The following is a 63,366-nucleotide window of genomic DNA, read 5'->3' as shown; positions in this document are numbered from 1 at the left end:
CCTCTGTCCAAGTGCTCTGAGATGTTTAAGAAACAAAAACAAATGTGTTTAGTTGACGAAAAATACTCTTGCAAACAGAAAAGTTATCTATGTGTTTTTCCTATTTCTTTTGTTTGGGAAACTTTTAATACCCCTTTTTACCGTTTGATACAATGCTTTATCCTCTTCAGTAATTTGATACCGGTAATTCTCTCACAAGGGATTTAGTCCAGTCATTCTATGGTTATACCTCAAACTAATTGCAACAGAAATGTTTTTTGAGGAATTCGTGAGAAATATAACTTGTAAAAAACATATCAAAAATCGAGAAAAATCGAAATAGGGGAAAGTCGTCAATTTTGGCCCCCCAAAAATCTAGATTTTACTTCAAATATTATGGAAAGATATGGCGCCCGTAGATTAAGAATGACGATATGGGAGACAACTCGTAATGGTCAACTGCAGACGACGCATCTAGGTTCCATCCTTTTCATTCTGGTAAGTTAATATAAAACTTATATATAAACGTTTTATACGTATTTAACATTCTTAAGAGTTAACGCTACCATGCAAGGTATTTTGGATGTTTTTAAAAGGCGTAGATACACGGGAAACGTCAAAATGTAGTACGCGGCAGAAATGAGCTCATTTCGGTTTGCCGAGGTTTCTAAACCAGAAATCACATACAAAACAGCTCTGTTTTTTTATATTTGGACTACAGTATATACATTACATCATTAAATAGTCTCGTAAAAAGGGAATTTTATTCTTATTGCCAGGAGTTTCTGACGAAAAAATAAAGTATGGAACGCCGATAGTGCCAAAAAGTTCTACCGATAATCAAATACAAAATCGATGCAGACAAATTGTTTTATATAGCTTCCATTTATTTTTTCATGTTAGTATGGGGGTTAGGATGAAATAAAAAAAAAATAGGGCGGACAGGATGAGACAATTTCAAAAAAAAAAATAAAATGATAAAAAATGAATATTTATTAATCAACTAACAGAGGGAAATTAATAAGGGCATGCGAGAAAAGGATGTATCGATAACCGAGCCAACTCGTGACTTACGATCTTCTACTCCTGAATTTGAGTTCCAGAAGAACTGTTTATTTTGTGGATATTTTGCAAAATTTTCAGAGAGCAAAAGGGGAATCGACGTGTTTCCTGTCAGGACAACAGATTTTTCTAACACCCTTAGAAACATCTGCAAAGAAAGAAATGATGAATGGTCCAAAATTGTTTTGATGAGGCTCAACATTGCACCATCAGATTTGCACGCGGCAGACGCAATATACCACCAAACATGTAGTGTTAATTTTAGAACTGGTAAGCAAATCCCCGTCTCGAAGCAAGCAAACAAGGAGGTCAAACGAACGACACCAGGACGACCAAAAGAAGATTCATCAGAGAAAGCTTTCCTTCAAATAGTTAGACAATTAGAAGAAACACAAGACGAACTTGCATCCGTAAGCGATCTTGTTCAGGCTATGGAAGACATTTGTGGGGTAAGGCGTATAGTGTGGTGCACATGAAAAAGAGACTGCAAACTTATTTTGGATCCGATATCATCATCACGGAAGTAAACGGAAAGCCGAGTATAATCACATTCAGGAGAACAGCATCATCTATACTGAACGAATTTTACAGAAGACCATCATCTAAGAGTTCAGAAGAGGAAAAGCTATCGATGATAGAAACAGCAGCTAAATTAATAAAAGCTGATATCATGAGTCTTAAAGATTCAAAAGCTGTGTATCCGTCTTCTGTTGATATAAACTCAGAGCAAAACATTATATTTGTCCCAGATTCGTTACAAACATTACTACGTGCATTATTTAGTCAAAACGACTCTTCTGTTAAAGTTGCATCTGTTGGTCAAGCTATTATTTAGGCTTCCCGACCAAGAACACTTATTGCCCCGCTACAAATTGCCCTCAGTGTACAAATGCACCATCACTTTGGATCAAGATTTTTATTGGACACTTTGAACACTCTTGGTTTCGCTTCTTCCTACACAGAGGTTCAACGATTTGAACTTAATGCTGCTGCTGCTGCTGCTGCTGCTGCTGCTCATGACAGAACCAACACACAGTTTGGGAATGGCACTTTCGTTCAGTACATAGCTGATAACGATAATCTGAGAACATTAGATGGTCATGGAACATTTCATGGAACATTTCATGGGCATGATTGCAGCTGTCACTCCGGGATTCAGACTTGACAAAGCTGTCCCTAGGCTGTCTCCCACACTAAAGGAAGTCTCTGACCTAGCAAAAATCAACATAGAATATTATAAAATACAATCTAAACAATCGTTACAGGCAGAGTTCGCAACCATGAATTATGAGCCAAATATGATCGATACAACCTGGAAGTTAGACCTTCTGTCAAAAGTATGCTGGCCTTTGACATGCAACCGACCCAGTTGGTCAGCAATTATGCACAAAGTGATGGACGGTGACTACCCAGGAAAATCATATGTTGTTTTTTAGCCAATGATAGACATGAATCCTAGTGATCTCACATGTATAAATTCAACACTTAACTTCATAGGCAAGCACGCAAAGGCTCAACATTGTGTACCTATTTTGACATTTGATCAACCCCTCTATTGGAAGGCAATGAACATAATTAAAGATGAACCATTGAACAGTCCTTTAAAGTCAGTTATCTTGAGACTTGGAGGCATTCATTTAGAAATGAGTTTTGTAGGCGGCATTGGTCACTTGATGGAAGGATCAGGAATTACTGAGCTACTTGAAACAGTGTATGCACCAAATGCAGTAACTCATATGACTAGCGGAAAGGCTATTGCACGAGCAGTAAGAGCACATTTTTTGATAGATACAGCTCTCACGTCAATAATCTTGTCACACAAATACGGCATACCACTTCCAGATGAAATCGAAAATGAGACTGGTACCAATGATATTAATCCAGCAAATTACATAAATACCGACAATACCGATATTAACGCTGAGGACCTTTTGGATGAGTTGCATGAAGCAGATGCGATGTTGGATGAACTACTGAAAGGGGACATATCCGTCGAAAAAGCTTGCGACAATGTTTTAATAGATCAAATTAAATCTAGGATAGATAACTTTCGGGAGTCACACAAAAGTTTTCGTACTTCACAATTATGGTTCCAATATATGGATATGATAGATATTCTCCGTAGATTCATCAAAGCTGAAAGGACTGGTAACTGGGAACTACATTTACAAACAGTCAAAGACATGCTTCCGTATTTTGCAGCTTCGGGACACAATCTGTATGTCAAATCATCACGGGTATACTTACAACAAATAGACAACTTGAAAACAACCCATCCCGAAGTATTAGCTTTTCTACAATCAGGCCATCATGTTATAAGGAGGAGTGATAAATTCTGGGCAGGTCTTTCTTCTGATTTGGTCATAGAACAGGTTTTAATGAGAAGCTTAAAGACGACAGGCGGTATGACTCGAGGAAGAGGTATGTCAGAGGGTCAGCGAGCCCAATGAATTTTATCTATGCCAGACTGCGCGGAAATGAACAATGCTTTGCAAGAGTTTACTGGAGTCAATTATGGAACAAGTGACCAACATAAAGAAGGTGGGGATTCAAGGAGATCTAGAGACTGTCAAGATTTGAAAACCTTTTTATCGTTTCTTATTAGCAGAAGTCCTTTTGTAGAGGAAACGAGTTTGCAAAACATAGAAACAGGGGTCTCAGCGGACAAATTTGTCAATGTTGATAATTCAAAGAAATTAGGCATTAAAATACTGAAGTCCATGGACGGAAAAAAATAGATGAATTTTCATTTAAAAGGAAAGAACAGGCCACTATCTTAAATGCAAAATCGGCTATCAAAGTTGATGATGATGTCATTATTGTTGATTCACAGCTTCTCTTCCAGCGCTTTCTTGCTGCATCAAATGGCATATATGAAGATCAATCCGAAATATTCACCTATGAACTCTGCAGTCATCCAAGCTCAATGTTTGATCCAAATGGTCTCATGCGGACAGCACAAAAGACTAGTCTTGCAGATGCTATTTGGGGAAAGGGCGATTATTGCGCATTTGAAATGAGCGAAAACGACGAAACTCAGTATGTAATTGATGGCGGCTCTCTTCTCCATCGTATACACTGGCAAAGCGGACTTTCTTTCGGTGAAATTTTGTCAAAGGTACATTGACAGCGTAAAACGGAAATACAGTAAAGCTATAGTTGTATTTGATGGATATGCTTCGGGTCCAGATACTAAAGATGCCACTCACCAGCGACGCACCAAAGGAATCATAGGCACAAAAGTATCATTCACAGATAGAACTCCTTTCAAATCTTAAAAAAGAAATGTTTCTAGCAAACATTAAGTATAAGCAAAACTTTATTAATCTCTTGAGTGCAAAGATGGTAGAAAAGGGAATCAAAACAAAACACGCAGATGCCGATGCTGATGTATTGATAGCCCTTACTGCCATCGAATCGGCGAAAACAAAACCAACTGTTTTGCTTGGAGAGGACACTGATCTTTTGGTACTACTCCTTCATCATCACGGTGTAGTACCTAAACGGTTGCTATCCGTAAAAAAACGACGTTCGCTGTTTCTATTCGAAAATTATACGGTTACTAGCTGAAAAAGATGTCCGACACAGTAAGTATTTTTCTTTTCAGATTGAACAAAATGCTCATTTTCTCAAAGATTTTAATTAACCTGCAAACTTGACAACCCTTACGGAACGTAACACACATTTCAACACTAAAATATCCAGCTACCTACATACAAGATGAAGAATTGACTTAAAACTTCGTGAATAACTGTCGTTGATTTGGGCACATGTGCAGTCGAATTAAGTTTTTGGACATGATTGCGCCAAAATCAAAGTTTTTTTTTAAAAATTGAAGCGACTGATTTCTTAATATTTGTACACAGAATAGTTTGATTGCAAGAATTATCCATTTTCTATGTTTGTATAAAAACTATGACGATTTTACTCGATAAGCCGTATGTTACGGCTACTATTAGACAACGACACCGGTTTCTATTGGAAATGTGCACTTTCTAACCTCAATGAAATAACATCCATGTATATGCATTGAATCATACAGTTGAAATATGTTATTCTATAGTAACCGTTTAAAAATACGACTTTCACAACTCTCCGACCTTTCCAACAGAGCTCGAAACCACCTCGAATGTATCACAGGTGCTTGGGGACGAGACCCCCCCCCCCCCCATATTCCCCCTCCAAATTCCCGAGTTATTTTTTCATCAATTATTTTTTTAATTATAAGTTGATGTATGCTGCACTAGAAAAAAAAATCACAATTAATGCGAAATAAGCTATGTATGAAAAAATATATACCGGTACCACTGGTATATTTTTTATATATAGCTTGTTTCGCGTTAATTTTGAATTTTTGGTGTAGCATACAATACATCAACACATAATTAAAACAAGAGGCCCAGTGGGCACATCGCTCACCTGAGCAACAATTGCCTTAATTCTGATCAAATTAGCATAACAGTATCAAAATATCTTGACAACTGAGTACAGTTGATCTTGCTAAAAAAAATTTGAAAATCTGCCAATTTTATCCACCTCTAATTTTTTGGTAAAAACCAAGCCCCTTTTGTTGTTGTACCTCTAAGATTTTTCTCTCTATTCCTATATACCCCCCCCCCCCCCCATTTCGTGGCCCCACTATTCTCTAGGGAATCATGGTTTCATCAAACTTAAATCTACCTTTAATCTTATAACCTGTGCTTTCACACTAAGTACTGAGTTTTGGACCAAAAACTTTCCAAGAATATTTTTAAAGATTTTCTCTATATATTCCTATGTAAAAATTCAAACCGCCATCACGGTCCCGCCCTACCACTAGTGATTTTGAAAACTTGAATTTACACTACCCGAGGATGCCTCTACACAAGTTTAAGCTTTTCTGGCCAAATAGTCTTTAAAAAGAAGATTTTGAAAGATTTTCTCTATATATTCCTAAGTAAAATTTCATCCCCCATGGTGGCCTCACCCTACCCCTGGACTATTATTTAAACAAACTTGAATCTATATGATCTGGGGATGCCTCCACTCAAATTTGGGCTTTCCTGGCCTAATACTTTTGAGAAGAAGATTTTTAAAAGATTTTCTCTCTATATAAAAATGTATCCCCCATTGTGGCCCCGCCCTACCCCCAGGGACCATGATTTGAACAAACTTGAATCTACATTATCTGAGAATGGTTACATGCGAATTTGAGATTTCTTGACCAAATAGTTATTAAAAGAAATTTTTCAAAAGATTTTCTCTATATACTCTTATGTAAAAATTGATCCCCCAATTGTGGCCCCACCCTACCCCTGGGAACCATGATTTGAACAAACGTGAATCTACACTACCTGAGGATGCCTCCACACAAGTTTAAGCTTTTCTGGCTGATTAGTTTTTGAGAAGAAGATTTTTGTTAAATACCAACAAATTTTTAATAATTCTCAATTATCTCCCCTTTAAAAAGGGCGTGGCACTTCATTTGAACATACTTGAATCCCCTTCACCTAGTGGTGCTTTGTGCCAAATTTGGTTGAAATCCGTCCAGTGGTTCTTGAGAAGAAGATGAAAATGTGAAAAGTTAACAACGACAACGACAGACAACGGACAAATTGTGATCAGAAAAGCTCACTTGAGCCTTTGGCTCAGGTGAGCTAAAAAAAATAAATGATGAAAAAATAACTGGGGAATGTGGGGTGAATGTTGTTGTGGGTGGGGGGGGGGGGGGGTCCCGTCATCATGCACCTGTGGAATGTATTACATAGTCGTTCATGACACCCCCCCCCCCCTTTTATTTATTTTTTATAGAATTTGATTTAAATACATTATGTTTTACTATCCGTCGTGATGTGAGCTAGCAGTGCCCGAGAAGTTGTATGACCTACCTATAAATGTACACATTTCATCCTTTATCAATTTTTTACATTTCATGAAAATAATATCGTTCCGCATGAGGTTAGTTAATGTTTGTGCAGTACTTGCCCGCTGACAAAAGAGGCGAAAGGGACGAAAATAAAACGGGCGAATATTTCCCTGTATACAGTAGTACATCATAAATTTTTGCGAGTAACAAAAATTTTAACTTTGCATTTGGAAATTCTAACTTGCATTTTTTGAGATGTATACCGGTATATATAGTGAATTTTGAACTCTGATACCCATATGATATCAATAGAAAATCATGTTAAGGTGTTCTGAGACTCTTCCGAATGGGAAAAAGATATCAGATTTTCCAATTACAAATCTCCATTAGAAATCTGTTTTTATTCCTGTGAAAATCTCCCGGTAAAAAAGGGATACCCTCCATAAACAAATATTCAATATTTTTCTTTTAATTGATTTTAAATTTTCTTATTCTCTTTATGTGTATTTTGTAAAAAAAAATATGGCTCAAAGGTGAAAGAAACAGTAACTTTGGACAGACTTAATATATCATAGGTTACTGTGGAATCATGGCTTTTAAGGGTGCATTTCGTAGATTAGAGCTGCATGGTTGAACGCGAATTGGTGGAGTTGAAATCGTTGAAGCACTTGATGCTTCACATTCTGTGTGATGTGTTTTAGATTTTTTAGGCTTGTGCAGCCATAAGTTTGATTTTCTTTTTCTAGCTGGAAAAGAAATTTAAGTTTCATATAGTAGCCCATGCGCGGATCCAGAAAATTTTTCCAGGGGGGGTCCGAAGGATAATTGTGTTTGCCAGGGGGGGTCCGAGGCATATTTTCGCGATAATTTTACTATGTAAATTTAATAAATTTTCATTTTCCAGGGGGGTCGGGACCCCCCCGACCCCCCCTCTAGATCCGCGCATGGTAGCCGGTGCATCGTATTCAGTTTATAGCCGGTGCGAACATATCAGTATTTCAAATAGCAACCGTTACTTTAAAAAATCATTTGATGTCAAATTATTTCGATCAAAATATACTTTCTTGTTTATTTTGTATTACTTAATGAATCAGAATAGATAAATGCTTTTTTTCATAATATAGAACAAACAAACTATGATTTGTAGATGAAAATATCAGCTTAAAACTTGGTTGTAACAGCCTTTTAGTTCGTCACCGACCTAGGAAATTTCTCTATTTCTGGTTATTCATAGGACTATTTTCCAAACTACATTTATAAAATATTATAATAATACCTTACATGTTCCGTGCACACGGATTATTCAAACACTTACATGGTTTGGGTACATTTTTCGTCAATTATGTGGCTTGATCTACGCGTTTCGTGCATGCTTTTTTCAACTAGCAACCGTTCAATTTTCGAATAGAAACACCGAACGCTGTTTTTTACTGATAGCAGCCGTTTAGGTACTACACCGTGATCATGCGGACGTTACATCAAATTCGCTGATATTCAAATCCGGCAATGTGTCAAAAGTAAACACACATATTAAAATATGGGATATTTTGAAGACCAAATTGCTGCTTGGTGAGGAGCTATGTACATTGTTACCTTTAATTCATGCTATCAGTGGTTGTGACACAACTTCAAGAATGTTCGGTGTCAGTAAGGCAGCGACCCTAAAGAAATTTGGAGAACATGACTTTCTGAAGACTCAGGCACAGTTACTATGCAATGCTAACGCAAAGGATGATGTTATTTCTGCTGGTGAAAACATTATTTCCTCTTTATATAATGGTGTTCCATATGAAGGACTGAATGTTCTTTGCTACAGGAAGTTTGCTGCAAGAGTATTGACAAACAAAACATGCGTTCAAATTCATACTTTGCCGCCAACATCAAATGCGGCTTCATTTCATAGCCAGAGGGCTTATCTTCAAATGAAAATGTGGATGAACAAGGACAATCTAAATCTGTGTGAATGGGGTTGGAAAGTCGCTAATGGAAACCTTGTTCCAGTTAAATGTACAATGGACGCAGCTCCCTCTAAATTGCTGAACATTATTCGATGCAATTGTAAGACAAACTGTGACACTAAAAGATGTACTTGTAGAAAAAACGGACTTGAATGTTCTGTAGCTTGTGGCGAATGTAAAGGAACTGGTTGTACAAATTCGAGCAAAACAGTTGACATGGACGATTAAGTGACAATCAACTTCTAAAGATTTATGTAGAATACGCAAAAACATAATAAGCATAATTAAGGGGTTTCGGTAAAACAATTCCATGGTTTTGTTATCATATAAAGTAAATATTTTGGTTTTAAAAAAAGTATCCTACCGGTCAATCATTTTTTTATTGTTGTTATAAGATCTGAATTTACGAATTGGTCATTATTTGATCCATCTAAACACTTAACATATACATAAAATTAATTTGAAGACTTATGATATAATTTAATTTTTATCAAGAAAACATAAATTCCCAGTTTTTATCAAAAATACTAACATTTTCACCCAAAATTATCACTTTCTATAGTTCAAAAATCATCATAGTTTAATTTTGTTATCATTGTTATAAGAACATGACTTGATTAAAAATGATGTACGTTGCTATTTTCCAGTTTTCGGCGATTTTTCATTAAAATCCAAAGTTTTCACCCAAAATTTTCAATTTCCTGAACTTTGCAGTTCATCAACGTTGAAATAAATCATAACTGTAATAAGATCTATTGACTTTCTTAAAAATTTAGTCTGTTGCTATTTTTGTTATTCAGTCACGGCAAATTTCCAGTTTTCGGCGATTTTTCATCAAAATCCAAGGTTTTCACCCAAAATTTTCAATTTCCTGATCTTTGCAGTTCATCAACGTTTAAATAAATCATTACTATAATAATATCTATTGACTTCATTAAAAATTATGCAAGTTGCTATTTTTTTTTTGAGTCACGGCAAATTACCAGTTTTCAGAGATTTTTCACAAAAAATCAAGGTTTTCACCCAAAATTAACAATTTCCCTTCATCCAAACATTCTCGATTTTTTTTATGTTCAACAGTTCACCTAAACCAGCTTGGAAAACTAGAAGAACATTCTGTTGCAATTAGTTTAAGGTTTGGTCATATTTTGGCTAGAATGACTGGATTAATTTTCGCTTACACTTTTATCAACGTCTAAAATATTTCTTTTACGCATGACTTTAGTTGTCACATGCTCAAAACAAGCATGCCGGGCACGTGCACGCAATATTGTTATTTCGTTTTCCCTGCACAGTCACCTAAAAGGAGAGTGAAGACTTGCTGGGAAGTGGAAACAATGATTATACCTGCACTTTCTAAAGAAAGTTCAGGTATATTGTTGTTACCCTGTTCCGTCCGTCCGTCCGTCTGTCTGTCACGTTTTATTTTCTTAAACTGCTCTAACATCTTATGATCAATTCTATGTAAGAATCAAAATTCGGTGGCCACGCATAGTCACGAATTTTCTTCATACTTGACAATTTGATAGACTTTGGTGAGTAAAAAAGCCAAACACCATTTGTTTGTTGCTATGTGGTCCCGTTGCCATGGTAACCGAGGGTAAAGATGTAGAAATGGCATTTTCATGCTTATTTGAGAACATATTGTGAGTAATGTGCAGAATTTGGGGTTTCAAGGGTAAAATATATTATTAAAAATAGTTATCATTTTTCAAAAGAAAGAAAAAAATTCATGGAGAAACGCATATTTTTAGAGCGTTTCCATGGTTACTAAACAGAAATTTTAAAATCTGTTTTCTTCATATAATTTTTATTAAAAGTGCAAATCTTGGATTTTTTGGTAAACACTATGATGATTGTGCAATTAAAAATTTAAATATGAAAATTGAGAATCGTTGCTATGGTAACAAGCTTAAAAATAAGGAAAATTATAATATTTTTAGGTATTTTTAAATGGATATTATTCACTTATAATGAGTAATATATAAAATCAAATGGTGAGAAAAAAAAAGTATGTCCTTAACTTTAATGACACTTGAAAAAAATCTGAAATTTTCTAAAAATAACTGCCGTTGCCATAAACTTTTCAAAAAGTAAGAATTTCTGTGTGATTTTTTACGCAACTTAATTTTCCATAGCAACAACACTTCTCTGTTGCATAACAAAGGTTTTTGTTATAAGAACATGACTTGATTAAAAATGATGTACGTTGCGCATATCAAAATAATCTTCAATTTCTCAGTTTTTCTTAATTTTTGGCCTTGTTGCCATAGCAACGAATGTCAATTTTCATGATAAAATATATATTGCATGGACATTGGTATGTATGAAAAAATTTAACAGTTTCCCATTTGGGCTTATTAAAAAACCCGCAGAAAACTGATTTCAAAAATTTGTAACGGTTTCCGTGGTAACATTTTAAAAGTATTGGTTTCTCCATCAATTTTCTTATATAATTAAATAATTGAAAATAGGACAAATGCTGTTTTATGTCTTTGATAGTTTACATTAGTGGGCAAAATCTTCTAATATGGCTTCAAAGTAGGTAAGTTTTGCTATTTTCCCATCTTTAGCCTCAATTACCATGGCAACGGTTACCCCCAGCAACCAACTTTTAGTGTTTTTTTGTGTTTTACACCTAGGTGTGTCCATGTATGAAATATTAGGAAAATTGGTGACTATGCGTGGCCATACCCTTTTAGAAATCATTGATTCTTACATAGAATTGATCTTATAAACCAGCAAACTGAACTCTTGGAGTTTGATTTGGGATATCATGTTGTTTTGTAAAAAGGTTTCAAAAATTCTCTGTTAATCTTGGGGGTCAAATTATTGGTAAAAAAATGACAAAACACCTTCTTCCTCGAACTCCTCCTACATTTTCAACAGTAGACAAATCATCTTTTGGAATATGTTTTAGGGTATCCTTTAGATGCGCAATAAGGTTTCGGAATGTTCAATTTTGTCCTTGGGGTCATTTAATGGCTGAAAAATGACGTGTTTTTTTTTTTACACAAAAAAAAAACCGGTTTCAAAAACGTCATTTTTTTGGCAGTAGCCAAATGATCTTCTAGATATGATTAGGGGTGTCATATTGAAGTGTGATCAGGTTCCAGAATTTTTTGTTTATTAAGGGGATCAGTGGGCAACAAAAATGACGTTTTTTTGCAAAAAAAAGTATGGTTCTCAGAACTCCTCTTACAACTTTTGGAGTAGCTACGTTATCTCTTGGGATATAATTGGTGCTGTCTTATAGATGTGCAATAAGGTTTTTAAAATTTAAAATTTCATCCAGGGAGTCAAATAGTACATGTAGCTGAAAATTGACACTTATCACTAAAAAAAACACCATAGATCCAAGAGTTCCTCTTATGATTTAATGGATAGACACATCATATCTTGGGATATGATAGGGACTGTTCTATAGATGTGCAGTAAGGTTTTAAACATTTAAATTTCATCCAGGGAGTCAAAAAGTAGCAGAAAATTGACGTTTATCACTCCAAAAAAAACCATAGATCCTAGAACTCCTCTTATGATTTAATGGATAGACACATCATATCTTGGGATATGATAGGAACTGTTCCATAGATGTGCATTACGGGTTTGAAAAGTTAAATTTAACCCTGAGGCCCATTACCTACATACCTATTGATGCCCTTTAAGGATCAAGAATATATACGGTTAGGGGGTGGGGATCTCAACCGTTTTCGAGATATTCGTGCACTTCCTGTTTGAGGGGGGTCACGACCACCCCCGGAGGCCATGACCTTCATACCGTTTGATACCCCTAGACACAAGAGGAACAAGAATATATATGGTTTAAGGGTGGGGATCTCAACTGTTTTGAAGATATTAAGGGACTTGCTGTTCAAGGGGGTCAGGACCACCCACAGGGCCCATGACCTACATAACATTTGATGCCCCTTGACATTAGAAACATGAATATATATGGTTTACGGGTCATGATTATAACAGTTTCTGAGATATATGGTAATTTCAAATTCCTAGGTGGTGGGGATGACCCCAGGGGTCAGATCTAATAAACTCTATATATTGCCAGTAACAGTCGCTATATGATAATGAAAACCCTATATTATTATCTTTGTCCGTTTTCAAGTTACCATTTACAATAGAGTCTACGATTATTCCTACAAGGTTCAATGTTAGACCCCACACCCTTTTGCCCCCCCCCCCCCCGCCCCCGCCCCCCCCCCCGAAATGTGGTTGTCTAACCCAAAATGAGAAAAAATCAAACCAGGGTGCTCAACTAGATATGCAGGCCTATCATATCTTAGAGTTTTGTATAATTCTGTTCAGTCATATCTGAGAAACAAGTTCAGAGCGGGAAAGAAGAAAAAGAAGAAGACGAAGAATAATAATACATGTATTAAGAACCGTACAAAAACAATAAGTCTTCAAATTTTATTCGGGAGACTTAATTATACAGATTAAATAGAGATAGGATCATAAAACATGAATAAGTTAAAGATAATTGACAATTTCTGATTCTAAGGGGGTCAGGATGACCCCTTAGGGTCATGACTTACATGCCATAATGATCTGATGCGCCATGACCTAAGGAGAAATAATATCTTTAGATTAAGGTGGGGATCTCAATGGTTTTCATGATATTTGATAATTTCCGGAAGAGCACTTGGGATCATGACCTACATACCATCTGAAATGCCTTGAACAAAGAAACAATAATATATGTACATGATATATGATTCAATTTAAGAACTCAGATATAGATCAATCATCTATGTTTTGTAAAACTTTGTGGTGGTCATTTCCATCGAGACACGACTGAATAGCCTTGGGGATCTATAACCCAAAAGTTTCGCTAGGTCTTCTCCAACTATGGGTCATACGAGTTTGATAAGTGCTATCGAAAGAAAAATAAATATGTAAAGAAAATAAAAATAATTTATATCATAATGAAGACAAGGCACTTATTGCTGATTGAACGGAAAGTAATAGAAATGATAATACCTTTTGCCATATTCATTTCCCAGTGTCCTAGGCCTGGTTGTAGCAAGATATCCTGCAAGTCAGCAGTCTCCTTGATGACTCTTGATGCTATGACTTAAGGAAGGCCATCACACCCTACTATTGACCATGATCTATGATTTGATATACCTACATCGTTTTTAATTTGTTGAAGAACATCCTTAACAGCGTCATAGGAACAAATGTTTTTTGTTTTTTTTAAAATCCGTTTTTTGTTAGTTTCTATTATGAAATGAGCTATTTTAACTCTAAATACAAAGTTATCTCTCTTTGTTTGACCAAACCATTTATATTCATTGAAAATATACATAAATGTTTACTTTATCAGAAATAAATTAAATTAGACAATTATCAAAAAAATGACACTTAGCTAGACAATACTATAGTTCGCAGTTCTTTAAAGAGTCTCCTTTTTACTACATGTAAGACCTGCATACGAGGCGTTTAATTTCGTACTGAAAAAGATGCATAATTTCTTATCACATAATTTAGCTTACAATCAGTAAAAGAAATCTTAATTTATAATGAACATTTTTATATGAATTAATCAAACAAATTTTAAATTATTTACTATAAAAACTATAATTGGATTGATGTTTACATACCATAGCTGGCATAATAAAAGCTCGGAATATGTATACACTGTACATGTTATCTTGATTTTTGTTGTTGTAAGACTATAATATTAGATCAATCGATTCTTTGGTAATGTCTGTAGTTCACTCAATGATTTAGGTTTTAGCAAAATGCAAGTACTGGTGGTCATGGGTGATGTACGGATAAGAATAATACTTTTCCATGGCAACTGATCCTGCCTCTAATTTTTGTAGAAGTCTATGTTTGCTCTGCTTTTCTCTTTTAACACTGTTGGGTGTCCTTAATTGTCGTATCAATGGTTTTTCTGGTAGTTTATTCAGGATGTAACTATACAAATTTCATGCTCGATGATTCGTTTTTGTTCCAAGGTCGATCCATTCTATCGATGAGAAAACCTGAACAAGCTGATACATGACTTTTTAAAACCATGTTAGCGCTCAATTATGATGTTTTTGTATCCTGTCAGTGGGTATTACGAGAACATTTGTATTAAAGTCTCTGACTCAATGTTTGTTGGTTGACATGGTAAAGGAAACAAAACATTGTATCATATAAATGTGTAAGTATACACATATTTATTTACTCACATCGAGACAGAACTGACCACTTTTGTCATAAAACTGTAAGTAGCATGAACTGAATATTAATATCTCAACTGAACATGTTAAACTTGGCAAATAGAATTATGTTAAATCTCTTATCCATGTATAAGACTTAATGTTTTACGTCAACAATTAAGCAATACGAATTCTAAAAAAAAGTTAAATGGTACTATGAATACATGAACGTACCATTGTTGCTGTTAGACAATTGATCGATTGTAAGAGATTAAAAAACTATTTCGTAATAAACTTAAATATGTTACTTCTTTTCATTTTTGATAATTCTCTTTACATCCCATTGCTACGACGTTTGCAACTACTATGAAAACAATCGAAAGTGATTATGTTACATAGAACGTTTTGTATGTATTGTTTTATGTTGACGCAAAAATTTTATATGCCGTTTATAAAAAGATATCCATCGTAGTTATAAATTTGTAGAATATAAAATAAAGAAATAGTTTAAACTATCCTTGTTTAAGCAAATCAAACAATGAATTTGCCTGTACACATATCGCGGTTTATTTGGCGTTTTGTTTGGTTTTAAAAGAATTTTTTTATTGTCATCGAGCTACAAATCGGCCCACAACTAGTAAAGATGATCTCCATTCATAATTTAACCAAGGAAATATAACACTCATCATTTATAGCAGTGGAATGTATTTAAATCAATTTATTTATAATCATGATAAAAGATGTTTACAGTAAAAATAATTAATGTGTGTGTTTGTGTTGGTGTGGATGTGTGTGTGTGTGGATGTGTGTGTGTTTTCCCAAAATAAGGCGGTTAGAAGAAGAATAGTGGCGACAAAAGAACATTCACGTGAGAAATGGCACAAGTGCCAGTAAATAAAAAAGTGACATTTGTGGGTAATTTGGTCTAAACCATCTTCCCAAGTCAAGGGTTCTTTTTCTGCAAGCGGTGCGAATCAGAAAGCCTTGACTTTGGAAGATGGGTCTGCACTGAAAATTAGGAAGCTAAAGTTAATGTCCTTTAGAACTACTGAGTTATGATAATGTTCACTTTCCTCTTGAAAACCTCCCAAAACAATATAAAGTCCCTTACTAAACTCTGTAAATAAGAAATGTTTAATTGAATATTTTTTGGCATCCTTAAATATGAATTTACAAGCAACATTAAATTATTGTATTTGGCGTGATGATTTTATGACACAGTTGGAAGGATTAATACATGTTCCTTTGTTGTTGTTAGGCCTAAAACAAAAGTTGTGTGTTTAGGGTAACCCGACCTAACCTACAAAAATGCACCAATGCTACCATTTTTAGACGTCTGTTTTTATTCGATTGTGAATTTTATTTTATTTCTATTTAAAAAATCCGTTTTTGATATGACACAAACAAACAATTTTAGGATTCATGCAGTAAAAAATACGATAAAATTTAAAAAAAATCCCTACCTACTTAACCTAATTTTTTCATAAGTGTTTTCCTAAACACACAAATTCTTTCATAGGCCTCATGTATATTAATTTTTCAGTTGTGAATAATCTTTAAAAAAATCTTTGCTAGAATTTTGATATATACTTTGTTAGATAATTTACATTTTCAACATGCTCTAAGGTGAAATAATATGCCAATACCTTAGTTTTGAGAAGGGTATATAGGAACTAATTATTTCTATAAAATATAGTAAGGAAATAAAAATTTTAAAACTGGAAATACAATGTATTAAGTAATTTATTTTTTTTCTTACTTCAGATGGCAAGAAATCCAATTTTCTCTGCCACCTTTCTTAGAGAGTACAGAGTTCCAGGTTTACGAAAAGTATACCATATATCATCCGACAGAACAGGCAAAGTATGGGCCAGTGATGATAAAGGTATTCTTGTCCGAACAGATCAACTTGGGCGTCAACTTTGGGTAAGATCAACCAATAAGGATTTTGAAGCGAACGGTATCCATACAGTCACAAAGGACGGAGATCTAATCTATATAGGTGGAGATAAAAAGATAAATATGGTTTCAGAAGATAATACAATTACCAAGCGCATTGACACAGGAAAGTGGACACCAGAAAGCATACACTCCTCCCACATTAACGGGGACATACTGGTGGGGATGACTTATCAAGAGTATGCTAAAGTTAACAGGTACACCATGACAGGGAGAAAGAAACAGATCTTGGTGTTGGATAACCATGATTATGACATGTTTGATCTACCACACTATATCACAGAAAACAAAAGAGGTGATATATGTATATCAGACTGGTGCTACAATTCCGTGGTTGTGGTGAAGAAATCAGGAGAATACAGGCTTTCCTACGAAATTCAAGACGAAAGTCGTGAATTACAGCCATATGGAATATGTACTTATGATGAAAATCATTTTTTGGTGTGTGATCGGCATAGTGAAACAGTTCATTTTGTGAAACATGATTATACCAGAACAATTAAATCGAAAACATATCCAATACTTACATCTGAACAAGAGGTAAATGAGCCCCGTGCTTTGTGTTTGGACTATGAAAACAATCTTCATGTGGGACAAAGTAACACAAACATCGTTAAAGTGTTTAAGATACAGGGACACAACTGATTACGGCGCTGATTATTCTTCTTGTTCTTCGTATAGATTTACACTTTTGTCATATTTGTTATAGAGCAATTCTAACTAATAACTCTGACTAATGTAAATGTTGGTATATAAATGTTATATCTTATCCCATGTCCATTTTATTGGTATAGGTTAATAAATTGAATTAATTGATTGACAAATAGTTTGCTATATGTTATCATATACAAATTAATTAACATATTATTAATAAGCAATTTCCTCTCCTACCAGCATCTATAAATATTTTACAAAAAAATAACAAAGAAGTGTATAATGTGTTTATTCAAGATATCCATTTTTGTGCTAAACATGAACATAAATGGGAAACTTTACTTGAATTAGATGATACATTAAGTTGGAAATCAAAGTATAATGCACTTTTTAATTGTACAAAAGACAGTAAACTATTATGGTTGGAATATATTATATTCCATAGAATTCTAGGAACAAACAAATACGTATTTAATTGCAAAATTACATGCAATAACAAATGCAATCTTTGTACAAAAGAACCTGAGTCAACTGAACATTTGTTTTTTTTTATTGTCATAAGAGTAAACAATTTTGGGTGCAATTAGAGCATTTTTTTTGTCATATTATTGTCATTTTGATATAAACTTCTCATTAAGTGAAGTAATATTTGGCTATACAAGAGAAAAAAATGATATTGTTAATATTTTGATATTATTAACAAAACAATATATTTTTTACAAATCAAGGAAAAGTTCTGATCTGCATATTAGCGAATTATTGAAATCAATATTGGCATATTATTTGGTAGAGAAAAAGTTGTTTGCAATTAAAATGAGATGTGATGAATTTATTACTAGGTGGAAAACTATTGAGAATCTTATTGCAAACATTCATGTTTTATTATTTTTAATCATCTCCATATGCTTACTTGCTATAATGGACATTACACATATATATCTTTATCAACATGTAATTTTGACATGCATCATATACTGTAGTAACCCCTTAGTAACTGTGGTAAATGTACATTTAGAATGAGTGTGAGAGTGAAAGTTTGTGTTCTGTCTTTTTGGTGTGTTTGTCTTTATATATAGAACTTTTGTATTGAATTCATGGTAATAATAGAAATAAAGCATGGAAAAAAAACCCCAAAAACCATATTAATAATACATTTTATTGTGTCAAATATATTACCACAATCACATTTAGCACAGACATTTGCCTGTGTTTACATGTAATTAAAGTCCACATAAAGCTAATAAAACACCTTTTAGTTAAGGCGTTTGAACACAATTGACTCTTGATTAAAATTCATCACAAGTAAAATCATTAGTACAAGTTGTACATCGAACATTGAATTCCCTCTGGTAACAATGGGGCACCTGGTGCAGAGCAAGTCCAAGCTTGTTCGTAAATAGACTTATAGATCACCGTAGTCAGTACCAGTGTTGGAACTGACAAATTGTTGTTGCAATTCCAGTTCAAGGAAAATAAACCACAATGAGATACCGATTTCAATGCGTAGAGGTTAAATAAAGGAATGTAAACTATTAAGCAATTCACTTCATTTACACTTAGATTTCTTTCGTGAATTATCACATAAACGATCAAAACTTTACAACAAGAGGCCCATGGGCCACACCGCTCAAGTGGGTAACAATATGTATGATAAAATCAGCTTCATGGAGTCTAGAGGGCTTTCGTTTCAACGGAAGACCTTATTGTTATTTCATTGTTTCTTTTTCTCTATTATTAATGTCTCCCGTTTCCAACAGAAGACCTGATAGTTACTGCTTTGTTTCCTTTCCTCTATTATTATTATTAATTTTTGTTTCTGTCACGTTTTCTCAAAAACGCTTCAGCCGATTTTCATGAAACTTTCAGATCTTATTCTCGACTAAATTTTTAAGAAAATTACACATGATTTTTTTGATCGTCACTATCGATCGAGATATCAAAGATTTTGTTTTTGCTTGTGCCTTATTTTTCTCCAAAAGTATTTGAGAGAAAACTTTTAGATTTTCAGAGATGAAAGAAAGTTAACGGCCGCAGTGCCCCTTGCATATCAGAACGTCCACCGTCACTTCCGGTCGTCACCGGAAGGAATTGAAAAATCTTGATTTTTCAAAATAAATTTACATGATTTTTTTTATGCTTTTATTCGATAGAGACGCCCCAAGACTTCCAAATATTAAATTTGTTTGATAATCGATCCATGCATTCTTGAGATATCCGGCTTCAAAGTCTTGGAGCGAGAGTCCGCGTTGCTCAGTCGTTAGAGACTGAGTGGTTGTCTTGTGTCCAGGCTACGTACCCGGGTTCAGTTCACGAGTGCCGAATATTTTTTTCTTCCTAAATTGTGTTTAAGATTTATGATTTTATATTTGAAATTATAGTTTTTACTTATTTCCATTTTATCAAAATTAGAAATAATTATATGTCTATTAAAACTCTTACAGAGGGTAAAGTGGAATGTGATGACGTGTTTGGAAATGATAGAAAAGAACAACTTTCCCTATTGTCTACTTTATGATGCACTCAAACGGAAGACCTTCCGTTGCTCGCAACGCGCGTCCATCTATTATTGGTTTTTTTTCCTGTCAGGTTTTCTCAAAAACGCTTCAGCCGGTTTTCAAGAAACTCTCAAAACTTAATCTAGACAAAATTTATAAAAAAAATTGTCGATTTTTTTTATCGTCACTTTCGGTCCCGAGATATTAAAATTTTTATGTTTTTGTTTGTGGCTTTTAAAAAAAAAGTCGTCGCATCGCCGGTGTAACGACGAAAGTGACCCCCGTAGAATATTGAGCTAGGGTCATTTTTCTACGTAGAAAAATGACCCACTCAGTTGTAGAAAACTTAGATTACATCGTAGAAATTATGGCCTTAGGGTTATATTTCTCCGTGGGGTTGTAGAAATATGACCCCGTAGAATATTGACTAAATTTTATTACATATTCTATGTTTACTTGTTTTGGTCTATTCTTTTTCCATATGGTGGATACAGGGATATGTATTTCTTTTACCAAAGTACATTGTTCAACCATGACTGAATAGAAACCATATCAATCTCAATAATAAAAAAATCTCGTAAAAATTGTAAGCAGGAACTGATACCAGGAAATTTACATGTACTATGGAAGAGAAAATTATTCATCATGGTCTCTATCACAATGAGAAATTAATTATTAACCATTGATCTGAAATAGGCACATGATCATCTCAGCACATGCGTGAATTCAGAAAATTTTATCCGGGGGAGGGGGAGGGTTGGGGTGGGGGATGGATATTTATGGGAAGGGGGGTCGAGGCCTATTTTAGGTATATTTAATAAGTGACTTAATAAGTATGAATTCCTCATCCCTTAGATCTGCGATCAATTGCATGCTCCATCCCATTTGGGTTTTTTTCACAATCAGTTCTTTATTGTTACAACAGGCTTAAAAAGAATGTTTTTTTTTTAAATATACAAAGTTTGATTTTAAAACCATATAAACATAACCAATCCCTAAACTTCGAATTTAGAATTGTACACAAAAAGCAGAATACTTTATAAATGATTATGCAAAATCGATATCTGTTGTAATCAAATTGACATTAAGAATGTACTTGCAAACTTCGGTATATAACAATTTGAGCAAATTGCAAAGAAACAATGACACTAAAGAACTTTAGCATTGACTCCATTTGAATATATTTACATCTACCAAGTATTATTCCTTCTATTTCTTACGTAAACTCTAAGTTAATTCATAGCTCTATAGAAACAGCCAGACTGAAATCTACACGCATTGTCTATCGATTGGTCGAAATCTATGCGGCTGAAACTGACAAGAAACTGACAGGGCTAAAATTTGACACGCCCTGTTTATCGATTGGTCGAAACCTACAGCGACAAAAGAAAAATCACGGACTACACGAAATAATCATGATTTCAGACTTAAAGTCTCACAGAAGACGATATGGCTGTTTCTTTTAGATTACGTACTTATACTTATACAGTAATTTAGTGAATTTTACTTACTTTTCATAATCAATTTATTATAAGTTAAGAAAGATGTTAATATAAACAATAAAATGCTTTCTTTGATGATTCATGCGAGTAATGAAGGTAGCGATCATTGCAGAAAAAATACATAACCCGCAAAGAAAGCATTCTATTGTTTAAATTTGTTACCTATCTCGAAAAAAGTGATCTCTTAACTGAGTGTCAATAAAGTATAACATCGATTAAGACATATTTGTTGATAAGTGAAAAACAAAGCATAATAACTGCTGTAAGGACCAGATTGCACAAAGATTTGTACATACCAAACTTACAAATCATAAGAGAATATGATGTTATTCTTATCATATCCTACTGTTTGCTAGTAATTGTAAAGGTTGCAAACTTATGTACAACTTAATATTAAATAAAAAGAGAGAAACATGTACATCTTAATCAAAATGGAGATAAAAGGCTCATAACTATGCACAAGAAACATGGAACAAAATTTTTGAACTCCATTTTAATCTACACAAGAATCAAAATTACATTGATTACAGTTCCAAGTTCTTCAAAGAATTTTTACGACAAATATATATCTTTTTAAAACAAAAAAGCAAAGTCTCCTGAGTGCACTTTCTGTAAAAGAGATGAAGAGAGTATTTAACATTTATTTTATGATTGTATTGTAGTAAAAGAATTATGGACTGGTGTTGAAGAATAGATTTTGAGACAGATTGTTTGTTAAAAACATTTGATAAATAATCAGTTCTTTTTAGAAAATATACAAATAGAGAAATTTATAGATGTTTTAAAATAACTTGGTTGTTCTTATTGTGAAGCAATACATTTTTTCTTGTAAATATAAAAGTAACGCAAATCCAAATATTCATGAATTAAAAACTGTCATAATAGAAAGGCTTTTGATCGTAAAATAAATGGTAATGAAAAATTGTAGATACCTGTATAAGGGGTATAAAAGCTATCGCAAAAATATGTGATAAGCTGAAGTACTGTAGTATATATGTTTCTTTGTTGTGGTTTTTTTTCTATTTTGTTTAGAACTACAATGAGGTTTTTATCCTCTTTCAAGTATATATGTAGAACAGGGTCCTATCACGTGAATATGGTTTGTATACCATATACATGTGTAAACAATGCCCTACCCTCTCTCTCTCTCTCTCTCTCTCTCTCTCTCTCTCTCTCTCTCTCTCTCTCTCTCTCTCTCTCTCTCTCTCGCAAAATTTACTTTTACAACACGAGGACTGTACAGTATCAATTAGTCAAAAGTTTTTCAAAATGATTGTATCAACTAATGCACGAGATATCTCACGTATGTACATGTATATGTTGTGAACGTGAAAAATTCAATTAGAAAAAGAGTGACGTCATCACCAACGTGTTTCATATTGCATACAGAAAGTTTAGAAGGGGGGGGGGGGGGGTTCAGCATTGCAGTGTACATGTACTTGACGGTTCGTTAATAGATCTGATTAGTAATAAAGTTTATTTTATGCAAAATGCATCGGTCTGGTAAACAACACTCGGTCTAATATAATGTAATTTGTGAATGACTGCAACATTGCATTCTCCAAGAACTTGATCCAGCGATGCCATTGATCATTACCTTTTGATAAGGGTAGAGTTTCATGCATATTGAACATTGATTATTGAACAACGCAAAACGTTTGGTGACCTTTGCTGTTGATTGGAATAATCACAAATTGGTCTCTGCAATTATTCTTTTCTCAAACAAGTATTTGACATTGGTATTGGCCGATACTGAGAGCAGTCAGATTTAAACACAATGTACATTGAAAAAAAAACTATGCCATGCTAATACAATGGCAGTATTACATTCTAAAATTATACTTTGGAATTTAAAAGTAGACGTCAAAGTCTATTACAATCAATTACTCATACATGTACCTGTAGTCCAAAATATGTTTCAATAGAACTATCACTGTAAGACACTAAAAGCCATCTAGTGTGATGGTTCATGTGTATCGCACTTAAATCAGTAAAATTCAATAAATGCATCAAATATGTAAATAAAATATGATATAAAATAAAGGCGAAAATTTTTTGTACAGGCCCAATTTGAGGTAAGGCCAAAATTTTGGTCCAAGCCAAACTTGAGACCAGAAGTCATTCAAAAACGTGTTTGTTTTTGTTTATTTGTTTTCCAGCTTTTAATTACAAGAGCTGACCACTTTGTTTATGGGTTAAACAACGCAGTTGAAGTCCAAACCTATCCTTTAAGTTAACAAGTAAAAATACGATGCTACGTGCCTGTACTTACACAACTTTATTGCGCATATAATGGCGGCGATTCAGAGTTTAAAGTTAAAGTTAACAGACATTAAGTGTAACGTTAGAACAATCGTGATAAATCTAAAATTCCGAATTTACACGCGAGTTGCTGTGTGTATTATGTGTACCTGCAAGATAAGTCTGTTAGTGTGACGGTGTTTTGTTTGGTTGTCAGACATTCAGTTTGTAACGTGCAAGGGGGTCACTGCCTGTGATCCCCGCGGGCCCGTACCCGAGATAGAATCGGATAGCCCTGATTGCTGCCAATATTTACAGGTGCAGACTTTAATCACCACCTCTGCACAGATATAGGGACTCGACGTTACGCATACACGGATATCCGCACACCTACGCAAGTCAACAGGTACCAACGTTAACACAAGTAGGGATGACCGCACATTTGCGCCAATAGCTCAACCTAACGCAAGCACTTGCGCTAGAAAGGCCAGAACACCAACAGGGATGACAACAACCACCAACAATACGAGCAGGGATGACCGCACACTCTGTATCATAGATTATAACACACGGATATTAGAAAGGGCAGGGATGTCCACACACTCAATCTAACCGAGCCTGTACAAGTTTAACCTCAAACAGTCATTCTCCATTATACATAAGACACTGTCCCTATATATGTGCCGGCCTACAATAATTCATAGTATTATCATCAGGTCTAATCGACTCTCTTCTATATTTTATAATAAATTTGATATAAAAATAAATTATTTATTCTATCTTAAAATTAGCAATTTCAATCTAACATCGTCAAGAAAATTCCTAAGTTAATCCTTTCTTTATCGCAGAATAATGATTAATACGTATTTTAGCTTAAAGCCAAAAAGTTAAGAAGTTAGGTACATATTCACACATTTTGATTGCACGTTAAATTCCATTTTATTTATCAACAAATAGCCTTTACGCGAAGCCACGCAATGCGATTAACAAATTCTTTTGATGTCCTCTTGACTCAATTAGTGTCAGGTCATCGGATTAAGTTTCTTTGTTAGACCTGCTCTTTTAGGTATCTTTTCTGTGAGAGGCCCCCGATAGGTAATTTGGGTATATGTATCTGTATATGTTTTTGTTTTGATAATTACCCCTTGTTGAACCCTACCTCGACCAGGCTGATTTTTGTATCCAGTGCCCAGCGCGTCACTTTTTGCTGGACACTCAAGAATAAACGACGTAAACTTTATTAAAGAAGCATTGGTCATTATTTCAGGTAGGAAACTATTTTTTTGTTTTTATGTATACCATTTATAAATATGCAACTTACAATTTTATATTTTGATTTATTTGTGTTTCTTTTGTTCCATGCACTTTGTACAATATTTTCAAAGAAAGCATGAATATACATTGTTTATTCAGGTTGCTTAATTTGTCACAAAATGTTAATAAGGTCTTTGTTAAAATGCATTCAACGATTCATTTTAACTATCATTAACAAAATTACTTGTGATTCGGTAAATCTATTTTATTCTGTTAATTTTAAAATTAGTAAGTTAATATCTTAATTTATTTTCTTTGTTAATTTTATTTCCGGAAAAACGCGCATGGCGTGATAAGTCTTAAATTAACTAACTAATCATTTTAAATGATAATTCAAGGATAGGATATTGATTATTATTCAATTACAACTCTTGTGTCTTTTTGAGTTTCAGAAAGCTAATTTACTCAACATTTGTAAAATTGCTATTTCACATTCCGGATATTGTCACGTGACCGGTTTAGAGTTTATATAATGTGTTTATGTTTCCACACAAATGGAAAGTTGTACGCTGACAGGATATTTTCCTCGAGATATGTGTTTTTCAATTATTTGCATTGACCGATTGCTCCCAGAACAATGTGTAAGTGTTCATATGTCTATTAATACTATGTTTTAGCATTTTTGTAGCAATCGTTGTAGTTTTGTTTGTTTTTATAGTCAGGTACATGTGCACTTATGTCTTTGACTACTGAAACTTGTATACTTCTAGGTGTTATTTGCATAGATAGGTTTTCTATTTCCTTAGTCCCATTCCATGATTATTACAAGGCTCCAACAGATAATTATTCTCATTATTAAGGATCTAGATTGCTTATTTGTTCATGTTGATTGGTACTTATCAAATGTTTGTCAAAACACCCTAGCTTTGTTCTTCATAAATAGTGTACCTCATCATGGTCAAGCGAGTTCTCCATTTAAGTTAATTTCCCCCATTTTTGTAGTTATTGTTTAGTGTATTGAAACATCTATTGTCATTTGATATTATGTGCACATGTGAATCATAGGTTCTAATTGATGTGGTCAGTAAATATCTTAACTTTAAGATTTTGTTGCATATTGTTTTCAGTGCAAAGACTCATTGTTTTACTACTTATGTTTTTATATGTCTTATAATAACTTATGACTTTTTGCTGGACACTCAAGAATAAACGACGTAAACTTTATTAAAGAAGCCTTGGTCATTATTTCAGTTGTCACCAGATAAGCAAAGAAAATCCCGGGTGACAGTATCTAAAAACAGGAAATCAAAAATAAACAAACTAATCCGGCCTAACCCAAAACTACTTATGCAGAACAACTTATATACATTAAAAATTTATTATTTTATAAAAATAATAATTATCACACTACTGGTAATTATTTGAAGCATTAATTAAATCATAAAAAAAATTTAATCAAAGGGGAATTACTCTTGCTAAAAAAAAAATTCATCAATAAGCTGCCGGTGTAGCAAATCGAACAGATACAAAAAATCCGCTTTATTTGTCGAAATTACACATCTGTTATCTGGTTTTTTTCTCTTAAAAATATGCAATACTGGGGCCTATTTAGCAAATCGAGCATAATGCAAAAAGAGAGCGCATGCGAGCAGATCATTATGCAGATACCTCCGGGGGGGGGGGGGGAGGGGGGGGGGGGGCAAAAAAGGTTGACTAGTACTTCAATATAAACACATACATCGCTTTGCTTAAAGTGATGTTATATATGTATAAAAAGGGTAAAACGGGAGGCGCATACTTTTTTCTGTCTAATCTTTCATATGCTTTCGCTGCCCCCCCCCCCCCCCCCCCCCGAACACTCACCAAACATGAATGTTAAACGTATCGCCTTTAATTTCTATAATTTCTTTGTAGTTTATAAACGAGGTCAAAATTCTATGGGGGTCAGTTTTCAACGTGTGGGGGGTCGTAATTCTACAGGTCTGGAATGGTTTTCTACTGTAGAAAAAGGGCCCTACTTGTCATAAAATACTGACCCTGGTTCAGTTTTCTCCGTAGAAATTTGACCCCAGGGTCAATATTCTACGGGGGTCACTTTTCGTCGTTACACCGGCATCGAAGACATGCCGCCGAAGTGCAGTACGACCGCGTTAGAGTTCGCTTGGTCGTTTTGTCGGCATCAAAGAAATGCCGACATCTCAATGTATGCACACAAAATTTAGCAATCCACTAACGTTTTAAGTATTCTAAATGGCGTTAAAAGGAGAACTGTTTAGTAGATATTCACACATACAGATACATGCATGCATGTATAAATGCTTTTATTGACATATGTTGCTTATAATTATATTGATTTCCAGAACCCTTTAAAAAAACTAAAATCTCTCTCTCTCTCTCTCTCTCTCTCTCTCTCTCTCTCTCGCACGAATATTTCAGTATTTGAATAAGAACTACTACAGATAACATACAGTAATGTGGCTAGTAGCTTAATGTACTTTTGGCGTCCAAAAAGTATACACGTATTTATTTCTTTTTACGGGAAAATGTCTATGGATTTAAAAAATTTGAATTTCATTGTTTAATGATTATTTTCTAACTGATTGAGAGTCAGCGCTAAAAATCATTTTTGTTAAAGACGGTATACCATTTCTTTCTTTGTGCATGTCTATATACAGATACAAATCTGTTTGTCAGTCTGGGATTAAGAAAAAAACCTCCGAAGTTTACACTCGGAACTACCGTATACGAACGACCAGGTGACTCTGATTAGGTGTGTTAACTGCCCACGCGTGTGTGTTTTAGCCTAGGAATAGACAGATGCAAACACCGATTGGATTTTTCCCTTTTGATAAAAAAAAGTCAGTACGGCAGGATGCATCGGGATTATAATCATTTAAAATCTGTCTTAAGTTTATAAATATTTTCAAAAGTCTACATACATTCGACCAATAGCGAGATTTAGTATATCTATTGATAAAGCAACGAGGTCAAAAATTCATTAATTTCCTATTGTATTTTAACGTTTTTGAGATCATTTTAATTCGGCTGCTCTACTCGAGCTATGATAAATATAATCAATTTTCTCATGATCAATCACAAATTTTAATCAACAATATGTACAAAATCCTTTTCTTCTCCCTGGGGCGCGAGCGCCTGTCTACTGCGCTCTTGTATATTACCGAACTATAAAAGTGCGCAACCGTGAATAAAATATAGGTAATGCTAAGTCGACTATCTTTTAGATAAAAAGCTTTATTTTCAGGTCCCGAGAGCCTTATTCAGGCACGTAAGACCTAGCTTTTCCTATTACCTTGTTCTCCTCGATGTTCATCCGTCGACTTCTACTTCGAAACTGACTCTCAACGTTCTGTCTCCGCTTTATATACACTCCTGTCACGTGACAAAAGACTCGGAGAACAGTACGGAATTCAGAACAGGAAGTCATCAAACATACTTTAGAGAACAGAAAGGGATTATTGATTTTCATTAACTACTTCCGCTTCACTACCCACGCTTCCAAGAAATGCGTCTCGCATTTTTGATAAGATAAACAATAAAGAAAACAAAATAGGAAATGTGCAATCTTTATAATCACAAAATACAAAAGTCTTCCTGACTATTCGTGAATAGGTTTTGTAAAGCACAAACATATTTCAACCGTATTAAACGATTTTTCCAGAATGTAAGACTTGCTACTTGCAAAATCTGATAAAGTTTCAATCGCTAAAACCAAAGTTCATCTTCAGTTATTTCCACACTTGACTTTCCATCTCTTTGGTAAGACTCATGGATTCGATCAAGACGCCTTCTCTCAGTTGTCATAGGATGCTTGGCATCATAGAGCACTTGTTTAACAGCTTAGATTTTGGAGTGTGGACGGGATCAGGTCTCCTATGTGGTTTCCTATGTGTCATCTCTGAAGAAGCTGCAGAAGCTGTTTCACCCACAACATCCGAGAGGGTCCCGGGATCCAACTGTTCCCAGTCTTCTTCACTCCCGCTGGCAGCTTTATCGTATCCGCCATGGTGCGTCCGGCAATGCCTGTCCATGTCGCTTTTCTTGTTGGTCGCATATTCACACTCAAACCGCCTTTGTCTCCGTTTTCTACCAGACTCAACCACGTGCTTCTCCCACCTCTCCGATTCTTCTTGAACCCGAAATGAACACATGGGACAGAGGTGTCCCTCTTTTCTCTTTGTATTTGTGGTGTTTGTCATGATCTACAAAATACAACAATCAATAATCATTACAAATGATTTCTGCAAACTCAAATAAAAACGATAAGTCTCTGCTTAAAACAAGACTATCACGATCAAACAGCCTAACACTTATACTCTACAATATAATCATCATGCCATGCACGTACATTTCTAGTGCGCTTTGGTCTATCTAAAACGCTATTACTTGTGTTTCCACTGATTTCAGTGTGATATTCATTTTTATGAACTTCAAACATTTCTGGAATTTCATTTCCCTCACTGTTTTCAATCTCTAATATATCAACATCATTTTCCCGTTGTAGTGTCTGCGGTTTACACTTCCGCATGCGATCGCAATGAATTACAGTGCTTTCCTCTTTCGTTCCGCATGCAACCTTATATAGGACATCAGACAATTTTTCTTCAATAAAGAATGGCCCTCTCCAAAACGACGTCAATTTAGGAGAGCATCCTTTCTTTCTTGTGGGAAAAAACACATATACAATTTCTCCGGCTTTAAAGGAGGACCATGAGAGTTTTTTGTCATGGTATCTTTTCTGGTGCAACATTTCGCCTTGTATGTTTTCGCGGACCAGCTTATGCGCCGACTCTAATCGTTCTCGCAAAACCCAAACCCACTGACTAGCTGGTATATCTTTTATGTCGGGAGGCATTTCATTACATTACATCAAATGGAGTGGTCGCTTCGCGTCCCAGCATGAGCATATTCGGTAAGAAACGAGTGGTCTCGTGCTCAGTAGAACGATAGGCCATAAGTATGTAAAGAGGGTGCAGATCCCAATCACGCTGGTTTTCTTGTATATAAGTGCTTAGCATGAAGAGCAACGTGCGGTTAAAACGCTCCACCATCCTGTCGGATTTTGGGTGGTGGGGTGTTGTGCCGACACATCTCTAGGAAGAGTTTACTCTCATATTGCCTTCCTTGGTCCGAATGATTGGTAAAGGGAATACCAAACCTTACAAAAACTTCCTCAACAATAGTGCGACCAATTGTCTCAGCTTCCATATTTGGCAGAGCAAATGCCTCCGTTCACTTTGAGAAGTAGTCAGACACAACCAAAATGTGACGATTGCCTCTATCCGTTTCAGGTAGCTCACATAATATATCGGTCGCAATTCTTTCCATAGGCACACCTGATCCAGTAATCTACATCGGTGCTCTATGTTTAAGACTTTTTTCTTTTAAGAGGATTTTTACGCCTAGTGCATTTGTCACAACCTGTAACATACTGAAGTCCTGGCCAGTAATACCTTTGGCGTATCTTAGCCAACGTTTTTGTCACTCCCAAGTGCAATGAGATCTTATTGTCATGACCCATTTCCAAGACGTGTCTGCGTTCTTGGTCAGGTATAATGGTCGATGGGTTTCTTTATTTGAGAGGAGCAAAGATCACTTGCGCATTCACAGACCATCTTTCATAACGAGTCTAGGAAATTGATTCCACAGAGACTTTACTACATATCCATTCATAGAGATATCATCGTATTTTGGGCGCTCACCTTTTCCGACCCAATGTTTTACAAGCTTAATGTCTCTATTCTGCTCTTGAGCTTCCTGAAGACAACTATCAATCTGGTCGCGTTTCACCTCTGATTTCTGCACAGTTCTCACCGAAGATTCAATTGTCAGTGTATGGTTTTCTGAAGAAGAATCAAAACCACTCTGAGCGCATGGCACTCTTTTAGCGCATCCGCATTTCCATGCTAGGAGCTTGCTTAATGGGTTGCTTGGCCTGTTCCGTGTTGATCTTGTGGCGCACTACATTTGTCTGTCCTAAATCGTAGTTAGAAACTGCAAACAAATAATGATTTCTGCGCAGAAACTCCTCAACCTTTGACACTTTCTCAGGCAAAAGGTTACTCATACTTCGATCTAGCAAATCCTTCAAATCACTGCGCAGTTCTCCACTTGACTGCTCAGCAAAAGTTGTCAAATTTAGATTTTCCTAGATTTTTCTAGAAGACGCAGATAAAAAGATAATCAATTTCTTTACCAGATCGATTTCTTCTTCTCCTCTCTCTCTCTCTCTCTCTCTCTCTCTCTCTCTCTCTCTCTAAAATTTGAGGCCCCGAGTCAGAAAGGTAATAATACGATAAATCCCTTTACAGCATAAAAACCGTCTGTTTCAACACAGATTTAATTGATTGTAAACTTTTCTACGATATTTACGTCAGAAATATTCAACAGTGTCGATATAAGTAATATATATATATTTTGTAAGTGTTTAGCTTGATAAACAACAAATTAAACGCGCATATCTGTATACATTAACTTAGCAAAAATCTTATCTGGGTATAGTATTAACTTATTAAATCAGATTTTAAAATTATTCTCCTCTGGGAATCAACCTTGTTCCGACAATGCCCCCACTCGATTTCAGACTTATGACGAGTCATCGCCCAGCGTATAATCTCTCTCGGATTGGGATCCTCTCAAATTTGCTGATGATATACTTAAAATAATTGATGAAAGATAATGTTTTTCTATTAACTTATATAGCAAGTCAGAAATGCTGAGGTGGATTGAAAATACACTTCTTATAACAACAGCTTCAATCCAATGTTTTCTCAGATGTCCGCGTCAATTTGTTCTCATTTCAAATGTTTTGACTGTAACAGGTGAAATTAATGTAAGCTGTATATATCCAATCTTGCCAGTTAATGTTCCGCAGTTTAAATTATGTAACCTTGCTGGTTAGAGGGGGGAGTGTATTTTCATATGCTTCCTCACAAGTTTCAGTTTTTCTTGCCAACTGGTTTCTGATGATAAGATTTTTAAAGTGTTTCTCTATATTTTCCTATATAAAAATTCGACTCTCATTATTGGCCCCCCTATCCCCAGAGGTCATGATTTGAACAACTTGAATCTACTCTACCTGAGGATGCAGTTTCAGCTTTCCTGGCTGATTAGTGTCGTAGAAGAAAATTTGAAAAGAATTACACTTAATATTCCTATGGAAATGTACGACCCTCTATTGTGGCCCCATATTACCCCTGGGGTCATGGATTTTACAACTTTGAATTTACACTACCTGAGTACGCATCCTGACATGTTTTAGATTTCCTGTCTGATTAGTTCCTAAGACGATTTTTAAAATTTATTAAAATTTACAACATATGTTTCTATGTAAAAGGTCAACCCCCCCCCCCCCCCCATTGTGGCCAACCCTACCCTCGGGGAACATGGTTTTCACAATGTTGATTGTACGATACATAAGGAACCAAGTTTCAGCTTTCTCAGCTGAGACGAAATTTTTCAAAGGTTTACACAATATATTCCTATGTAAAAGTTCGACCCCCCCTTTTTGTGGCCCAATCCTACCCCTAAGGGTCCTGATATTCACAACTGTAAATATACACTACCTGAGAATGCTTTTACATAAGTTTCAGTTTTCTCGGCTGATTAGTTTCTGGGAGGAAGATTTGTAAAGCTTTACTCTATATATTCCGATGTTAAGTAAGACCCCCACTGTTGCCCAACCCTACCCCCGAAGGTCATGGTTTTAACTCTAAATCTACACAAGTTTCAGCTTCTCTTGCCAAATGGTTTTTGATTAGAAGAAAATTTTCTCAAAAATTTCAATTATCTCCCCTTGGAAAAAGAGGTAGTCCTTTAGTTTCACAACTTTGAATTTCCTTCGCCCAAGGATACTTTGTGCCAAGTTTCGTTGAAATTGGCCCAGTAGTCCTGGAGAATATGTTGAAAATGTGAAAAGTTTACAGACGAACAGACAGACTGACGACCTACAAAATGTGTTCAGAAAAGCTCACTAAAGCTTTTAGCTCAAGTGAGCTAAAATGCATGATTATCCTCTTTCCAAGAATGTCCGTAAGGATTTTCCCGGCAATGTCCAGTCCAGAAAGGTTTGGGACGATTACCGACAATAAAATTAGCACCACCAATTAGGACCACTGTACAACTCGATCGACACTCGGCTGCACTATACCCGATCAACACTCGAGTAGTAGCCCTCAATTTGGTAAAAGTAACAGAGTAAAGTCCAATTAGCATTTCAACATTTATTAAGGACCTGACAGTTATTTGGATAAAGATCGGTGATATCGGGACGGCTGTCCGATTCTGACTAATGTACAAAAGAATTTCAACAGTATATAAAACAAAAATTATGTAACATGTGTAAAACGATAAATAAATAATAGCTCATACCATGACACCTGAGTTAATCCCTAAGTAAATTACCTAGCCAATTAATTTCCTTTGAAGTATATAATGCCAGTAACATGAGTAAGCGATTTTAGCAAAATGAAGATGACAGGTGAGGAAATTCAATTATCTAAAACTCTAAGACATTTGACGTTTTTACTATAACCAGAAAATGAGATTAACCAACATTTAAACCTGACAAAAGCCTTTTCCGATCAATAGCCATATTCAAACTCTGAGAAAGTATTTTGATTAAAATCGCGCTAAAATTTAAAAGAAGAAAACAGAAGTAAAATCTTTGACACAATAACCTGTCCTTTACAAAAATTTAGATTATTGATAATCAAAATTTGTACATGACAATATTAGTACGTATGTGTGTAACCAGATAACCAAACTGTGACCTTTATAAGTACCAATTTAACTATTTGCAAAACATCAACAAACGAAAATAACAAAGAGCCTTTATCAGCAAATAATAACTCTACATACAAACTTATAAGAGGTAACTAAATTAATTGTGATTTATAAATGTATTTGCTATTCTCCGTGGAGGAAATTTGTATAATACGCGGTAGACTTAGAAATCGAAAACAATAAACAATCCAGTGGCGTTTGAAGCAAATTGATCAAAAAGGTCTTCGGTTATGTTTATACATAAGTTTGCGAAAAATGGGGGGGGGGGGGGGGGGGCGGGCGGTGTCTAGTCATAGTGTCTTTCCACAAATTTATTTAAAAATTAAATTTCTTAAATTTAATTTTCAAATAAATTTGTGGAAAGACAATAGCAAATTTTGTAAAATGACTTAATGGCGGCATTCTTTACCCTCTTCAGTTTGGGGCATTTTGAATCACTCGTGTACACTTTGCACAAAATGTGTACATATAAATAGCCATTAAATAACAATTTAAGTGTTGAATTTTTAAAGGTTTTTGTGTAAATGAAAATGCTATAACAATACTGGGGCTATTAAAGTCGAACAATGTATATGGTTAGGGTCAAACTAATATTGATTCGGCTTGTTCTACAAATAGCGAATGTAAGACATATATATATATCTATATATATATATATATATATATATATATATATATATATATATATATATATATATATATATATATATATATATATATATATATCATATATTATATATATATATATATATATATATATATATATATATATATATATATATATATATATATATATATATATATATATTTATCTCATACGTGTGGTGTATATTACCCGTGTGATAAACCTTTGCTATATCACACGGGTGATGCTATATCAAATACTTCCGGTCGGAACTACTTTTGACACAGCCCCTCGCTTCAACGCTTCAGTGACCTATTTTCGAAGATTTGCGAGTACTTTCAACATAATTATATCTACTACAAAAATTAATATAAAATTGATTTTGTCAACGATTTAAATTACAAATACGAAGGAAATCACATAACTGCGTAGCACAGGCGTCGGAACCGGGGGGCTATTGTGAGTGGGGGGGGGGGGGGGGTAGCTCCCCCCCCCCCCCCCACCTTTTTGCAAAGTTATTCATAACCGTAACCACAAGTTAGACCCTTTTTTCTTGTTTGTCAAGATTTTTGATAAATTTAGCCCACTTCCAACTTTCAATTTGCTTTGTGAAGTTTATAAAACTACAAACTACGTTAACTATCAAGGAGTTCATCCTGACGACGCGATGAAATCAGAGCGCTCTAGATCTGGTTGTGTTTATATACAAAAACTTACCGAAATAATGTTTCACAAGATTTTTATTCCACCACCAGTAAGCATCCTTATTCAATATTTTCAATTTCGACTCATAAGGCTAGCCTAGTAGTGTTTGTATCAACATGCATCAACAACTGTTACTCGTTCGAGTCAATTCAAACTAACGAGCATTCGCAACTTTGTGTATGTCAACAAACTTGATTATTCAAGTCTTCTAATCGAAATTTCCTTTTAATCAAGTGAATAAGCTCTAAGAAAAATTATCTAGAGCTAAAAAATTATTTAAAGGTTTATTTCAGTGAAACAGGAATGACGTACTAAATTGTATTGCGCAAGGTCACAATAGCCGCATAACACAACGTTGCATCATCGTTTTTAATCTTAAAAAAAAAACCAATTTGGGTCACACAAGGGACTGTCTCAAAAGCTTCATAATATAAATCAAATTGTATGAGATAAATAGAACATCTATAATTGTGTGATTTTATATTTGCTTTATCCAACTCGTTTAAATGGTTATATTCGCTCGGCAAGCCTCGCGAATATATACACCATTTCAACTCGTTGGATAAAGCAAATATAAAATCACACAATATAGATATCCTCTATATATATATATATATATATATATAAAGCACAGAGAAATTCACTTTTGTTGGAGCTCCACCTTCTGCCCCGATCGAGGCTTGAACTCACGGCCTCTGGAACCCATATATATATATATATATATATATATATATATATATATATATATATATATATATATATATATATATATATATATATATATATATATCTAATATAGAAAATTTGAAAAACGAAAGACAACACAGAGTAAAACGTTAGCGCTTTCATTCAATCTTCAGACGTTTTTAAAATAACAATTACGTTACTTGGTGACGTCTACAATACAATGACGTCATAGTTAAAGGTAACGTAGTAGAGGGATATTTCCGCGTAATCTATAGGGTAATTCAATGAAATATATACACAATACATAAAAAAGTTAAATTATAGCAGTCTGTTGAGGCAAGGTTTTAAAGTTTGAATAAAATGTTTTTCTTTTTCTCTTCTTTCCGTTGCACTCTCTGTAAAAAGTTTATAAAATGGAAACACTTTAAATTGCCCGCCTCCGCATACATCGATGTGCTCGCTGAGTTTTATTTTCCGGTACTCTGGGTCTTTAATTTGCTGTTTATGCACCCGGATTCTTGTTCTTAATGTTGTCCCAGTTTCGCCGATATAAAATTTGTTGCAACCATCACATATAATTGTATATATTAAATTTTTGGAATGACATGACATGTCCGAATTATATAGTAATAGGGTCATAACGACTGTAAAATGTCTGATGATTTAAGAGATAAAAGCATTAACGTTTTGCAATTAGTGTTGCCTTTTTTCTTTTTAATTTTTCATAGTGTAGAAAATATACATAGTATAGAGATGTTATTCATCAAACAAGTAATTATAGTTTTCCAAAAAGGTTGCATGACATCCAAAATAAATTCAATTGAAGCATGTATTAGTTACCTAAGCTGTATATAAGTAGTTTGTGGTCTGAAAAAGAAATCAGGTTGACTAAAATCCCAGACTACCGACTTGCAGGTAAATTTGCCGATGTTCAATAATTAAAGAGGCGTGTGATAGTAATAAGTCATATTACATAGAATAAATAAATCAATAAAACCATTTCATTATTTTAAGCTTTTCAGTGAAATGAAAACAGTTACATGTTAAATGGCATAAAGATAACAATATTCAACTCCTTTCCGTCATTTTCAAGCAAATAAAGGACTCCCAAAACAAGATGATAAACCCAAAGTAAACTGCATGCATACTACATGTATGCTCCAGAGTGTTCACATTGTATGATGTGCCCCTCAAAAATTTCTATTTTTGACTCCTTCACTAAATAGCGGTGCGTAAAAATTAATAAATGAGACATTCTGGTGCAAAGTCCTGTTGATGAAATTTCCATTGGTTAATATGGATTCTTCCATGGGGTGAGCTGTATTATTCAAAGTTTTAAATTTGTTAACAACAATATCATCTTTGCTAGCCAAGGTTTTCTGTTCCGCATCGCTTCTTACCAACCCTTGGCTTATCGCGCTATCAAAAGTCGGGATTTTTCCTGGATTTTGATTGGGGTTTACTAAAATCGTTTGACCAATCAAAAAATGCAAAGCATATCTGATGAAATCAACAATGTTTTCCTGCTGTTTATTCACGAGTGTCTCTAACACGAATACATGTAGCTCAAAACCCTTATTTTTCTAGTCCTTTTGTTTGAGCCTTTATGATGCATGTATCATTCAATGGTGCAATAACAAGTACACTAGGTTGTTTATCAACAGAGGCATGCGCTCGTAGATTGAGAATTTACCAACTGTTTACCGCCCTCAGTTTTTCACCTTTCGAATGAATTCGATCTATATGCAACATTTCACATTATTCCTATGTATTGAATACACTGGGCATTAAAACGTTCTGCCTACTTTTCACTATCAATGTCTATAGAGGCAGCATTTTCTGAACCAGGTATACATATATAGTATGGCATCTTTCATCATTTAGCTGATTTAACAAGAGGCTAATTGGCCTTAACAACCACCTGAGTAGCATATAACCCATACACAAACTTGTCGAGGAGTCTCATATATGCATTTAATTAGGTTTCATTCTAGAGTAGAAAAATTATAAATTTGCAATGACGACCACCTCCCTGCCTGAAATCTTTCCTTTCAAAAAGAACTATGAAACCTATAATTTTGGCGAAAAACTTAAGGATCTGTTTTACAAATTCATTCAGTTTTCATTTCAGGTGTGTGAGAGTAAAGAAGATATTTTTTTAAACATTATATGCATTAACACGTATACATCCATTTTAACCTTGCCCTAGAGTCAAAACCCATACTCCAGGGGACATGAAATTGAAAAATTTTAGTAGAGGACTTCCTGGTAATCAAAATTATAAAGTCAGTTTTTCATACTGATGTGTGAGAATAGAGAAGATTTTTAAACATATGCAGTAACAATGTATTGCCATATTGCCCCCCCCCCCCTCCCCATTTCCTGAACCCTGACCCAGGGGCCATGAATTTCACAATTTAGATAGAGGAGTTAGTAGACATCATAACCATGTATTAAGTTTTTTGTCCACATGTGTGGGAGTAAAGAAGATTTCTAAAGATTTAATACATTTTTACTATATGGCCATATTGGCCCTACCCTAGAGCCTAAACGTCTGACACAGGGGGTCATGAATTTCACAATTTTGGTAGAGGGATTCATGGACATTATAATCAGACATTTAGTTTTTAACAAATGTGAATGGGAGTAGAGAAATAGATTTTCTAAGATTTAATATATTTTACTATATTGTTATATTGGCCCCACCCTAGAGCCTGAACCCCTTACCCAGGGTAAATGAATTTCATAATTTTGGTAGAGGGCTTAATGAACATCATAATCATGCATTTAGTTTTTAACTATTATATATTGGATTAGAGAAGAAGATTTTCTAAGATTTAATACATTTTAACTTATGGCAATATTGGCCCCACCCTAGAGCTAGAACCCCTGGCTTAGGGGCTATGAATTTCACAATTTTGGTAGAGGGCTTCATAGACATTATAACCATGAAACCCGGTTGTTTTTCTCACATGTGTGAGAGTAGAGAAGAAGATTTTTGAAAATTTGACTTTTTTGGATATATGGCCCCACCTGCTCCGCCCCGGGGGTGGTAGAGCCATAAAGTTCACAATTTAGGTTCCTCTTACCATATAGATACCTCACAACAAAAATGGTAACAATTAACTTTGCAGTTTTTAAAGAGAAGTTAAAAATATAAAATTGTTAACGGACGACGCACAACGCACGACGACGGACAAAAATAAATAGCAATAGGGTCCCTGAGATTACTCAGGTGACCTAAAAATAGGATGGGAGATCACGTGACGAAAAATAAATCCTGACTTAGCACGATATGCCAAGGGTTTGTGAGAAGCGGTTTGTATCAGAAACCCTTTACTAGCGAAGATGCAACGATATATATATAAGATCGAATTTTTATAAAGTACTTTATAATCGAACACACATTCTTTTTAATCGGCTGAAGTTTGAGCGTGTACATTTATGTACTGTCCCAAATTATTCCTTTATCACTTTTTGATGAATTTTAACAAATAAACATATACCTGTAAAAGAAATACAGTTGAAATTGATGAAAGGGAAAATATTAAATTTTTCTTCATTGACAAATTAATAATCATTTTTCACCCTATTACAGACTATTTGTCTAGTCAATATATAAAATGAGCTCAAATATTTGTTACAAAAGGTTTTCCTGCTTTAAGTTATATTTCAATACAGTTTAACCAACATATTTAAAACTTCAAAAATATAATTTGCGGAAGACGTTCAAATAAGGACCCTTAATGTGACCACGAATTGTAATGATCTTGAAAATGAATTTATAAAAAAAGGTACTGCCCCTCCAGACCTGCAATCATTAAGACTAGTCTTTATCTCCTCCTGACATGGTATTGTTTTCTGAATCAATTGATGAGCTACAGAGCATGTTGAATATTTAACAGTTCTATACAGACGAATGAAACCTTGATGTAAATGTATCTAACACTAAAGTTGTTATTTTAAGAAATGGTTTGAATTACCGCATCAACGAGAAATGGCTTTATAACGGTGACAATTTAGAAATTGTGGACCAGTATTGTGTATCAAGGCGTTGTGTTCAATTTTAATGGTAAATTTTTTACTACTCAAAAACAATTAACGGTACAAGGTCGCAAAGCCATGTTTGCTCCATCTTCGCTAGCCAAGGGTTTACAATCGTAAACCCTTGGCTAGCGAAGATGTGTTTGCTCTCAAATCAACAATTAATCAGCTTTATTTATACTATTGTACTGTGTTTTCTATTTTTGATACTTATGCGTGTAGCATTGTAAATTATAGATGTGAAGTTTGAGGTTCCCACAAGGGATAAGATATTAAAAAGGTCCACATTGAGTTCTTGCGCTTTGTGCTTGGTGTTCTTAAAACAAAAAATACAACTATGTTATATTTCGAGACTGGGCGTCTAACCTTATATCTCAGTCGAATATATCGATTGTTTAAGTTATGGTTTAAATTATTGCAGACAGAAAGTTGTGTATTAAGAGCTGCTTATGGCTGGTCATATTGTATTTATGAAAATGAAAAGTAAAATTATCAAAGCTGGGCAAAATTTATTAAGGACCAATTATATGATTTTGGACTACATGTTAAATGGTCAAAGTAATTTAAACAGTCGTATTTGTCCACCAATCATTCAGAAAAGACTTAAAGACAATTTTATTCAAACGTTGCATGGCAAGATGCAAATAGAAACAAAATGTTATATTTACAAGCACTTAGTTGATAATTTTTGCATACAATATTATTTAGAAATATCAATACCAAAGATGTACAAAAAATGTATTTCTCAAATGAGGTTGTCATCACAAAACCTGCTTATTGAAACAGGACGACATCAAAATATACCAAGAGACAATAGATTGTGTAAAACTTGTATTACAGACATTGAAGACAAATATCATTTTATACTTGTATGTCCAGTGTATTTAGCATTAAGGTCAGGCTTATAAAAAGTATTACTGGTGTAAACCATCCATGTACAAATTGATACAGTTACAAAGTGATAACAATATCAAAGAGTTGTGTAATTAAGGAAAATTCATTTACAAAGCCCTCACACTCAGAATGGTTTAAACTACATTTTGTCATTTGCTGATTTAAATTGTTATTACTATCAATACACACACACACACACACACACACACACACACACACACACACACACACACACACACACACACACTTAATATAGTGGTGAACAGTACAAATATATCGGTAAAAATGGACGGTCAGACCTTACAGATCTTGTCCTTTGCGTACAAACTCATATGTTTACAGAATTATTTGTATTTGGAGAATGACATACAGGTTACAGAAAAAAACACTCAAAAATAACACACACACACACACACACACACACACACACACACACACACACGTATGTCTTCTGCAATAAAGAAATTGAAAATTGAAATGATACAATGATTAAAATATCAGAGTATGAATTTATTGTGTACTAAACGTGATCGTTACGCATTAATGACCAGAAATACATTTTTACAAACGTTTATTTATCAATTTACTGATAGTGATTTAAATGTTTTTCTGCAAATAACTCATTTTCCAGTATGATTTGTTTGCTAGATTTTCGGATATCATGGTATCCAAACCGCAACTTCTCGGGGCTTTCCGGCAAGCTCGGAAAAAACACCTCAAATTTGATACCTATATAGGCGTCCATGACAACCCCCATTTTATAAAACTTAATATAAATAGTAAACATATTACGATCTGGTAAGATGTAAGACTTTATTAAAGTCAATGATATACCCTTAAATATACCCCAGAAGCGACATACATGTACTAGACTGTCTCGCCGGGACTAACGCCTCGGCTTTTATATTTCAAAACAAAATTTCTCGACCTCGGAGGTTTTTATTTAACATTCACGAAAACTCGTACTTTATTTCTTAAATATCAATTGCATTGATGGCGCTTTTACACTTTTTAAAAAAGTTAGAATTATTTTTTTAGGTATCACCGTATAAGGTAATAACGTGCTTTTGAAATTTTAAACATCAAAAATGGTTATGAAGTTGCAAAATAAGAAATGAACGAAATGCATGTATTTAAAATATTAAAATATTAAGTAATTTCAATTCAATTTAATTTGATCCCGAATAGAATTATTTCAAAATAACGATCAAATTTACTGACAGCAAGAAATCACTTTTGAATAAATATTTCATAATTGTGGAAACATAGGCATTGAATTTGACCATCTTTATGTTTGTAACATGTTTGCTTATTTAATTTGCTTCTCGGCAGCTTGAATAACTTTGATATACTTAAAGGTTTGGGGAAGTTTGATATTTGTTTTCCTTACATACCATTTATCTATCTATTTTATGTTCGGGGGGGGGGGGGGGGTATTGCATGTGGAGTCATCAGAAGTGTGCCGAACTTTTAACTATGTCTGGATATTCAAAATGCTTTGATCTCTTTTTTTAAATTGTAAAAAATCTAGAATTGTAGAAAAATATGAATTAATTCTACTTCAAACAATTAAAGACGATGAAAGGAAGTGTAGAAGAAAAAAAATTAATGCAAAATTTTTTTTGACGTTCGTGATGTTTTCGACGAGCTACGTCAAAGTCGTATTAACATCTCTTACTAAAATTGTCATGAAATGCTTAAAACACACAAGATCTTGGATATCTTTGTATATTTGTATTCAGAAAGAGATGACAAATCAGAATTGACAAAAAAGTGAGTTTGTGAAATTTTGACCTTAAGGGCCCTTTTCTCATGACGGCAGAAATTCTAATTTATTTATAAAGACTTGATCGTTTACTTTTTTTAAATGGTAATTAAGATAAATAATAATGTCCATCACGTGACCATTCAGTGTCATTAAAGTTTGTGTTTCGCCTTCAATATAAAAATGAATCTGCAAAATAACATATGTTTCTCATATAGTGCTACTAAACTGAGATAATATTGAAACGTGTCTTAATTTACCGTCCATGATATTTGCCGGAAAGTAATATTTGCAAAAAATTAGGGTAAATTTGAATTCAGTTATATAATAAATATTTAAGTTATCTGAATGTGCCTATTCTAATACAGATATAAATGATATTTACAAATGAATTTGTTTTGACAGAAGCTGTTCTCTGAAAAAAAAGAAGAATAAAAAACGCTTTAAAAAATACACAGCCAAATATAATATGTTTATAGTAGATCTGTTCTTTATAAAACCATAATCACTAGTGTTAATCACATAATGAAACTATTTGACCTAATTAGACATTTCATGTAGAAAGTTCTTTTCCTGGAAATTTAATATATTTTAATATTTTGTATCTTTTCATACATTGTAGCATTATTTGTTAGAGCAAATGTTCTTTATGTCTTTTGTGATTACTTTTGCTAAGGCTCATCATCAATCTGTCACCCGAATTCCTGACATGTTAATGTGGAATGTTCAAAAAAATATATTTGGTAAGAACCGTCATCACCTTGAATCCATTAAATGATCGACGAATAGTCAATCAGTTTTGTCAAACGTTTCATATCACATTTTAGCTATTCAATTAACGATTTTTAATAAACGGAATTTACTAAATATGTGTTCTTACAATGTAAGTCATTAAAAAAATAATTGTAGAATAATGACATTAAATTTATTAAATATTTAAAAAAAATCCTAATACTGTTTTTCATTTTTTGTGATTTTTCACTGTTATTTCTCTTTTAAGAGGAATACATCTTGTCTATTTTGGTTTTGGAATCCGCTTCGAAGAAACTTCATAAATTTTAGATATAAATTGCATACACATAAAACAATATAAGAATTATCTTTAATATCTGCGAATGACTTTATTCTCGATGGGATATTACTCATTGTGGTTCAAATAACTTCAGATACATGTATTTCAAAAGTAAATAACGTTAACAAATTAACTTCCTGGATAAAACATTTGTTTGAATTTTTCCCCAATTCACGGATATGAAAATATAAAAAACCGGGATATATCCTAATTAAGCACGGTGAACTTTGCTGTAAAAAGCAGCTGTGTGTTCATTACATGTAAAAAGACATTCCTCTATGTTTAAAAATGCACATTTCTTATAACAAAGTTATAAAGAAATATAACAAGATAGACTGTTTTCATAATTTCGAGTAGATAAGCAATAGTCATTCTTTTTATTTGTCCACAACAAATAATTTAACACAAAATTTAGCATTCGTTTGGATTTTAATTCATTGATATTATCATTTGAAAAAAATGTATATATGAGCTAAATAACCTATTTTTAATTCATTATTTTGCAGACATTTATTTTGGATATAAAATATGCAATATTTCGACGCAAAATACTTTAATAACAAGCAAAAAAACCACCCTCCTCACTCATTGTTCTATGATATCAATGAAGATTCGTCGTTCTTTCTCGCATATGCAATGAATATAAAGTAAGAAAAAATATCGATAATTTCACATCAAATCAATTTTTTTTAAATGCAAAGACACGTACTTAACTTGCTACACCATGGTTTCATAGATGAAAGGAAACATGTTAATAGTTTAAAAGTGCAGAAATATTTCTTCTGGATGATATGTATTATAGTCCAAAAAATCGTTTGCGGGTTAATATTTTCAGTAACAAAAAACGGATGAATAAGATGCAAAATCAAGCACTGTGAAGTTTCAAAAATCTTCAAAATGATTCACCATTAAAACTCTATAATAAAAATTGCCACAAATGTTTTTGATAGAATGGTTGATATCCGTTGTTACCATCCATGTGATCTTTACATGTGTAATTCTTGGATTCTCTGTCGAGTAACAGTCTGTATTTCATGGAGTGGATCTTGTCTGAGTGACTGTTGGTATGAGTACAGGGAAGCCTGGAGGTTCCCTGTGATCTGTTGATAAATCCCCAGGATCTACCAGGAGATGTCTCTAAGAGTGATAGGTATAAATTCATCCTCCTCATGGTGGACTAGGAATTGTAGGTCTTCTAGTGAGGTATGTGCTTTCATTTTGTCAGTTTGTGGACAGCATAAAAACTCTAACATATGCAATATTATAAAGGGCGGGACAAACATTGCATCTCTAAGGCTGTGGCTTAAAAACTGGTGTTCTGGTTCTATTTCCTTAACATAACATTTCATTATTGAGAATTATATCCCGTGCTACAGCTTTCCTCATTTTAATAGACCAGGGTTGTCCCCCTTACAGCCTCGGTATACATATCCCTGTTTACTTGTTCATTATACATCAGATATGGTTGTACTTACTTGACCTTCGCCAATTCTAAGACGTATGAAGCGTTACCATATCTACGTAATTTTTAATAAAACAAAGCAATGTTCAGAATATCAGATACAAAACCAAAAAAAAAAAAAACAGACGACCCGACAACTTCTCAGCAACATACATTTCTTTGTTGCAAAGTATACTATCGGTATAGGTTATCTGTAATGGATATCTTTTATATCCCAAATACACAAAATGGAATTTGATTTACCTTCTATGTATTGGATTCCAAAGGTTCACAAAAGTCATTACAAACAGAGATATACAGCAGGTTCCAGTAAATGTTCTATCAAACCTCTCTCTTTACTCCTTACTAAAATTCTCACAGTAGTGAAGGAGAAAATTCAAGAATACTGCAAAACAATATAATCCAGAAGTAGTGTGAAACAGTCGTGGATATTAAAAAACTCTAAAAAAAAAAAAAAAAAATATTAGAAACTTTGAGGTCACAAAATCTTACCAAAATCAATAGCATCAAAACGTACGATTTTTTAAAGCTTTATACAACCATTCCCCATGACAAATTAAAATCTAGGCTTTTTAATATCATCGACAGTTGTTTCTTTAATAAAAATGGTCGTAAAAATGATTATCTTGTCATTAAAAATCTAAAACATTATTTGGTTAAAAACCATTCTTATAGCACACACAAGTACTCTGAAGTTGACATTAAAAAGATATTTGAGTTTCTGATAGACAACATTTATGTATTTTTTGAAATCAAGTCTTCCAACAATCTATTGGAATTCTCATGGGTACCAATTGTGCCCCATTGTTAGCAGATCTATTTTTGTATTCTTATGAAGCAGAATTTATTCAAAACCTTGTATGTGACAAAAATTAAATCACTCGCTGTGGCTTCAACTCAAAATTCAGGTATATTGACAACGTATAATGAATTGACAATTGTTATTTCCATATTTATCCCAGACGGTGAACTTGAAATAAAAGATAACACAGAGTCTGCGTCACCTGTTTCAATATGGATATTTTACTTGACATATACATAGTTGGTAACCTGACAGCAACACTTTGTGATAAACGCGATGACTTCAATTTTTCTATTGTTAACTTTTCTTACTTATGTAGCAATATACCTTCATCACCTGCATATGGTGTTTTTGTCTCTAAGTTGATTCGATACGCAAGGGCATGCTCTTCGTATGAACAGTTTCTAAGACGAAGCAAGCTACTGACTACAAGTTGATAAAACATGACTATCATCAATCTCGCTTGAAGGCTTTATGGTTGATACAACGACCTTGTCAGCAAATACAATCCTCACTGGGTCGCATGCTGACTGACGTTTTTCATACTAATTGGTAAACCTTAATTAATCACCTTATTGTCTACGGACTTTTCCAATTTTTTCCCCGATTACAAGAAAGAGCATACGGCGAGTTTGACCGGTCAGCAGAGGATGCTCACTCCTCCTAAGCAACTGATACTACCTCTATCTATTTGGAGGTCCGCGTTGCTCTGCTTTGAATGTGCATTTCGTTTAATGGATATTTGAGATGGTTGACGGTTTGTTATTGTCATGTTTTCAATGATAATATGGAAGCAGATTTTTTGTAAAACAGAAGCTGTATGGTTCTGTAACATGACAACTTGGCAGTCTGTCGGTGGAGACTCTACCAACTTTTCTACCATGACCGTTATATTTATTAAATAAGGAGACTATGTGGTCAACAAGTTACCCACCAGATCTAAGTTATATACAAAAAAATGTTTTTTAAGCAACACACTTTTTTCTAGTCAACAAAATTTCATAAATCTTAGCTATTAAATTTGAGTAATTTCCTGTACTAGTATCTATATAGAAAGCCCTTCTAACAATGAAGATCAATACAATTTAACCCGAACATCCAGTCATCTTAAATTGCTAATCCTTTAAGAAATTAATTAGGTAAATACACGACTCTTTTCACAGCGCTTTGAAATTTTTCGATATTTAGATTTACTTGGTGCCGAGAACCATCAATTCATGCATACATACGTCAGGCGCATGCAGTACACTATTGATAACACAGTTTAACTATTATATGCTTCTAAACTTTGAATTTCAATTTAGGATTGCTTTTTGTTACTATTTACCAACTTCAGAGTCAGTCGGTCCTAAAAACGTTTTTGTTAATTTATTTTATAAATCATGTAGTAGATTTTTTGCTATTTATTTATTAATGTATTTATTTTGGGGTTTGGTTTACTTGCTAAAGTCAATATGCTACATGAATAACGTGGTATTTTTTCAAAGTACGACGTAAAATGTAAAAACTTTCTCACATTTGATACGCTTACAAATCATTTTCTCCCATTTGTAAATACATGTATTTAACAAGGTAATGTCCCAATATTAGTTAGAATAGGGAACAATAAAGAAAAAAGGAGACAGAATTTAAAAGTGAAAGTTTCATATACCCGAAAACTAATGTCTTAATTCAAGAAAATAAAACTTCATTTTTTACAAAGAAAAGTGTTTTCATGTTTTGTTTTGTTTTGTTTGTTTATTTATGATCTTGACGTTATTTTTGTAATCTGATATTATTTGTTTTTCATACGTTCTCACTACTGCAACAGCTGGTGTTGATTTTCATTTTAATGTGATAAAAAACTCTGCTTGTTCTTCAGTCACAACAATACATTATACTTGATCGTCGATCTTGTTTATTCTATTTGTTTTTTGAAACATATGTCTCATAAAAAAAGTTATGATATGATAGACCTAGACAAGTCTCAGTCCCCGAGCGAAAGGTGAGCCTGGCGGTCAAACATCACTGTCATTTTATACGAAATGTTTCTATACATATGGATTTAAGAATAATGATATGCATTCATTGACATGGATTTAATTCCAAGTGATAAATGGATGTTGGGGTTTTCTTTTCTAAGAAGTCAAGAAAATTATTATCAGTTATTTTACAATGGGTTTTTTTAACGTGTTTAGCTTTAAATTTGTATATAGAATGGAATTCATTAATGTTCTTATATATTTTATAGATATATTGGATCTTTTTGCACAAGCGTGCTTTATCCTAACTATAGTTTTTCAAGCATTTGATGGGAGAGAAATTAATCCAGGTAATAGTATTCAATGTTTGATAAAGAAATAAAGAATTAAGTATCTAAATTCTGGAATGGATGACGATACATCTGGAAATATAGATATCACGATACATCTGGAAATATAGATATCGCATTCATGTATTGGATGAAAAACTCATTCTTTGTAGTGTCGAGCAAGTTCGCCTTGCACAGTAAGTATTGGTCCCAGAAGCTCTCTAAGGCTGCTGATGGATCCACCATTTTGACAACATCTTATCGGTTTCCTAGCAGTATGACAGTTGATAAGCAACCAACGCCAGAAAACTGTAAGTTTATTGTATGTTTACAAATGCAAAATTAGATTTGATATACATTTTTAATATGTATTTTTGTATTCGTAATAAAGCAGGAAATATCGTCTCTTCTATCAATTCCTATACTAGAAAATAATCGTATTCTCTTAATTTATAGTATTTTTTAAAATCCAATATATGATAAAGATTTTGTTTTCAGTGAAATCAAGCATACTAGTAAATCAGAAATCCAAATATGAATAAGAAAGTCTTGTAATAAATCTTAAATGATAAGCTGGGTTTTAAAAAAAAAAAACCAGATAATCTTGTTCAGTCTGGGCTGGTTCCTGTGGACTGTAGTGATGTTCACATGGTCTGGCCGAGGGCTCTCAGTGGCGTATACCGGATCTATCCGGGAGGAGGTCAAGGTCACAGTGTATATTGTGACATGACCTTGGACGGGGGAGGATGGACGGTATACAAGCAAACTAATTTCTTTTGATTAAAGGTCATCAGATAACCATCAATTTTAAATTAGAATTAAAAATATCATGCTCTTAGTCATAAACTATCATTAAGTAATTTTTTTTTAATTTTAAAAATGTAAGTTTTAAAATTTTAAGTTATGTATGTCTTATGAATGAACATTTTACATGAAAGAAATGTTTGCGTTTTTCAATTAAGCTACAAAAGTTATACACTTTCTGCAAATTATACACTTTATATCAAACGCATTCAAAAATATTAGATATTAATTCTAATTAATTTATTTAATGACCCGGGTCGGTCAGTAAACGCTCAACTTTGAAATATTTATAAGCACGCGATGTAACAATTTTAAAACGTACACAAGAAGTCGACTCGCAAACGTGGTCTGTCCGATGGCAGTAGAATAACGCGTTAGAATAAAAAGGAAACAGTTTGACAGTGGACGTTGTAATATGAGAATCTATATTGGAGACCATTTTGAGCGGTGTTAAAAACTTCATGTTTAAATATGGACTTGCCGACATCTCGCTACAGACAGATGGGCAAAAAGCGATGTGTTTTTTTGTTTGTTTTTTTTTTTTTTTTAGATTAATAAATATTTCCTCAGAATAGAAAAAATAATCTTTTGCGTATGGTACAATATTAATTGTCTTGGTATAATAAAACGTAAATAGGTAACACAAGACTGCTTATAATCTATAAATTGTATATGTTTTTAATCGAGCGGCCCCTGGAGGGCATAATTTTGCCGTTCTATCTTATAATTACCGGTATATATTATATCAATGTATGAAAATAGCAGTCAGTTGCAACAGAGCTGTCATCGATTGTCATCGACACCGATACGCAACCATTCTCTTAAAATGCAGATGACAATATCTGATATTTTTTTGTTAACAGCACACAGCCTGTTTATAAGTATAAACAAACTTTCGTGTAACTTCATTCTGCATGCTGCTTTTCTGAATAACCATTTGCACGCACGTGCGGAAATAAAAAACCCACCTTAAACATTAGTCGTTTATGAATATGCATAGCTAAATCGCTGTTATTCATTTATAAATTATGGCTAGTACCTCGTAAATATTTATCAAAAAATTGTCAAATTTTCTGTATTTTTTTTTTTCATACATCTAGACATGCTAACAAAATTTGGATCTGATTTTCAACATCACAACGTTGAAAACGGCATATATACCCTTAAACATGAATTGAATCAGCCGACGTAGTGTAAGATTAACCGTATCCTTCAATACGATGCCAAAATAGGGGGGGGGGGTTAGTTTCTCTAGCATTACTTTTTTTCATGCATTTGTTAAAAACTCTGCAGTTCATATCGTGTTCAACATTTTAAGGTATTTCTAAGAAGAATGGACGGTTCTGAAACGTTTAACAGGAAGTGGGAAGTGTATCAAAGAGGATTTGGGAATGTCTCCGCCGAACATTGGCTTGGTCTGTATTACTTATTGAAATTATGACACATGATCAACGTCATTTTAAAGGTGTTTATAACTCCTTTCAGCCAACTGTGTAATGCAAGAAATATAAAGCTCTAGAAATGAAATTTAAATGATTGTAATCAAATTACCTTTTATTCATATATATTTACATTCAGTATATTTCCCATAATGCTTGCTTTGGAAATCTGCGATGTTCAATTTTTCCAAAACTACACTTTGCTTGGCACATACAAACATCTTTGCTTGTTTTATGTACATCTATTTTTGTAAAATGAAATGAAACTTTCAATCTTACATAACTAATTTGATATGTACTTCTGAAAAATAATCATTAATATATATCTACTCCTTAATGAAAAAGATTTTTCTCCACAAAGTTTTTGGCACTATATTTTTGTCGCGGAAGCTAACTCAATAACATGGTAATCTGGCTGTTCCATGTGTGTTTCACATCCCTGTCTAAGTGCACAAATAAATAGTTTATAGCGGCAATACCCAATATTTCGTACAAATAAACAAATAAACATCAGTATGAAAATTTAAATATATGCATTGAATCTTTTTGGATGTCGTCGGTCCAATTACACAGCAATGTGGTGCAGACAAATTGAAAACTGCGCGTTAGTATTAAATGCTTAATTGAATTAGAATTTTGAATTAAGATTAAAATGCTTAGCACGGTCTTCAATTTGTCGGCACCGCATTTGTGTGTGTGTCAGAGGACCGACGACATCCAAAAATAAGTCTTAAATGCAGAATTGAGTTAGAATTTTTGAATTAGGATTCTAATGCTATATGAAAACCAAACTATGCAAACTATGTAAACATAAACTGAAATCAAATCAAACTTGGTAAGATGTTAATTTCTTCCCTACTTCTTTAATTGTTCCCGCTTGCTTTACTTTTGTTATACACTCTATAATGTTTAAGTACTATAGCGGTATTTCGGGATGGGTTGGGGGAGGGGGTGTTATGCTTTTGTTTATTTTTCTTTGCTACTTACATAGTACTAGCATTTAACACTTCTTTATTATTTCATTTTTTTTTAAATGTTCATGTCTTAGGCAAGCGGAAATTAATGCGCGTATTTACATTAAACTCCTCTATGTTGAAAATGTTTTATATTATATTTTTATATAAGCTAACTTTTTTCATCTTTTTAAATACATTTATCCGATAATTTCAGTTAATTTTTTTTTATGAAGATATCCTGGCAATATCATTTTTATATTGCATTATAGAATACTGACATTTTACAGCTATTAAAAATAAACTATAACGTTAACAAGACCTAAGAGGGACCGAAATCGTCATCTACAATGATTTATAATTTATGCGATAAATCTTTCGAGCTCATTTTGATATCAGATAACATGATGATATTAATTTCTATATATCAGGAAACCAGATATTACACGAAATAACCGTCCACGGACTGTACGAATTAAGAGTCAACTTGGAAGATTTCGCCGGCAACAAGAGATTTGCTAAGTACAGCCACTTCCGGATTGGAAACGAGGCTGACGGATATCGTCTGACTTTGTCTGGTTATACAGGGAACGCAGGTAAATCAAAATTTACTCCACCTTTACAGCGAAATTATTTAACAGCTTTTATAAATGTTATCGCAATTATGATCCCTATGTTATTGAATGAACTACATATTGAAGAAATAATCAAAAGTTGTGTATGCATATATTGACATGCAGACTTTCTATTAACTGAATTGTCGATAGTAAATGGTGCTGATGTATACTTTACTCTCGTCATGCATTTATGTGCAGGTGATTCGCTAGATAGTGCTAGAGGCCAGAGATTTTCCACTTATGACAGAGATTTGGAATCTGCATCAGGAAACTGTGCTGTGACTGGTAAAGGCGGTTGGTGGTATAAGGCTTGTTACAATGCTCTCCTAACGGGCGTTTACTACAAAAACTCGTCAAATGTTCCCCGGTGGCAGAGAATTTTGTGGCCCACGTGGAAAGGAATATACTACTCACTCAAATCTGCAACAATAATGCTTAGAAAGCATCAAATGAAAAGAAACATCTAAACAGAGAGTTTTATTTTTATGTTTTCTCTTACTTCGAAGAAAATTTGTACTGATGTAAAAATTCAAAACGAGCATGTATAAACAATGCTTGAAATGTTATCAGATTTGAAATTGATTGAATTGAATTTTTCACAGCTGTTTAACAGCTAAGTATGACGACCAGTATAACAACAGTAATATAACAACAGTAATATAACAACAGTAATATAACAACAGTACTATAACAACAGTAATATAACAACAGTAATAAATCGATCTAAAAAGGATATTGGGTGCATGATATTAAAGTCACAGATGTATCCTTATTGATATTTCCTGCAGCTATAAGTTATATCATATAATTGAAATCTACTTGCAATTGTATAAAAATGTTAGCGTATCATGCATGTACATGTTTATCACAGAGGATTTCCAGAATAAAAAGTTCATGAAACTGGCTCTAACCAATAAACAAATCAGTTGATTTTTTTTTAATATCAGAAATATTTTCACGGATAAGTAACCACTACCGGTAGATGGCGTTCCAACATGGTAAGGGACAACACCTTTTCATATTTAAATAGAATTTCGGGATGTATGCTTCTCTTTTTTAAGGTTTTTAATGGGTAAATAAAGGTACTGAACAACTTTGAATCATTCTAAATCAGTTAAAAATAATAAAACTGAAATCAAGCAAATAGTCAAATAGTTGATTACATACATTATATATATATATATATATATATATATATATATATATATATATATATATATATATATATATATATATATATATATATATATATATATATATATATATATATATAAAGCACTAAAAATGGCTAACGACACGAACAATAGAAATTGTCAAATTTTCGGGACAACCCGTCCCTTCTTCAGTACCAAAAAATAAATTACATGAGTAAAAAACAAAGAAAACTAAATCTAAAGCTACTACTAAACTACTTAAGAAACTATGAAAAAGAACAGCTACATTATACACATTATTTGATCAGATTCTTAAAGGTGTTGATACTGTCGCCAATCGCTATAAAGTAATCAATCGACTGCCAACTTCACGCCTGATTAAGTTAATTAGCTAATTAAAATTGACGTCCGAGTTAATAAATGAAAATTTTCACTAAAATGAACGTCTCATAGCCATATATCACCTGAAACCCACATAGTAATTTTATCTAATCTGTCAACTGCGCCTCTTTCATTTATTAGTATCTTTACTACCTTTTATTTGTAAATCATTTTTTTTCTTAATTTTATTCATTTATTTATTTATTTATTTTCATTTAATTTTATCTCTTTTTAATCAAAAATTCGAGTCTATATCATAAGTGCCGTACGAGTTAACAACGGGGGTTCAATTTTTCATTTATTTACTCGGACGTCAATTTTAATTATAATTGATTAATTTAATTAATTTAATTTAATATATGAAGAAAGGACGGGTTGTCCCGAAAATTTGACAATTTCTATTGTTCGTGTCGTTAGCCATTTTTAGTGCTTTATATATTCAGTTTACTGGCTTAGTATCTACATATTAGATCCGACACCTTAAAGATGCCTAGTGTTGTTGATTCTATTCAGTGCTTTATATATATATATATATATATATATATATATATATATATATATATATATATATATATATATATATATATATATATATATATATATAATTTAATCATAAAATATGATACCATTCGTTTGCACCTTAAATTGACGAAAAAAAAGAAATTAAAAAAAAATATCTGAAGTAAATGATTCGTTGTATATATTCACCAGGAGATTTGTTTGAAGTTTCTTAATAAAAATTGCATTGACCATACACTTCAACCTAAAATTATTTATTTTTCTAAATTTTTTTAGACAAAAAATGAAAACTATATTGAATAATAAAAATTTTGAAATTTCCTTTAATTTGATAGAGTATTTTCATTTTGGTACACCCTAAGAAATAACACAATGATAAAGAATATCAGAGAATGGATTTATTGTGTACTAAACGTGATCGTTACGCATTAATGACCAGATATTCATTTTAACAAACGTTTTTGAATCAATTTACTGAAAGTGATATGATTTTCGGCAAATAACTCATGTGGCAATATGATTTGTTTGTTAGATTTTCGGATATCATTGTATCCCAACCGCAACTTCTCGGGGCTTTACGGCAAGCTCGGAGAAACACCTCAAATGTAATACCTATATAGGCGTCCATGACACCCCCATTTTATGAAACTTGATACAAATACTACATATTTTACGATCTGTTAAGATGTAAGACTTCATTAAAGTCAATGATATTCACTAAAATATACACCAGAAGCGACATACAGGACCGTCACGCCGTTACTTACTTTTTGGAAAGCGACTCCATTTTGTATAAAATTCCAACATCCGGTAATGTTAATACAGTCGAGGTATTTTTCCGAGACTGCCGGAAAGGCCTGATAAGTTGCAATTGCCTGTTATTTCAATAGAATAGTTCAACAACAGCGTGTTGGTGGTCTCTGTCAAGGCTTTATTTTAATCCATCAGTACATTCATAAACTATTCGACTGTATGGAAATATAGCAAAAAATAAGTTAAATGATCAACATCGAGTTTTGGGTAGTTATGATGTTAGATCTTCAATGAACCAAAAAATCATTCAACCAAGATAAATCAATCAATCAATTCAATCACTCAGTCAATAATTCAATCAATCAATATACAAATCAATAAAGTATAATCAATTTTTTGCTTTAGTGAATGTGTCAGTATAACAATGTACATGTATCAATATCATTGATTACTCAATGTATTCAGTTATAACGATCAACCAACTGCAATGTATCAATAGAATTGTTCAATTACTCAGTGTATTCAATGACTCATGTCTATCAATGTCTAAATAAAACAAAGTGTGAATTAAAAGTTGGCCAAGAGAAGTAAACAGAGTCCGGGGCAGGCTTAAGCAAAATTCGTTAGATTGATGACAGCTGCACGCCAAGAGTGTCGTTGTAAAGCCATGACGCTAATCTATGTATGTGATGAAAGTACAGTGTACTACTAAGAATTACGAATTTAAAATACACAAAAAGAAGACAGAAACACGATAAATATGGAATATAAAAACTTTTAAGATAGGGTGGGAGGGGTAGGGATTGAATTGTTTCCAGGTTGAAGCTGAGAATGGGCGATACACTACACTGCGCGTGTGTAACATAAGGACCCCAAAATGAACCGTGGGATTCTGGGAATACTGTACTACTGTAGACCTGCTTATCTTTTAAAAGCAGATTTCTCGACATCTTTTCTGTTTACCGGAAATATTGCGCTTGCGCATTTGATTTGCCGAATGAGTTCAACTCAAAGGTCATTGCATACGGAAATTATGTCGGAGAAATAAAGTACGGGAAGACCTAATTTCATATTGTCTAACAATTTTTAATTTTAATGGAAAAAATACATCATAACTGAATGACTTAAATGATAAGATAATGTATAAGAAACATATTTTACCAAATTCTCGATTCAATTTTAGGGACACCAAAATAATAATTTTGGCAGCTTGTATTGCTTTAATTTTCTTAATCAATTATAATAATCAATAGGAAAGCACAGTGGTGAACTGGAATTGTGCTGGAGCATGGTCTCAATTTAGAATTGTGAATTTAGAGTGAGCTTTGCGTCGGCAATTGCATAGCTCATTGACTGTGCCTATCTTTGTTTAACTGTTACCCTCCCAAACAGGTACTATTTATTTTATGATACTGAATGTCTTAATTCTACGACCATCCATACGCGCATTATATACGCACGTGTAATTCTGTAGAAGCACATAGTATTCGTTGGGTGAACATTTTATTGTTTTTAAACCAAATTAATTTCGTTGAGATTTAATTTTGTCATATCGTAATCTCTAAAATGTATTACGTATCAACTATATTTTTATGAATACCTTAATTTCGTTGATAAATACTGCCAATGAAAATTTCACGTGTCAGTTCCAGTCAAAACGACGTGTATTGCCTCAAATGTTTATTTTTTAAAAAGATCTATGCAGCTGTTCCTAGGACCTAACTAGCACATTTTCACTGCGTGATTTTACATAAAATATATATAATGTAGTGATATAATCGTATTAAATTGCCCTTAAAATATTAGGAATATGATTCAAAGATATTTTATAAATAAGTGATGAGTATTAAAAATCCAAAGGAAAATTCTGTCGTCTGCATGCGATTCCTTTGATCGATACACATGTAAACATTACTTACAAAACCGTTGGGATTACACGGAACAGCCGTCAAAATGACATAGATCGTCATTCTATAGGAGAAACGATCTGTAGAAATACTGGGATGTTAGTAGAATAGAAATAAATTTCTTGTTATCGTGAATGTTGCAGGATAACCTCCTCGGTCTCGAAATGTTGTTTGAAATATAGAAGCCTCGACTAACGCTTCGGCTTTTATATTTTAAAACAACATTTATCGACCTGAAAGGTTATTCTTCAACATTCACGAAAACTACGGTGCGTCGATTTACCCAAATGGACCCAAATGGAACGTAAAATGACCCTAATGGACCCAAAATGAACCAAAATGGAAACAAATGGAAATTGAATGGCATTATTGAAGATTTTATTTAATAATTTCAATCATTATTTTGAATATAATGAGTTTTTTTAATTGAAAAATTTCAAAGAAAACATAAAACAAAAACAACAATTTCTAACAAAATGGAAAAAGAATTTGATAATGTAGCCTTATCAGTTAGTTTCATGATTTAAATACATGATTTATTTATTTTTCTCGAATCTATTTATAGGATTGTTAGCCGGTATAAGTTGTATTACGTTGCACAACTCATGCCACGTTGAGGCCATCCCAATAAGAGCCATTATTTTGAAATAAAAATATACTTGAAATAAAACTTTACTTTATTTCTTAAATATCAATCACATTGATAGCGCTTTTACACTATTTTAAAAAGTTACAATTATTATTTTTTTAAAGTATCAAGGTGATAACGTGCTTTTGAAATTTTAAACATCAGAAATGGCAATGAGGTTGCAAAATAAGAAATGAACGAAATACATGTATTTAAAATTTTCAAATATAAAGTAATTTCAATTCAATTCCATTCGACCCCGAATAGAATAATAACAAAATAACGAAAAACACATTAACTGACACCAAGAAATCACTTTTGAATAAATATTTTACCAAGTAAATGCTACTTGTTTGATTGAAATAAAAACATAATTTCATCGGGAACGACTCATATTTATGACACTTAGATAAACAAATTTAATTCTAATTTGTTTATAAAGACTTGATCGTTTACTTTTTAAAAATGGTATAGTGTATTTATAAGTGAACAAGACTTAGCTGAGAAAATGAATTACCAACGATTTTCTCAAAAATTGTAAAACATCATACTAAGCCATGCAAAAACGACTATTATATAGTTTATGAAAACTAAATTAAAATAATATACACCTGTTAAGGTCAAGATCTAGTAAATGATTCCAGAATGTCTTTTTAGTTTACCTGCAGTAAAACACGGTTATAGCGAACACGCTTATAATGAATTGACGCTTACAGCGAAGTGAATTTCATTCCCCAAATCTCTATTTCATGTTGTAAACTTGACGGATATAACGAAGTACGCTTATAACGAAGTTAAATTGGCCGTCCCTGGGACTTCGTTATAAGCGTGTTTTACTGTATATTGATCTGAAAATTTGAATGACCTCTTGTGAAACTTAGTACATGCTACGTTTTGATGCATATTGAAAAATATCGTAAAGCAAGAAAGAGTGGGACGCTCAGTTATTTCTCTAGTTTTCTTTGGTCTCCAAAAGAGTGGGACGTTTTTACTCTCGCATGTGTGTATCACTAAACAAAACATATACATGTTCATATGTTTAGTTCTATTTATGTTAATCATCGGATTTTTGCATATGATTTCTTGTGCTACGTGTAAGATACAGGAATGGATGTACATACCATGTAAAAACAAACAGATGATTGAATGAATACTACTTCTGACTATTACTTATATCATATTTAAAAGAACACTGATATATATATATATATATATATATATATATATATATATATATATATATATATATATATATATATATATATATATATATATATATATATATATATATATTTATATATATTGTTTGTCGCACTTAGATTGTAAGTTGTAACCGTCTTTTTAATTGAAACTTTTTTTCTTCCAAACAGTCCGCGGGATCTTCCGTCCATGTGAGTTTGTGTCCAAAAATCAGTCATTCCAGATTTTTTTTTAGGTTAATTGAAACTTTGAAACTACAGATCGTTTTGTCTGTTTTCAAATATTGGTGAAATTTACCATCACAAAACTGTTACTATAAATATTGTGTTGTATCAACAAAAAGCAATGGATGTTTTGTAGCGTTGTATGTCCAAAGTCAAAATTTTCTTTTTCTTTTCAATGTTGGCGATTAAGATAATTTACAATGTCCATCACGTGACCATTCAGTTTCATTAAAGTTTGTGTTTCGCCTTATATATAAAACTAATTTTGCAAAATAACATATGTTTCTCATATAGTGCTACTAAACTGAGATAGTGTCTTAATTTACCGTCCATGATGTTTGGCGGAAAATAAATTTGCAACAAGTTAGAGTGGATTTGAATTAGAAGCTTTCTGAATCTGCCTACTCTAGTACAGATATGAATGACATTTACCAATGAATTTGTTTTAACAGAAGCAGCTCTTTGCAAAAAACCGCTGAAAAAGAATGCACAGCCAAATATCATAAGATAATAGTAGTCACTAGTGTTAATCACATTATGAAACCCATTGACCTAAATAGAAATTTCATGTAGAAAGTTTTATTTCTGGAAACTTAATACATTTTATTACTTAAGATTTTGTTCCTTTTCGTACATTGAAGCAGTTTTTGATTAGACAGGGGGTTCTTTTACTCTGTTGTGATTACTTTTGCTAAGGCCCATCATCAATCTATCACCCGAATTCCAGACATGTTAATGTGGAATGTTCGAAAAAATATATTTGGTAAGAACCGTCATCATTTTGAATCCATCAAATGATCGACGAATTAGTCAATCAGTTTTGTCAAACGTTTCATATCACTTTTTAGCTATTCAATTAACGAGTTTTAATAAAAGCAATTTACTAAATATGTGTTCTTTCAATGTAAGACATTTAAAAAAATTAATGGTAGCATAATGGCATTAAATTCATTAAATATTTAAAGACATCCCAGTACTGTTTTACCTTTTTGTGATTTTTCACTGTTATTTCCCCTTTGAGAGGAATACATCTTGTCTATTTTGATACTGGAGTCCTCTTACAAGAGACTATAAATTTTAGACATAAATCGCATACACACATTTCAATATAAGAATAATGTTTAATATTTGCAAATTACTTTATCCTCAAAGGGATTTTACACATTGTGGTCAAATAACTTCAGAAATTTCAAAAGTAAACAGTGTTATAAAAATAACTTCCTGGATGAAACACTTGTTTGAATTTTTTCCCCAATTCACGGATATGAAATATAGAAAAATAACCTGTGATATATCCCATTAAGCACGGAACACTTTGCTGTAAAAAGCAGATGTGTGTTCATTAAAAATACATTCCTCTTTAGAACTTTATGTGTAAACAAGGTCAAATATGTTCATAATTTGAGAAAATAAGCAACAGTTTTTTTCTTTATTTGTCCACAACAAATAATTTATCAAAAAATTTAGTATTCGTTTAGATTTTAATTCATTGATATTATCATTTGAAAAAAATGTATATATGAGCTAAATAAACTATATTTAATTCATTATTTTGCAGAAATGTATTTTGGATATAAATTATGCAATATTTCGACGCAAAATACTTTAATAACAAGCAACACAAACCACCCTCCTCACTCATTGTTCTATGATATCAATGAAGATTTGTCGTTCTTTCTCGCATATGCAATGAATAAAAATGAAGAAAAGATATTGATAATATCACATCAAACCAGAATATTTTTTTAAATGCGAAGACGCGTACTTAACTTGCTACAACATGGTTTCATAGATCAAAAGGAAACATGATAAAAGTTTAAAAGAGCAGAAAAAGTTCCACTGGACGATGTGTTTGATAGTCTAAAAATCAAAGCAGAAAAATTTTTTGACGGATTAATATTTACAGAAACAAAAAACGGATGAATAAAATGCAAAATCAAGCACTGTTGGGTTTCAAAAATCTTCAAAATGATTCACCATTTAAACTCTTTAACAAAAATTGCCACAAATGTTTTTGATATAATGGGTGATAATATTCGCGAGATTTACCAACCATGTGATCTTTACATGTGTAATTCTTGGATTCTCTGTCGAGTAACAGTCTGTATTTCATGGAGTGGATCTTGTCTGAGTGACTGTTGGTATGAATATCGAGCAGCCTGGAGGTTCCCTGCCATCTGGTGACATATCCCCAGGATCTCCCAGGAGATGTCTCTAAGAGGGATAGGTATGAACTCATTCTCATCATGGTGGACTAAGAATTGTAGGTCTTCTAGTGCAGTTTGTGCTTTCATTGTGTCAGTTTGTCGACAGCATAAAAACTCTAACATATGTAATATAATAAAGGGCGGGACAAACATTGCATCTCTAAGGCTGTGGCTTAAAAACTGGTGTTCTGGTTCTAATTCCTTAACATAACATATATCATTGTAGAGAATTATATCCCGTGCTACAGCTTTCCTCATCTTAATAGACCAGGGTTGTCCCCCTACAGCCTCGGTATACATCTCCCCGTCTACTTGTTCATTATACATTAGATATGGTTGTACTAACTTGACCTTTGCCAATTCTAACACATGTGAAGCGTTCCTATATCTACGTGATTTGTAATAAAACAAGGCAATGTACAGTATGTCAGAAACAAAACCAAATTGGGCGGCTAATTTCAAAAGACAACCCGATAACTTTTCAGCAACATACATTTCTTTGTTGGAAAGTATACTATCGGAATAGGTTGGTAATATGGAAGCAGTTCTCTGTAAAACAGAGGCTGTATGTTTCTGTAACATGACAACTTGGCAGTCTGTCAGTGGAGATTCTACCAACTTTTCTACCATGACCAAAAATTTGATACAATCTTGTAAGTTTGACATATAAAGTGTATCATTCTTAAACATTTCACTAAAAAAATCATCATCAACTTCAGCCTCAGACATCAGACTGTGTTCGTCTGTAGTAATGCAAAGTCTGGGATTACAAAGGACGTCAATAATGTAAGAACCGATGGTGGGACTTTGTAGCAGAAAATTAATGCCATGTTCATACATTTTGTATAAGAAAACAAATAAATTCTTCTGTGGCTGTCCACATACTTTGCCAAAAAACAAGTTGTTCTGTGGAATAAAAAAGTTAGGGCAGACCCCTTCATATACCCACTTGAGGAGGAGTTTAAAACAAACCCAAAAACCAGCAAGGAGATTTTCTGGACACCAATGAAGAAGTGAGTTTTGTTGAATGGCCCAGAAAACGGCTGTTTTCATATGGTAAGAACACAATTGTTGATCTTCTTCATCTAGTTCATTGTTTATGATTTCGTTTAGAAACAGTTTCAACATTCCATAAGTTAAGAATTGAGCATGATTCATTGAATATACAAGTTTGTGTTCCGCTTGAGAGAAAGAAATTCTCCATTCATGGTCTGCAAGATTTCCTAGTTTGTGTCCAATTGCTGCAAAGTGGCATCCATTTCTAATGATGTCATTGACAACATTAGGACATGGCCATGAATGACACCTGTCTTTCCATGAAGAAGCAAAAGGAGGCCAAAAATCACTGACAAAACAAAAGGCTTGATCGTACTCTAAACCAGCCAATATTCCATTGCTACAAGGCCCATGAATTGTTGAACCTAGTAAGGATAATGGTCGCATTGCCTCTCTGCATTTGGAACTTGATATGTAAAGGTGTCCATTTACCCTTATACATGCCGACAACACAACATCGCTTGCTACTTCAAATGGTAACCGAAGTAGAGTATATCCCGGCGGACTCCCAGAACTGTCACAGAGAATCAGTGCCAGATCGAGCATGTCGGAAAAGTGAAACTGAGACGAGTGCCACACCACCCTGTGTTCAGTTAGCAAGATCATAAAGTCTATGTCTGATTCATCTAGTCTGAAGCCTTCTTTGTGACTTCCACTCTCCACCTTTTTCATTGCAGTACTCCTATCTGCTTGGTTTGTCAACAACTCGTCAGTGTCTGCTATTTCTCTTCTAAATCCAATCTGCTGAGCTGTCCCTATTTTGAGACACATTCCCGCATATAATGCCCTGGACATATTCTTCATGGCTTCTTCACTGCAAAAAAAGTTTTGTATATTTTTTAAAAGTGATTGTGTTAAAGAAAATGAACGTTTCAACCGTATAATAAAGAAATACAAATGCGCTTACACTTTGGGTGTTCTATTGGTGTCCATTTTTCACGACGTAGTACGGGAGATTTAAATAGACTTTGGAATTCCCAGCCGTTCTTATTTCAATTTACCTGCTTAAAATGGCTTTGAAGTATGCGCTTAGAAATGAAGATCTAACGAGTTAAATTCCTGAATCATATTATCAAGCAATCGACTGAACACGGTAATATTTGTAGGCAACACTTGTTTAAATGCACAATATTATATGTTCATAAAATAATATTTTTGTAATTGATTTTTTTCCTCAATCACGAAATAATTATGTTATCATCAAGTGTCATCACGCACATAATCATTATTATTGTGCTTGTATTTGAGAGAGGGATACAA

General features: G+C 33.4%; 3 protein-coding genes across 3 annotated transcripts; 2 read left to right on the top strand and 1 right to left on the bottom strand.

Moving 5' to 3' along the window:
• The first annotated feature begins 17,033 nt into the window (after nt 1-17,033).
• On the top strand, nt 17,034-17,615 carry LOC128176983 (uncharacterized). The gene has a single exon (XM_052843490.1). It carries the CDS (start codon nt 17,034-17,036, stop codon nt 17,613-17,615), a length of 582 nt encoding a protein of 193 aa, XP_052699450.1.
• A 15,985-nt stretch (nt 17,616-33,600) lies between these two features.
• Nucleotides 33,601-52,708, top strand: LOC128176982 (microfibril-associated glycoprotein 4-like). Its single transcript, XM_052843489.1, has 7 exons — nt 33,601-33,613; nt 48,205-48,285; nt 48,438-48,575; nt 48,863-49,017; nt 50,387-50,483; nt 51,892-52,056; nt 52,276-52,708. The coding sequence occupies exons 1-7, from the start codon at nt 33,601-33,603 to the stop codon at nt 52,542-52,544; spliced, it is 918 nt and encodes a 305-aa protein (XP_052699449.1). The 3' UTR covers nt 52,545-52,708.
• Nucleotides 52,709-60,247: 7,539 nt separating this feature from the next.
• LOC128177186 (uncharacterized) lies at nt 60,248-63,152 on the bottom strand. Its single transcript, XM_052843778.1, has 2 exons — nt 63,014-63,152; nt 60,248-62,920 (listed from the first exon to the last, which is right to left on the bottom strand). Exons 1-2 carry the CDS (start codon nt 63,037-63,039, stop codon nt 60,907-60,909), a joined length of 2,040 nt encoding a protein of 679 aa, XP_052699738.1. The 5' UTR covers nt 63,040-63,152; the 3' UTR covers nt 60,248-60,906.
• Between the last annotated feature and the right edge of the window lie 214 nt (nt 63,153-63,366).

The sequence above is a fragment of the Crassostrea angulata genome, chromosome 3 (assembly GCF_025612915.1).
Source record: "Crassostrea angulata isolate pt1a10 chromosome 3, ASM2561291v2, whole genome shotgun sequence".
NCBI lineage: Eukaryota > Metazoa > Mollusca > Bivalvia > Ostreida > Ostreidae > Magallana > Magallana angulata.
Note: the sequence above shows the minus strand (reverse complement) of the source record. Positions and strands in the feature narration are given on the sequence as shown.

Coding starts and splice junctions, on each gene's coding strand:
- LOC128176983 (XM_052843490.1), top strand. CDS start 17,034: ATGGTTTCAGAAGATAATACAATTACCAAGCGCATTGACACAGGAAAG.
- LOC128176982 (XM_052843489.1), top strand. Junction 49,018..50,386: donor TGGACGGGGGAGGATGGACG/GTATACAAGCAA, acceptor CAACATTTTAAG/GTATTTCTAAGAAGAATGGA. Junction 50,484..51,891: donor CTCCGCCGAACATTGGCTTG/GTCTGTATTACT, acceptor TCTATATATCAG/GAAACCAGATATTACACGAA.
- LOC128177186 (XM_052843778.1), bottom strand. CDS start 63,039: ATGGACACCAATAGAACACCCAAAGT. Junction 62,921..63,013: donor ACCAATAGAACACCCAAAGT/GTAAGCGCATTT, acceptor CTTTTTTTGCAG/TGAAGAAGCCATGAAGAATA.